The following is a 72,089-nucleotide window of genomic DNA, read 5'->3' as shown; positions in this document are numbered from 1 at the left end:
ATGTGCATTGACTACGACGATTAAATGCCGCCACGAAAAAGACCATTTCCCCCTCCCTTTTGTTGACCGGATGACCGAAAGACTAGCCTCTAATAAATTTTTCTGTTTCCTAGACGGATATTCAGGGTTCTTTCAGATCCTTATTCATCCTGGATGATCGAGTAAGACCACATTTACCCGTCCACAGGGTGTTTTTGCATACCGTAGAATGCCTTTCGGATTGTGTAACGCCCCAGCTACCTTTCAGAGGTGCATGATGGGGATTTTTTCTGATTATATAGAGAATATTATGGAGGTATTTATGGATGACTTCTCAGTTTATGGTAATGACTTTGATCATTGTTTAGCTAACCTTGATAAAGTCATGCAGTGTTGTATTGATGTTAATCTTGTTTTAAACTGGGAAAAATGTCAGTTCATGGTCAATGAGGGAGTTGTGTTGGGACATTTGATTTCTGATAAGGGCATACACGTTGATAAAGAAAAAGTGCAAGTGATTGAGCAACTTCCTCCTCCTATGAATGTTAAAGGAGTGAGGAGTTTCTTTGGCCATGCTGGTTTTTATCGGCGGTTCATTAAGGATTTTTCGAAAATTGCTAAACCACTTACACAATTGCTTCTTAAAGATGCTGTTTTTGAGTTTACTGATGAGTGCCTTTTAGCTTTTAACAGGTTAAAGGAGGCTTTAGTTTCTGCGCCAATCATTCAGCCGCCTGATTGGGACCTCCCATTCGAGATTATGTGTGATGCTAGCGATTATGCGATTGGTGCAGTCTTAGGACAGCGGAAAAATAAAGTTTTGAATGCCATATATTATGCGAGCCGAACTCTGGATGAGGCTCAAGTTAATTATTATACAACTGAGAAGGAGTTTCTAGCTGTAGTTTTTGCCTTAGATAAATTTTGGTCTTGTTTGTCGGGTTCTAAGGTTATTGTTTATACTGACCATGCAGCGCTGAAGACTCTCTTTCTTAAGAAGGATGCGAAGCCGAGGCTTTTGAGGTGGATACTCCTTTTGCAGGAGTTTGATTTGGAGATTAAAGATAAGAAAGGTGCAGAGAATGTGGTGGCTGACCATTTATCTCGTCTGCAACTGACAGAAAGGGAAGATCCGTTACCCATTAATGATTCTTTTCCTGATGAGAGTCTGTTAGCTATTACTAATTCGGGGTCTTATCCACCTCCGTGGTTTGCTGATTATGCTAATTTTGCAGTGACAGGTAAAATACCACCCAAGCTTTCATGGCAGCAGAAGAAGCGGTTCGCTTATGATGCTAGACAATACTTTTGGGATGATCCATTTGTCTTCAAGGAATGTGCAGACGGTCTTATCCGGAGATGTGTGCCTCAATGGGAGGTCAAGGATATCCTAGAAGCTTGCCACTCTTCTGCCTATGATGGTCACCATGGTCCGTCCCGGGACTGTGGCTAAGGTACTCCAATCTGGTTTCTATTGGCCAACTTTGCATGCAGATAGTCGGAATTTTGTTGCTGAGTGCGATGCTTGTCAAAGATCGGGGAATATTTCAAAGAGACATGAGATGCCACAGGTAGGTATTCTAGAGGTTGAGATTTTCGATGTCTGGGGCATTGACTATCAAGGACCCTTTCCGAGCAGTCAAGGTAATAAATATATCCTCGTAGCCGTAGATTATGTGTCCAAATGGGTAGAAGCTGTTGCTACCCCTCATTGCGATGCAAAAGCCGTGATTAAGCTGTTTAAAAAGATAATCTTCCCTCGTTTTGGTGTCCCTAGGGTTGTCAATAGCGACGGAGGCATGCATTTTAAAGAAAAACAACTTTGTGCTATGTTGACTAAATTCGGTGTTCAACATCGTAGAGGTTTGGGGTATCATCCCCAAACTAGTGATCAAGTTGAGATTTCTAACCGAGAATTGAAAGAAATGTTAGCTAAAGTTGTTTCTAAATCACGGAAAGATTGGAGTCTTAAGTTGGATGATGTCTTGTGGGCTTATAGGACCGCGTTTAAAACGCCAATTGGGATGTCACCATTCCGATTGATTTATGGTAAAACATGTCATTTGCCTGTTGAATTAGAACGTAAATCTTGGTGGGCAATTTGTGATTTGAATTTAGATCATAACCTCTCTCGTGAGAAACGTATGACGCAGTTGAATGAGTTAGAGGAATTTAGGCTGCTGGCCTATGATAATGCTAGGATCTACAAGGAGAAGACGAAGCGCTTGCACGACAAGAGAATCATCAAGCGCGAGTTCAACGTCGGTGATAAGGTACTCCTTTTTAATGCTCGTATCCGTTTATTTTCTGGTAAGCTGAAATCCAGGTGGAGTGGCCCTTATACGGTCACAGCAGTTACAAAATTCGGATCAGTTGAATTGGAGACCTCATCTGGAGACCGATTCAAAGTGAATGGTCAATACGTGAAACACTATCACGGTGCAGACGAATTTGTTGGGCAGGTCGAAGTACTATACTTTGACCCACTTTTAGAAGCTGCAAATTGATGTAAGAAGGTCGTGCGGGACCTCTTAAACCAGCGCTAACCGGGAGGGAACCCGGCTTGTAATTTTCTTGTGTAATTAGGAACTTTACCGTTTATTTAGCTTACATCTCATTAGGAGCTTTAGATTTATTTTATTTTAGTTAGCGATTACTGCTATGGGAAGACGTGCGCCTTTATGAGTGTTTGCAGGTAATTATTTTATGCAAAGCACGTAGGATGATTTGCTGGATGTCTATGAGAGAAAGACGGGAAATTAAAATTGAAAAGAAAGTTTTGACGTAATTGAGCTTAACTGCCAGTACCTTCAGTCGATCGACCATGTGTGTCAGTCGATTGACTGAAGAGAAAAACTCGCCAACAATCAGAAACTATTTAAGAGGAAGACTGGTCGATCGACTGGGTCTGTTAGTCGATCGACCACAACACGTATCAGAGGCCAGCAAATAGGGAAGTCTTATTTCCTATTTTCATTCATTCATTCATAATACGTTTGAACAAAAAAAAAAAAAGAAGAGAAAAAACCCTAGTTCTTCCTCATTGCGATTTTTCTTGTCAAATCTCCCCTTTAATTTCGATTTTCTTGCTCAAAATCTCCAAGGTTTCATCAAAGGTATGTTTCTAATCATCTAGCCCTTTAAATTCGATTTTTGCTGAATATTTATGCCCAAATTCGAGCAACCTCACATTGTTTCGAAAAAATCGATTTGGGGCTAATTTTTTGTCGAATTTGTGCTTTAATTGCATTTGCTATCATTTTCCTTTGATTTTCGAGCCATCTCAATGACTAGGAGGAGTCTAATTTCGTTTTCCCCAAATTTTTCTAAACCCTAGTTTGATGATTGATTTTTGATTTTAATTTAGGGTTTGTTAATTTTCATTATTCAAGATTTTGGGAAGCTAGTTGTTGAGTTTGTTATTTTTTGTGAGCAGAGGAATGGCGAAAGGGAAGAAGGCAATCATCCGTGGGCAGACAAGCAGTCAGGGAGCATCAAAGCGGTCGCGGATTACGCCGCCCATGGTCGAGTTAACTACGGATAGTCTACCTGGCTATCGGCAGGTGATTTTCTCCTCCTCTTCACAGAGAGCTAAATTTCGTACTTTGGTCGAAAAAACGAAAGTTCAAACAACCCGTTTCCTGCATAAACCGACTTTAGAAAAGCTAGGTTGTCTCGACTCCGATGTTTCCCTGCTAAATGGGACAGGGATGTCAGGGTTGGTGGACATGGCTAAGTTCACATACCATACTTTGACTCTTGAGTTTTTCTCTTCCTTTGTTTTCGACCAAGCTTTTTTTGAAACTAATAAAAATAGCTCCTGTGTATCTTTTAGGCTGTTTAATGTCACTTACTCTTTGACATTAGCTGAGTTTGCTGGTTATTTGGGTCTTTGTTTCGAGGGTAACACCTCGGAGTCGTCTGATGTGCATAGGGTTATGTGGTCGTGCATATCCGACCTGGACGACCCTAAGAGGAAGGGCACTTCCGTCCATTTACCCCCCCTTTCATTACTTCTTCCGGCTGATGGGCAATACCATCTTTGGCCGGAAAGAGTCAAATAACGTAAATGCAATTGAATTGTCTATTCTGGCAGGTTACCTGAACATCGAGAGTCGGGTAGCCCGCATTTATAACATTGCTTATTTGACTGCCTCTCACTTTAACACTATAAGTGAGGGCACCTCTCTGACTACTATAGTCTGTGGTGGGCTCGTGACTCGTATAGCCCACCGTCTTGTTCCTGTTTTTCATCGAGAGGAAGCTCCTCTCGACCCTATTGCACGCTTCATGGACCTTGACTACCCCAAGTCCGTGAAGTGGATCGATATTCGGGGTCGGTGGAAGATCGATTCTTTCATATCCGACCCCATTCCTATCGTTGACCTTCCTCCTATTTTACCCTTTACTACTGTTGAGGGGGCGACTCGACCGCCCTTGCCTAGCTATAGGCTCCCTATTAGGGCAGGCTCCTCTCATGCTTCCACCTCGAGAGGAGCTCGTACCTTTTCTTCCCGGGTTCCTACCTCCTCCACTCCTACTCCTGGGCCGGGTTTCCCGGCTACTTTTCGACCCCCCTGCACCTATTGTTATCCCTGCGGTCATGGACCAAAGGGCGGTTTCACGTGTGTTGGGTGACTTATGCATGAGTTTTGATCAGCATAGGATGGACATGGCTCTTGCCATGTACCCGGTTTATGAGGAGTTTGCTCGGACAGTGATGCTCCCACGGGGTCCCTGGACCCACCCGTCTTTCTTTGTTCCCTCGGAGGGCGGATATCATCCGCCTGCTACGACGTCTACTCCCACCACTACTGCTCCTGCTGCTGAGGAGGACGACTCAGGGTCAGATGAGGCGAGCGGTTCCGAGTATGAGCCAGAGGAGGACCAGTAGCAGCTGTCTGCCTCCCCTTTTTGATGGCTGGTTTGGGGAGGCCGTATTTAGTGAGTTTCCGTTTCTTTTTCATTAGTTTCCATTTGATCTGTAGATGTTTATACCTCCCTGTTTTTGGATGCTGCTGTTTAGTTGATGAGCGCAATGAGGGCATTGCGCGTTTTAGTTTGGGGAGGGTATATGCATATGCTTGTCACATTTGCATTGTTTTACTCGCATTTTTAGGTCATGTCTATTGCATTTCCGCATGCATTTGCATTTTCTTTTCTCTAAAAAAAAAAGAAAAAAAAAACAAAAAAACAAAAATATCACGTTTATGTTAGCATGTAGGTCGAGTCGGAATGGATGGATTTCAATGATAAAATTGCTTTACGTATTGTCTCATTGCCCTTCCTTGCACTTTTAATGTCGTTGAGTATGTCACTTGCATAGTCTACGAGTTTTTAGAGGAATTTTACTAAACGAATAGACTTGACTCAATATTGGCAAACTACTTAAAATTTCTAAGGTTAGAGCTTATTTAAACTGGTGTCATTTATGACCAGTTTCATGTAGGAATGAGAGTAGTTACTCCTCGTAAGGCATGTCACATAAATTTGCATAAACATGAATTTTATCTGCTTAATACCTGCTGTGTGCATTCGGTTTTCCAGTTTGCTGACACATGTGGAAGAGGTTCCCTTTATTTCATTTTGCCCATAAACACCACAAAAGCCAAATTTGCCTTTTTGTCCCATAAACTACATTCCAAATTTAGCCACCCTAGCCGAGCTAGTAAGGGTAGTTATTCGGGAATATTATTTTGCGATTTGGTTTTTATTATCTCGTGTAAAAATGCATCGCTTTGGTGATATGTTGGGAAATGAGGGAAACTTTGAATAGGAAGAAAAAAAAAGAGAAGAAACTGAACTGAGCAGAGAGGTTCAGGTCAAAAAGGGGTGGTCGATCGACTGCATAACCTGGTCGATCGACTGCCAGATCAGGTTTTGAAAAAAAAAAGAGGCAGAAAAGAAAAAAAAAAGAAAAAGAAAGAAAAGAAAAATCACATGATTAGAAAAAATTTTGGATGGTGATTTTTATTCCCATGTTGCTATTTATATTATTTGAGGAATTATTATTATTTTGGGAGATTGTGAGATTTATGCTTTTAGTAGCACCGTTTGATTTTCTCTCGAGTACGAAGTTGGGAAATGTTCAGAAATTTGGTGTTTAGAAGTTGCTTGCTCGGCTTTATCTCCTCTTATCCAAATTTATTTTTGCCCCTTCTTACCCGTAGCCTCACAATCCCAAATCGCCTCGGCATGTGTCATGGTCATTAAATGGTTGGAATGCATATGTACGGTTGTAGAGATTTTATTCATGTTAGATTGCAGGCATGTTTTTATGGGTCGTAGTTAGGTGAGAGACTTGTTTCGTTCATTCTTCTATATTGCACAATTAAATCCTCATCCTATTCTTAAAATTGAGTGAATGAGCGACCCGTGAGAGTCCGATATACACGAGTCTTGCAAGGTCGAAAGTTTGGTAAATTCTTGAACATGTTCAACTCGTTTGCGCTTGATAAAATGCTTTGATATTATTTGTTGCACTAAATTGGTTGGGCATGATAATACGTTCTTGTTTTGAGAAAGAAATCCGTTCCATTAGGTGTTTAGATTGAGTCTTAGTGCTTGCTTGGGGACAAGCAAGGTTTGGTTTGGGGAGATTTGATATGTGCATATTCTATACACTTTTTAGCGGTTTTGGCACGTATTTCTATGCGTAATTGTTAGCTTTAAGCTATTATTTCTCCCGAAACGGTTTACTTTGTATTTCCTATGTTATTATTGTAGGAATGATCAGAAGTAAGCTAAATCAAGCCTTTATCTGTTCCCGGGGGCATTTTATGGAAACTATGAAGTTAGAAGCTCAGAACTTGATCGTCTCGGAATACGTGCATGAAGTTGGAGGGTTGGAATCTGCTACAGCGCCACTGGTTTATCGACCAGTGGCCCTAGTCTATCGACCATGGAGTTCAGCAGAGGAAGCAGTGTTGCCAGCACTGTACTAGGCGGTCGATCGACTGCTTCGCCTGGTCGATCGACTGGATCTCGAAGCTGCATTTTTTTTTTACGATTGTCTTTTGTAAAAGCCCACTTGAAATTTATCTTTTGGGTAGAGTTTTGTCAGTTGGACGAAACAAACAAGGGAGGGGATGCTTTTTTTTTTATCATTCACCAACTGAAGTTTTAGACCTAGTTTTTGGGGAATGAAAAGTGGATGCTACAGATTTCAATCAATTGTTTTGTTCATCGAATTCTTTAGTAAGCTTTAATTCAATTTCAATCTTCTCTTATTCTTGTTTATTTATTTCTAGTTTCTACCAATTTATATTTAAGCAATTTAGTTTTAGTCCCTTAGTTTTAATTCTAATTCAATCATGTCAATTTTATTCCATATCTTTAATTTTGCAATCGTCATATTCTTAATCATGCGTAGCTAAATTCCTATGCTAGGAATTAGGGAATCCATGGCGTCATGAGTTGCTATTATTAAGTTTAGGTTGAACCCGTACCGGTCTTATTTACTTTTGTGAGATTTTACCCCTTTGCTAGATTGAGAGATTAGCGGAGTTAGATTTCTTACAAGTAATTGGAAAGACTAGTGGAGCGAAAGAAATTTAGTTTCATTCTAGGGTGAAAGAAGACCGAGAGGCTTAATTCGAATAGGGACTTAGAGGACCTATTTGACATCCTGAGATGGTATTGGACAAACCTTGACTTTACTTGACTGACCCTTAAGCCATGGTGAACCGAAGTTCCTAGCTGCTTTTTAATATCTAATTTAAACTTCATTTAAATTTCAGTAATTAGTTTAGAATCAACCAACCAAAACCCCCCCAACAATTGTTACTTCAATAGATTAAAAATAGCAAATAGAATTGATCTTGTCTCTCTGTGGTTCGACCCTTACTATCACTAGCTATAGTTTTAGTTTGGTTTATAAATTTAACTTTGATACAAAACGACGGTATCAGGGAAAGTGATCTTTCTTGGTGGCGGCGTTCAACTGTATGTAATCTATACACATCCGCCAACCAGTCAATACTCGAGTGGGTATTAACTCATTCTTGTCATTCCTAACCACGGTAGTCCCTCCTTTCTTAGGGACTACCTGCACTGGACTCACCCACTTAGAATGACCAATAGAATAGATAATACATGCGTCCAGCAGCTTCATTACCTCAGCCATCACAACATCTTGCATCTTCTGGTTCAGTAGGCGCTGACCCTGTCTGCAAGGTTTGTGATCTTCCTCCAGCTCTATCCTGTGCATACAAATATCGGGACTAATCCCCTTGATGTCGTCCAAAGAATAACCCAAAGCTTTCATGTTTTTCTTAAGCACAAAAACAAGGAAGTCACCATCATTATCAAGTTTAGCACTAACGATGACCGGATATCGCCGATCATCTAAGAAAACATATTTTAGATGAGAGGGAAGAGGCTTACACTCAGGCACCTTTACCTCAATGGAGCAAAGGGTACTGATCATCTGTTCCACTTTCTCTCCATCAGCGTCGTTGAGTTCACGCTCAACTAAATCATCTATAAGCAAATCCAACACAGCGTCATCATCATCCGGGTTATCCGCACACTCATCCAAAAGCATAAGAGCTTCCAAAGGGGTCCTTCATAAAAGAACCGACCGAAGTCATAAATAGACTCGTCAATAATATCAACAGAATAACTTGTGTCCTCTATCATTGGCCGAGCCAAAGTACTAGGCAGGCTAAAAGTGATCGCGTCATCCCCTACTGCAAGAGTCAAACGCCCTTGTTTGACATCAATAATGGCCCCAGATGTACAAAGGAACGGTCTTCCTAATATAATTGGGGTCCGGGTGTCCTCAGCTATGTCTAAAACAATGAAGTCTACTGGTATAAAGAACTTGCCTATTTTCACAGGCACGTCCTCTAAAACACCCAAGGGTCTCCTAACAGATCTATCAGCCATCTGTAGGGTAATATTACTCAATTTAAGATGACCCATATTCAATTTCTTGCAGATAGATAGGGGCACGACACTGACGCTGGCTCCTAAATCACAAAGAGCCTTATCAATAACTACATTGCCTATAACACAGGTAATAAAAAAGCTACCCGGGTCTTTCATTTTAGGTGGAGCCTTATTTAAAAGTAAATTACTAGACTCTTCCATAAATGAAACGGTCTCAAATTCACTTAGCTCTCTCTTACGCGTCACAATATCTTTCATGAATTTAGCTCGGTAAAAGGGACAGTTACATGGAGTTTCTTGACAACGTCCACAAACTTACCGTACTGCCGCTCAACTTTCGTGTCCTTCAGACGTCTTGGAAAGGGTACTCTGGTAGCAATGAGTGGACCCGTGACTTTCTCTTTACCTTTATCAGTGCGTGACGTCTCCACCGCAGGAGAACATGACACGGTAGCGGAATTAGATATCAAAATAGGGTCTCCGCTGACTTGGGTACTCGATCGAGTGGTTTTATCTTGGAATTTACTCGATCGAGCTGTTTGAACCACTCGATCGATCTCTTCTAATTCAGACTTACTCGATCGACCATCTTGTTCACTCGATCGAGTGATTTCTTAAACTATTTCACTCGATCGAGTAAGAATATCACTCGATCGATCATCTATAAATCGGGCACTACTCGATCGACCACAGTTATCACTCGATCGAGTGGTTGGATGGATTATTTCACTCGATCGAGTAGATATTTCACTCGATCGAGTGTCTGGACAGCACGCAGCAAGGATATCGTCCAGAAACTCATCCAAATCATCTTCCAGGGTATTATCAGCTATCACAACCCCGTCTTCTGGTGTTTTTGGCCCCTCATGAGTAAGGCCACTTCGGAGATTCGTTGCATTAACTGGGTCGCATGTCGGTGGATGGTTAGCTTGGTCTTTCGCGAGTGTCAATTGCGCGACTTGTTCTCTTAACTCCACAATAACAGTTTCATTCCTATTGTAATTCTCCCCAAACTGTTGTGTTAAGTTCATCATCAAGGAAATCAATTCGGCAATTTCCCCGTTCGTAGAAGGAGTAGAAACATTTTTCATTTCTTCATATAATTGGGAAAAAGGGACTCCTTGCTTGTATTTCTGATAAGCAAGGACGCGCTCTATGCTCGCCAGACAATCAATAGGGTCATGCCCCTCTATCCCACATCTACCGCATATCTCCACATGCTCAGTAATTGCACAAACCTGTGCACTTTCACCCATAACCTCCGTAATCCCCACATTACCTAGACTTTTGCTAGGACTTCCCACTTCAGCTGCTACCAACTCGTTAACTTGCCCACTTCCTCGGGGATTTCCATATTCGGCAACATGAATGGCCATCTCTTCAATAAGACGCCTCCCTTGATCATCTTCCACGTTTTTAGTGAATCTACCCTTAGCTACACTATCAAGGATAGCTCTCTGGTTTCGATATAACCCGTTGTAGAACTGGGTACAAAGGAACCAACGCTTGAAGCCATGGTGAGGCACAGAACGGACGAGCTTCTTGAACCTCGCCCACGCCCCATCCAAGTTTTCAGTAGGCAGTTGCTCAAAAGAAGTAATCTGAGCTCTCAAGGTATTAGTGCGCTGCGGTGGGAAATATCGCCTGTAAAAGGCTAAAGCAAGAGAACTCCAGTCGGTTACACCGGCTGCCTCCCTATCTAGATCCCTCAACCATTCCCGGGCATCATCAGCTAAAGAAAAGGGAAAAAGAACTCCCTTCACTTTGTCCTGTGTCACCCCAGCAGTAAGAGGAATGGTAGAACAATACTCCGTAAATAGCTCTAAATGCCTGCATGGATCTTCTTCAGGTACCCCCATAAAGAGATTTCCCTCGACCAGATGTATGTAGGATGGGTGGATTCCAAAAGTTCCCGACTCAGTAGTGGGTAGTAAGAAACCTTTTGGAAGGGAATCCACATTAGGCTCTGAATGGCTGGCTATATTCGGCATTCTGGCAAATAGAATTTATAGAGCAAAGCAGGTGCGACGATGTTCTCTTATAGAACAAATAACCTGCAAAACTAATAAAAAACTTTGCAAAAATGAGATCAGTCTCAAGGAATAAATTCCTTGAGACGAGGGACAAACTTAAATAAAGCAACAAAATTGCGCCACCTCCTCGGCAACGGTGCCAAAATTTGACAGGGCAATCGTATACCTATCAAAAATAACCAACTGGCTCTAACTAATATAGCTAGGGAAGTCGGGTCGATCTCCACAGGGAGATGGGAAAATGTCAGCTTTGTCTAAGTTCGTCACGGTAACCAAATTGGGGGGTTTTAATTGGGTTGTTCTAAACTAATGAGAATGAGAAAGAGAAAAAGGAAGAAGAATAAAGATTAAGCAGATAAAGGAAAAGCAGCTAAGACAGTCGGTTCACCATGATCATTCAGTCAAGTGATCTAGGTCTCAGGTCAATGCAAGTATGGTCTAAGGGGTAGTGAATATCTCCTTCCGGTCTCAATTCACCCTAAAGCACAAATAGCTTAGCTTCCGCCCTCACTACAGTGCTCTAATGTTCGCTACAAGTCTCACCCTTTCCAACCTTCCGGTCCAGGTTAAGGTTTACTATGGTTTAAATGCCTAATTGCGTCGACTCAATTAGACAGATACATTTAAGTGCAGTGATTAACAACAAAGACTATACAAGAATTAACCTAATAATTCAATCACTCTCCCTTCATAATCATGGATTCTCTAGTCTTAGCAAGGAGGAATTAGCTACACATTACTATCGAATCAATAGCAATAACATATAGATAAATAGAATTAAACATAATGATAATAAAAACAAAAGGAACAAATAAGACAAAAAATGAAAGCAATGAGGGAAAGGTAGAAACAAAATGATAATTGCGATTAAGAAATAAAAGGAGAAATAATACCGATTATAAATCCGAATCCGAGTAGCAAAGGATTGAAGAAGAGTAAAATGAAGAAGCAGTAGAAAAAGATAAAGTAGAAGTGAATGAGGAAGAGTTACGCAGTCTACTCTCTTTAGTAGCATACGAAAATCTCCCCCTTAAACCTAATCCAAAGCTTAATTACAAAATCCCATACGAAATTAGGCGGAAAAACTCTATAACAGGCTAAACCACTCGATCGAGTGGAAATAAACCACTCGATCGAGCAACTAAGCGACAAACCCTTCGATCGAGTGGAAATAAACCACTCAATCGAGTAACTCCTTGTATTGCCTTCTCGATCGAGTACTATAACTACTCGATCGTGTAATCTTCTTCATGTAAAGCATTCGATCGACTGGAAAAGTAGTCGATCGAGCTATTTCAGCACGATTAGGCACTAAGACACCTTCCGAAACCAGCTCACGCGTCTTCAAAGTGACAGATTCCAAGCTCCGATTCCTGGTTCTCCATAAATGTATGCAATTGGGACGAGTTTAGGCTTGATTTATCTTCTTTTCGGTCCATACCTGCAATTTACACAAAACGAACCAAAGTAGACTAATCAGGGGTATTTGTAGCTAGATGCCACGTAAATAGTACAGAAATGCGTGTAAAAATGAGGTAACAACCTTATATAAAATACACGCATCAATGATGATGAATAACAGATGTAAATATATCAATGATGAATTCCAGAGACTCAATATCGATGAATCGAACCTCTAAAACCCGAATTGATTTTACCGACGAAAACCCGCAAATATGAATTATAAGGGATTTAAGTCGGAAATTAAAATATGCTAAATTATTAACGAATTATATGTTAAAATTATCATGTTAGAATTATAAGAACAAACAAAGACGAAACAAAAACAACAGACGAAACTAACAGAGGACGAAGGAAGAAGAAAGGAAGCAAAAACTGCGGCAACCTCAGGAAGAGGCGCATCAGATGCTGCGTCCCTTCGAAGAGGCGCAGTAGTTGATGCGTCCTTTCTCGACGTTTGTCTCCTGTTAATCCGTAAAAAAGGTTTGAAATAAGGTTTTATAAATCGGTTTTGAATGTGTTTTCGACGTAAACCTTACAATAATGATTACAAAAATAAAGTACAATAATAAAAGAAGGGATTTACACCCTCAGACTTACATGTTTGACGAAACGAGATTGACTAAGTTAACGTTTAGTGATGCTCGACACGAATGTATGACGAAAGTGCCCTCTAAGAGGAAATTAAACAAGATTGATTAAGTTGATTGATGTGGAGTTGGTCAAATTGGTCGGTCATGCAAAACGAGACCGGTACTCAGAAAGATCCGAGCTTGAGTGGTCGAATGTTCAATCACGTAGACGCCAAAAATAAACAGCGTGGTCTTAGAATGCAAAGGGAGAAGAGAAGGGCGGACACTCGCGTGAGAAATATAAGGAACGAAGGTTCCTATTTATACTAATCACGAAATTAGGGTTTAGGAAAGGAGAGAAAGATCCGGAAACAACCGACTTAGGTTAAACACGAAAACTTGGACAAAAAGAAAGCCTGGAGAAAAGGCGCAGCAGGTGCTACGTCCCTTGGAAGAGGCGCAGCACTTGCTGCGTCCTTTCCCCAAATGATTTCCTCCAGTAAGAAAAAGCGCGTTTGACAGCCTGTCGTATTTTAAGCATAACTTTCTCTACAAGACTCGGAATAAGGTGATTTCGGTGGCGTTGGAAAGCTAAAAAAAGAGATCTAAAACTTTCTGTGAAATAGGCCTGACCCAAAAAAACTAGTTATCACCTCGTAAAACGGGCCTAAAGGTCGGGTTGTCATTTTAGCTAAATGAAATGCACATTTTGTAATGTAAACTTTAAGTTTAGCCTAAAGAAGTGACATGAGACTCAAAATGAGATATACCAACGAGATTTACGACATCCTAACCTTAGGTAGACAAGCACATTGATTTGACTCGGGATTTGACGGTTTTAGGAAATGAAGACGATTTTTGACCCGGACTCCAAATGTACTCTAATTACTGTCAAAACGACCGTAATCGTGCGTAGATGACGACCAAGGGGTTGACACAAGTGTTTGAGCTGTCACTTAATGATAAACTTATGAATTGTCATAAATCGTTCCGTGTACCAAACATGCGGCCCAATCATCACCGGGTGGCTTGCGGGAGGTGCAGAAATGAGGTATCTACAGAGCCCCCACTTTGACTGAGGCTTAGATAAGGCGAAAGTAAAAGTATAGCCATCAGGTCAATCGAAGATTACAACCTGACGACTATGGCGACGCGAGGCGGCTCAAAGGGTCTGAGCCAAGGACCTGTCGTCGGGCACATTTTAGAGTCTGCCGACTATCGGGGAGGGTCGTTTAAAGTCCATTAGACTACGTAAGGAGGCTCGCCAGCCATAAGAAGAAACCATACCTGAGACTTCTTCCTCGAGACGTTTCCGAAGTTGCGTAGGAGCTAAGGGTAAGCGTAGGAGCTAAGGCTAGGACCTAAAGGATATGTAATGGTTGTGCCAAGGGTGTGGGACCCTAAAGGAAAACATCGACGGGAAGGAGGCCAAATATAAGTTCAACATAAGGGGTAACCAAGGTTTAGGTGTAGGAACTCTAAGAAAAGGTGATCCTAAAGGATTATGATCCTAAATGGGGAAGTGTATGAACTCTAGGGAGTTTGGGAACCTAAAGAGCTAGGCGAATGAATCTGGGTGTACGAACCTAAAAGGACGGCTGGTATGGGAACTTAAAGGCTTATGAACCTAAGAGGAATGGGATCCTAGGGTTAAGTTTAGGAACTACTGGGTTACTAATTCTTGTTTTAAACGCGTGCGTTTAAGCTTTCTGAGGTATGGGAACTCCAAAAGGATTTATGGGTTTATGAACCTAAGGACGTTGGTGTGGGAGCTTAAAGGCTTATGAACCTAAAAGAAGCCATTTTGGGATCTAAGAATCTAGGGGGGTAAGAATCCTAACTTTGGGTTTACGAACCTAAGGAATGAGTGCTGGTTTGGAAACTTCTGGAGAACGACACCTTTGCCGAACTCTGTGAGGAAACAATAATATCGAGGGTAGCCGGACGTCGGTAGAAACTGCTGGGGGAAATTTGCTTGGGTCGGTCTTCAAACAAACTTCGGCAAAACCTGAGATTGATGATGAACTCCACGTGTTGAGAGGGACGATTAGCTGTCCGGAACTCTCGCTGGGGAACATAATCGGGACTGATCTCCACGTCTTGAGAGGGACAATTGTCGTCCAGAACTCTCGCTTGGGGAACATAATTGAGGTGTGTCAAAACACCTGTCAGAGAGTATTCTCTCGTTGTTGCAAGCGAAGTCTTGATAAAGTACTGCTTCCGGTACTTACCTGCATGGTTAGTAGCCACACAAGAATGCAATATAATAGAAAAACAAACGTAACACATGCGCATGTAAGCAATTGTCACATGGACCTCAAATGAGGAAACACATAGGTTTTGCAAAAGTTGTTTCTTTTATAGAAGTTATTTAAAACTTGCTTAAAGAAGTTTGTCGTTTGTAATGCGTTATGCATATTCAAATGGGCTTTAGACATAGGACAGACATATTAGGACGTGAAATATAGACTTAACTTGGACTGACGCGACACCAACTTAGATTTGACGCGACACATGGATGAATTTGACAGACTTCGCCTAAGTATGCGCAACCCCTAGCCAAGTGTGGGTACCAATGCGTATCAGTTCCAAAGGTAGAAGAATCGCAAGAATGATGATGGCATATAAAGGCAGGGCATGAGCCATGGATCAGCTGTCTATTTGGATATCTTCATCGTTTGCTGTAGAAGAGACTCCTCTCGAGGCATGATAACTTGGAGAATCGATCTAAGAACCTTGCCATTGTCTGGACCGAGTACTAGCTAACTAGACTTAAATAAGAGAGGAATAAAGGAAGGGTGGCATCTCGGAAGAGAAGCCCCCAGGATGAGGAGATGACTCTGGAATTTGGTAAAAAAGAGACTGGGCGACAAGAAGGAGCCCCCAGTAAGGAGGTATAAATGGAGATTTTGGAAGGGATGTTAATTGAGGTTGGAAGGTTGAAAACTGGGATGGTTGATAATTGAGGTGGTTGAAAGTTGTTAATTGAGGTTGAAAGTTGAAAGTGGGGATGGTTGTGTCCTTGAGGACTGCCTACGTATTCACGTGAAGTGAAATCAAACCAGATCGTAGTTCTGATGGTTAATTTTATTTGGGTGTTGTGGTTGTATCCTTCTTGTGTAAGAAAGGACTGCCTACGTATCCACCCGAAGAGGTGAAATCAAACCATGCTCGTAGTTCAGGTGTGTGCCTAAGCTTATGTTGTCAGGGCCTTAAAGTGCATGGGTCACAAGGGTAATATTCCTTTGGTGAGTCGAAGAATTGATTTGAGATAACTCCCTCTGATCATAGACCAATGAGGTATAACTTATTTTGTAAAAATTTCCTTGTCGTGTGAGCGCACCTAAAAGTGGACCCTAAGGATGAATTGGGGTATGTCCCGTTCTGGGTAGCAAAGTACTTGAAGACTCAGTGTCTGGGTCAAGGTGAAACTGGATTGGATATTTGGAATGTGGAGCTCGGATATAAGAGGCTTTGATGAACAAATCTCTGGAGCTTGATTTTGTGGAGTTAAGGCTCGAAGGGATTATGGCTTGTAATATGGCTTGGAAATGGAGTCTCTTGGCTTGATATAGCCTGAGCACATAAAGGTAGGTTGAAATGACGAGGGTTCAAGTTTTCATGTCTTGGCCCTAAAGGATGGGTATACTTGACGAGCTTGAGAGGATTCTCAAAATTCCTAACCATCTCCTTGTAACGGTCTCGAGAAGGACTTAAGGTGTGTGATGTGTGATAGGCTAAGTGAGGGTGCTAGCTGACCATCTTCATTGGTGTCTTGATTCTATATAGACTTCAGCAATATTCCGTTCAGTATTTGATTTCAGGCTTGTTCTTGATTCAGACTTAGATTCTTGGTCTAGAACATATCTTTGCTTCTTGCTCAGATTTTTGATTCGGGTTTTGAGGATAACATTGACTTTGGATATTGACATTGACTGAGCCTTCTTCTTTTGACTCTTTGATCTTGGATTACGGGCATAACTGTGGCCTTGGATATTGATCTTGGTCATTTCTCTGGATTGAGTCTTTGTCTTTGATCATGGCTCCTTGGATGGACTTGGGTTAGACTAGAACCTTTTGTGTGAAACGGGTTGGTCTTTAGTAAAACGGGTTGTTTATTGTGGGGAATGGGCTTGTCTTCCGTCATAGATTGTTAACAAGGGAGATGGTTTGGATTCGTCCTAGAATCTCTTAAGATATGCTCGTGCTAAACTAGGGTTATAGCAAGGTTTCTATTGTCAGACATGGAATAGGTAAGGAAAAGAACACGGAGTTTCAGGTGCTCTACAACTTGGAATGGAACATCATTTAAGTGCACTCACATCGACTTGGAACGTGTGGTTGTTGTTCGTTTTAAAAAATGCCTCAAATCAATTCTTGTTGTCACAGGAAATGGTAAAGGAAGAGATAGGATAGAATATGTGGAGTGAAAATTGTATTTTTATTGAAATGGATAATAAATGTATTTAACATAAACTCGAGAAGACATGTGACTCGTGGAACAGCCCCCAGGTTGTCACTAGGAATGAAAATGGACACGAAGAAAGATACTAGAACAATTGGGGAAAGAAAGCCTAAGACTCGGACTCGGACCTGGACTTTGACTCGATCTTAGATATAGACTCGTAATCATCGGCCCATGCTTGAACATTTTCTCTTCCAGCAACTGGCTTCGACGTCCGGCTTTGAGCATTCATCCATTTGAACACTCGTCCTTATCATTGGGAATACTAGAAGGGTAAAGGCCCAAGAGACCTTCCTATCTTTGAAGAGTAAGACACCCATGAGGGTCATTCTGTTCTCTTAACGGATCGAGGGTCAATAAAGATATCTTGTCGTGATCGAGCATATAGTGGATGGTAAATTTGAGTTTGGAGCATTCTTCAGTGTCGTGTCCATTACCCCTATGGAATAAGCAATATTGAGAACCGTCTCAGAAGTGACCTCTCCTCTCGTATTTAGGGTCTGGGGTTGGATCAGTCCTTTGGCAAAGAGTCTTTTAAAGGCTACCGTATAAGGCATGCCTAAATTGGAGTATGACCTTGAATGCCGAGTTCCTCTTTCTAGTGAAGGTTCTATAACCTTTACGTTGGTAATGTAGATTGCTTGATTGTTGGGTGTATATGTGGGCGGTGAACCTCCTTGGATGACTTCATTGATACGAACAATCTCTGCCGATAAGTTTTCGACGGTTTTGATGCCACCTTTCAAATGAGAGGTGTAAACTGGGTGTAGACAGTCAATAACGTCCTCAACTAATGTTGCCTCCTTCGACTGATCGGGTATTTGTGAATCTATTTTTCTTCTTTTCACCAAATGATTGGTGTGTCTTTCATCTTTTTGATCATCTGTGATTTTGAACTCCCTATAAGATCGCTTAATTTCTGTACCCAAACATTTTAGGAGTGAGACAGAAATCCTACCATCCTCAATCCTATCTTGTATGACATACTTGAGCTTAATACAATCTTTGGTATCATGCCCGCTACCCCTATGGTATTGACAATATGAATTGCCATCCCACAAATTAGATTTCTTTTCTGGATCTGGTGTAGGTCCTATTGGTTGAAGAAGACCTAGAGAGGATAATTTGTTCAAGGCTTGGGCATAAGGTATTCCTAGATTTGTGAATGACCTGGGAGAGTTGTTTAATTTCTTTGATGAAGGCTCTATGAGGTTGCCTTTGATTTTGACTCCTGGATGAGAAGAACTAGGAATAGATCGTTCACTTTTTGCTTTCTCCTCGAGACCATGAGGTTGGGGGTTTGTCTGGACACTCTTCATCTTGAAAGATTGGGTCTCAAGCTTCTTATCCATTTCAGCAAATTGATTCCCCATCTTGGAAAGCTGAGAGTTTAGAGTATCAAGGGCTCCCTCTATCTTGGAAAGCATGAGCATTCCACTTTGGACATCGTCCTCCTTCGGTGCTTTGATTTCTTTGTCATCACGAGAATCGAGGAGATGAGAAAAGTCCAGGAATGATTCTTCATCGTGTTTAGTGCAGTTAGACCCAAGAGGGTTGGTCCCATCAAATTGCTTCACAAATGGTGGCATTGGAAGCTTGCCATCCTCGATCATATCCTGAATAATATGCTTTAGACAAAAGCATTCCTTTGTATCATGTCCCCTACCTCAATGGTACTGACAATATGAATTGCCCTTCCATCTAGGGAATATCTTTCCAGGATCCGGGGTTGGGCCAATTGGATGAAGTTTTCCTTGGGAAACTAGTCTTTATAGAGCTACTTTATATGTGGGAGGTCAACGAATTCCCTATGAGCTCGTCCCGGCCTTTTGAGTGGAGTTTCCAAGAGGCTGACTCCCTTGTCTTCATTGGCCTTCTTAGATGGGTGAGTTGTGTTGAAGCTATGCCCTCGCCTTGGGGTATGAGAAGATGGTAAAGGTTTCATCATGTCTATCTTGTCTTACATATTGGTGACACGAGTTCTCAATTCTTCGACGGTGGCCTGAAGCTTAATGACTGCATCACTTAGTCCCTCGACGTCGACAGATAAACGTTCTTGAACACTTTCATTGGAAATTGCAGAATTCCTACCGAGAAGAAAATGATGCGTATTACGACTTGATTTGACATGGGATCACGCATACTAGAGCAACAAACAAAGGATATACGACAAGACGAGATGACTAGACTCTTGACTTGTGAATCCAGGAAATGTCGTGAGTGACTTCTCGTGTTTGGACTCACGGTGTTTGACCTTGACCTTTAGATTCGAGTGTTGACTTTGACAGAGTGACATTTATGTGGTTGACTTTATTGATGGTATTGGCGACACGTGTTAATTCTGATTTGTGTGTTTAAGACAGACTTGACTCGAGGTTCAGGTATGTGTGTCCCAAACGTGTACTATGAGAATTCAAGAAACGGACATGGGAATGGCTCGATGTGTTAGCCTCGAGTGTGTGAGACTAGGTGTGGAAATGTTTAGCTCCTAATTGAATTGGGGTAGGGGGTCCAAAATGACGGCGTGACGCCTTAGGACTTGACTTGAATTTGAAAATACCCAAAATGTACAGGAAGACGGGTTCATGACTCGACGGAGTTCCGACTAGGACATAGTCGGTTTGAACTCTGACTCTAACTTAGCCCAATTGAATTTACATATTCACATTTAGATGGTTTGAAAAATATTTTAGTATTTTTTTTTTCGTTTTTTTTTCTTTTCTTTTTTGGACTTTTTTCGTTTTTTTTGGACCTTTTTTTGACGTTTTTTTTGTTTTTTTTTTATAGGTTTTTGGGTTTGAGGCCCGAAGTTTGACTCAACATTTGGACAGAGTTTCGGCTTATTTTGCGCTATTTTGAAAATGATTACATTTTGAAAATGATTTTATTTTACAAAATTCCGTCATGGTTTTGTTTAGAAAATGGTGATCACATATGATACAAGCATTCAAACAGGCATTATAACGGTATGCTGAGTGCATTTAGAAGGGTTTTGGTTTAAAGGGTGGGTTGCCATACCGAACAATCAAACCCGGGGTCTGTGGAGAGGCTCGTACCAAACAGGAGTAAGGCCGATTCCTAGTCCATTTCCTCGAGTAGTGAAAGTCCTTGATACAAACAGGAGTAAGCATCATGGTATGGTTGACGTCAATCGTTATCCATCCTTAGGCCCAAATAAGAATTTGGACGGTCTAGACGGGACGATTGGCCGAATGGGTTGGGTTGGGCCTAGGAAGGCCGAATAAAACGGTCTAGGAAGACCGAGTCATGAAAATCGACAACTGTCTTATACAAACTATTCCCTAAACTTGTTCAAGTTTCACCCTTGGCAACACGTAAGTGTATTAATCCACAACGGAGTCGCCAAACTGTGGACGCGGGCCCACGGGAGAAAAGCGAGCAAGCTTTTGCATTTGTGGAGTCGCCACCAATTTATTGTGGAAAATTGGAAACCGTTCGAATACCTCATGCCATGTCAAGACACAAAGTATTGACATGAACACCAAGAACTCGTTACCCTTAGCATTCTATACTAGAATGACTCTCGTGGATGCCAATGAACACGGATGTTCACAGAGATCTGCAGTAAGGGGTGAGGGTACGTATTAGGAAGCTCTTTTGATCGAACACCTAATCCCGCCCGCCTCGATAGCGGCCTCTACTAATGATTAGGGAAAATCGTCTATACTCGATATGTTGAAGGTTATTTGCATGCTATGCAACATCCAATAAATTAATCCTAGCATGTGAGAATTAACTAAGTCGGTGAACACGTAGTTTAGCATACATTGGGTCGAAATATGATTTAGAATTAATTGCATGTGAAAACAAGTAATAAATCATCCAATATAATAAATAAATAAATGCAATAATTAAAATTACAATAATTACAACTAATCAATTGATTTACGTCGAAAATACACTTAAAACGGATGGTTTGAGAAAAGAAAGGGAAAATAAATTAACGAACAGATTATTAGGTGATATTACAATTAATAGTTAATTAATATATAAGCTAATAACTAGGTCAAAGCAACAACGGAAGGTCAGAGACAAAATTCAACCCGGAACAGGTGCAGCAGAGCTGCATCTTTTGGAAGAGGCGCAACAGTTGCTGCATCTGTTCCTGACCTGAATTCTGGCTGTGAAGCCGGAATTGCGTGTTGTTAATATTCCTTGGTGAGTTTAAGGGTTGATTATTGATATTTGACTCGGATAGATTTGATTTAATGGATTATTTACATGTGAATTGGTCATAAAAACAGTAAAACATGAAATGAAACTAATTAGAACGATTTAATTACAAGATTAATTATGAATAAACGAATTAAAACAAATTAATTAAGTTAAACAAGTTATTAACGACGAACTAATGATGATGATGATGAATAACAGATGTAAATATATCAATGATGGCATAAGATTCTTAGCCATGTTTCTAAAGAGAAAATTCGTGGACATGTCAAATGTGAAATCGTATCTTGACTTAATTTTAAGGAACTCTTAAAAGATATTCACACTAACATTAGTGAACCACTACTATTTGTGGAAAGACGTTATATATCACATTCATTGATGGTTGTTCTAGATGTGGTTATGTTTACCTTATAAGTAGTAAGTCTAAGACTCTTGTTGAGTACACGATATTTATTGTTAAAGTTTAGAGCTTGTTAAATACAATATGACTAATAAGAACGTGAGATAAAACCAAGATGGTGAGTTGTTATGACAAACAAGTTTTTTTTTTATTGAATGTTTATTGTTAGACTATATACAGTATGTCAAATCTTCTTGAACTAATTGTAGTGAGAAGGATAGGGTGAGGAGTTTGATTCGAGATACAAATTAACAGATTTTACCTAAGGTAAAGCTTTTACACCTGCCTTATATACCTTGGACCCAGTACCTGACAAATTTAATTTGTTTTTTGAGGTGTCTTTTGAATTATGGATGGAAAAAAGTCGAGTTTGAACAGCTTAGGGTGTGGGATTGTCAGTTAAGTTGAGAATTTATATTTATAATCCTTCTGCAAAATTTTGATCCCAAAACCACTCCTAAATTCTTTGTTACTTATCCTGTAGATTTTAAAGATTAAGATTTGTAGAGTATATAACAGTTAAATTTCTAGAGGATGGCTTAGAGACCTGTTGTTGTAACAGAAGGCCAGTTTGTCTCATCATGAGTTTGTTAGTCTTTTATTTAAGCATTAGAAAAATATTTATTCTTCCTTTTCTAATGGAGGAAGTATGATGACCAATAATGCTATTTCACAATAATGCTATTTCACAACCCTTATGTTGTTGCACTTTTTAAAGTGTTTTAAAAAAGGCTTTAAGCATTTAACTATGGTGATTTTGTTGTCTATATCGGGGAAGTTGATTATGACTTGAGTGAAATAGTTAAGATTATAACCTATAAACAAGGTATTTTTTTAGTGCAAGCAGATAAATGAAAAGAAGTTATATATGTTTGATGAGAAGCAATCAATAAGACACATAATAAAGTTTAATTAGCAGTTAATTGTCACTCCAGTGGGTTTTGTTTTTTAATCAGTCGGGTGTAAAGTGAATCTCTAAAATAAAGTTGGATTTTAAAGGTGTTGTTAAGAAACCTAAGGAGAGATTTGTGACAAAGGGTTATACTAAAAGAGAAGGTGTGAATTTAAATGAAACTGTTTTACCTATTACTTCAAAGGATTCTTAGGTCTTTCATTGTTCATGATTTAAAGTTATACTAAAATGGATATTCTCATTGTTCTTTTTTGAATGATTTTTTTACCTATTACTCATTTCACAATGACTGCAGTACTTAGCACCAGGGGAGGAAGCATGCATTCTGATTGTTAAAATCCTTGGAAGGAATGGAAACATATGAAGCTAACATCAGAGATATTACTAACCATATTAGTGAGCTGTTTCTGCTTTTCAATCTTTTGTAAGAGACTCAAAACCTTCCTGATTGAAGGCACTGGATCCATAAAGAGTATTTGTGTCCTAACTGTATCATATATACCCAGCATTAAGACCCATCTAATCTTTCCGTAGTACTAAGCACAGTATTGAAATCTCCATAAATAGCCCAAGCTCCCTGAATATTCTTCTTAAAATGACATAGCTTACTCCACAGGAGTTTCCTCTCTTGTAACCCATTAAATGCATACACCATTGTAAAATGGAATTGAGTGTTGGATCCCATATCAGTGGCCATAAGATGTATGAATTGGGCATTGTATTCTAAAATATGCACTCTAAACATAGCAGGGTTCCATAAAATCAAAACCCTACCCCCTTTATGACACTGTGTATTAGTAGTAAGGCACCAAGAGTTGCATAGATTGTTCCTAACAGCATTTAGAGACAAAGGTTTCCAGGAGGCCAAATAACCCTATATGATGATGATGTAAGAAACTTTTTATGCTATTTTGTTTAGATAGGCTATTTAACCCCCTAATATTCCAGAATCCCCAATTATACATTACCCCCCATTGGGGATAATGCCCTACCATTTGGACCCACACCTACTTTAGGGGTTACATTGTTAATGGATTCAAGTAAATTTTGATTTCCAAATTAGATAGACTGTAATCCAGTTTCCACAATTTCTTGTCTGCTAAATCTTATAATATTACGGGCAGGCGTATTAGCAACATGATATTTTCCATCCTTAGACCAGGTCACATCAAAATTATTAGGCTTTTCAACTGGGGTACTTATAGGTGCAACCGGAGTAACTGCAGAAGTAGTAACAACTGGAGGAGCAGATACAGTTTTCTTCTGCTTTGGCCTCCATTGTTACTTCCCAGCTGGTTGAGCCACACTCTTTTGAGGAACCTCTTTCTTCCCTTTTATGCATTGTGAGGTATCATGTCCAATACCATTACATTTCGAGCATAAAAGGGGCTTCCATTCAAATTCAACCTTAAGACAAATCACACTTCCATCAACATCCAGAAACTTAATATATTCAGGGATAGGTTTACCAAAGGGCACGTCAATCATCAGCCGAGCAAACCCTAGTCTAGTTTTCTCCTTTGTAGCATCATCACATCGAACAAACTTACCCATGATTCTAGCAATTTTAGGGAGACATTTTGCCCAAAGTTTTAAAGGAAGATTGTAGATCTTCACCCAAACAGGAACCTCCTTGATTACTTATTTCTCCAAAGCCACCCCTTCAGACCAAGGTATCACAATTAAAGGCTTATTATCAAATAGGAAATGACCTTGCTGGAGAATTTGATTTCGAGCTGCACTGGTTCTAAATATGACAATGAAAACACCATTGGAACAAAAGGAGATCTTGTATAGCTACAGGATCCTTGTATACTTGGTGTAATAAGCATGAACCTACTACCATGGTTTATACTAGATTGGACAGAGTCCTTGTCAATCAGAGTTGGCTTCTTGATTATCCACAGTCTTATGCTCATTTTTACTGTGAAGGAACTTTTGATCATTCTCCATGTGTTGTTCAATCTAAAAATGATGGGGGTAAGAAAAGGAGAAGCTTCAAGTACTTTAATATGTGGAGTCAGTCAGTTGACTTCCATCATTGTGTGAAGGAAAATTGGGAAAAAAATTGGCCTGGAACCAAAATGTATAATTTGGTCTGTAAACTTAAGCATCTTAAAGGGCCTCTTAAAAATCTTAACAAATGTGATTTTGATGATGTTGAGAACAATTCTGCTAGAGCTCAGATGTATTTGGAGAAGATTCAGGAGAGACTCAGAGATAATCCTCTTAATCCTGAGCTTATCTTGCAGGAAAGAGAGGCTACTAGCAGTGTCAGATTTTTAAATGATGCCTGTTATGAGTTTCTGATGCAAAAATATAAGGCTATCTGGGTGGAAAAAGGAGACTACAATACCAAATACTTCTACAGCATAATCAAAGGCAGGCAAGTTAGAAACAAAATTATGAGAATTGCTGATAGTAATGGGATTTTATGTGAGACTCCAGATGAGATTCAGAATGCTTTTATTGCTTTTTACACTAATCTGCTGGGTTCCTCTCACGATACTATCGATGTTGCAAAAATGTGGTCCAGATGGGAAAGGTTTGCACTGAGGAGCATCATGCTAAATTAATTGCTCCTGTCACCAATGCAGAGATCAAGCAGGTATTGTTTTCTATTCCTACCCATAAGGCAGCTGGGCCTGATGGGTATTCAAGTTCTTTTTTTAGGGATTCTTGGGAGACTGTTGGTCAGTCTGTGTGTGAGGCTATCAATGATTTTTTTCATCATGGACAGCTCTTAAAACAAATGAATCATACCCTAGTAACCTTGATCCCTAAATGTGATATTCCCAATAATGTGACTCAATTTCGACCTATATCTTGTTGCAATGTAATCTACAAAATCATCTCTAAACTCCTCTGTAATAGAATCTCAGCTGTCCTACCGAACATCATAAGTGATAATCAAGGGGGGTTTATTAAGGGGAGAAGCATAGTAGAAAACATTTTAATTTGTCAGGATGTAGTCAGATGTTATAATAGGAAGTCTATTTCCTCTAGATTCATTCTCAAGGTTGATTTAAAAAAAGCCTATGACTCCATTAATTGGGAATTTCTAAAACAAATGCTGACCTTCCTAAATTTTCCTCAAAAAATCATTGCCATGGTTATGTAATGTACAACTACTGCTTCTTATTCTCTTGTTCTAAATGGAGAGATTTTTGGTCACTTCAAAGGAGCAAAAGGTCTAAGGCAGCGAGACCTCTTATCTCCCCTTCTCTTTACCATAGCCATGGAATATTTGAGTAGGATCCTGAACCATACAACAACTACAATGCCTTTCAAATTTCATCCTATGTGTAGTCAGCTGAAACTCACACTTTTAATGTTTGTTGTTGATTTATTGCTCTTCTGTAAAGGAGATGTCAACTCTATAATGGTTCTCTTAAGATCCTTTGCTACATTCTCTTGTGCCTCTGGTCTACAAATGAACTCCACTAAGACTAATGCCTATTTTAATGGAGTCCATAGTTGGGTTAAGCAAGACATAATACAGGTTTCTAGATTCCAAGAAGGACATTTGCCTTTTAAATATTTGGGGGTCCCTATCACCTGTGGAAGAATGAAGAAATCTGACTGCAACATTCTAGTGGAAAAGCTGGTCAGTAAGATTAGAAGCTTTGGAACCAAAAAGCTGAGTTACCTCGGAAAATTGATCCTAGTGAATTCTGTCCTGACTGCATTGTATAGCTATTGGATCAACATTTTTATTATTCCTAAAGGTGCTCTAAATAAATTAAATGCCATCTGCAGAAACTATCTATGAGATGGGGGTGCAGATTACATTAGAATGCCCATGGTAAGCTGGGAGAAAGTGTGTTCTCCAAAATCTGAAGGAGGATTGGGCATTAGGGATAGTCTTGCCTGGAACATTGCTGCAATAGGCAAGTTGGTATGGTGGGTTTATTATAATCCTGACAGATTATGGGTGAAATGGGTAAACCAGGTCTATTTAAAGGGCCAGAACTGGAAAGATTACAGACCTAGTGGAGATCTTAGTTGGCGATGGAAGTCAATTTGTAAGGTTAAAGACAAAATGGATACTGGTTACCTGAATGGACATTGGTTACTGGATACTAAAGGTTACACATTGCGTAGTGGTTATGAACTGATCAGACAGAAATTTCAGCATGTGCATTGGCACAAACAGATCTGGAACTCTTGGTGTATCCCTAAGCACCAATTCATTGGATGGCTCATTGCTAGAGAAGCTCTTATGCTCAAAGGTAAGTTATTTTCTATGTGAATTGCTCCTGATGATGACTGCCTCTCGTGTGGAAGAGGGAGGGATAATCATACTCACTTGTTTCAAACTTGTGAGTATTCTAGAAGACTGTTAGATGATCTTGCCAAGATGTTGAGGGTTAATTTTCCTGTTTCTAATCCTCTCCAAGGGATTGCAGCTGGACATTACTCTCCTTTGAAGAAAGGTGTGATTTTAAGTGCTATTTCAGTTACTTTTTATCACATTTGGTTACAGAGGAAAAATGCTCGCGTGGATGGTGTTCTATTAAGGCCTGAATGTGTGCGAGAATTGATCAAGAAAGACACGAAAGCTCGGGTTGCTACACGGCTTAGCCAAGGAATAGCTACTAGGGATAATTTATGGTTAAGAAGTGTAAATTTGATTGTATAAGTCCTAATATGGGACTTAAAATGATTGTACCTAAAATGGACTTATTGTAACATTTGTGTTACGGGTTTTAATGGAAATTCTTACATTTCACCAAAAAAAAAAGCATTAAGACCCATCAAGAACTTAATCAACTTGGCATGTTGATCACGAGCATGCATTCTTTTGAGCAAAGAACATGAACAAGCTGCAAGTTTACCACAAGAACAGTCTGGTACAGGATCCAAACTGTCTAAGGTTTCCCATAAATGTTTCATTTTCCCATAAAATTCAACAAGAGAAGAATTTGATTGAGAAGTAGCATTCAATTCTTGTGTAATTAAGCTGATAAATCTCAATAGAGTTAGATTGTCCATACCTCTCCATTATCTCATCCCACAGTTCTCTGGCAGTTTTGATGTACTTGAGATTCTCACGAAGTGGCTTATCAATGGAAATAAGAATCCACTTAAGAACCATGAGATCACACCTAATGTGCTGATGATACTTCTTATCTGTGCTTGCAGGCTTGACCAGAGAACCATTAATGAAAATGTCTTTGTTCTTGGCAGCCAGGGCCATGAGGATATCCTGTTTAGTGAAATCAGAGCCATCAAACAATGATGCAGTAACTTGAGAGAAAGGCTGATCAGATGATGAAAGGTAAAGAGGATCATCATAGTATTCATAAGGATCAGAAGTTTGATGTTGATCAGGCATTGTGTTTGAAGATATTGTAAGAAAATGTGTTTAAAAATTGGAAAATTTGATGAAGATATGAAGAAAAAGATGAAGATGTTAAAGAGATTGTTTGAAGATGTGAAGAAAAAACGATGACGATTGTATAATGTTGATTGATTGATGATTGATACGGAAGCGTGTGAATGATTCTTAAGTTCAAGAACCTGATACCAGGTAAAACATCAATAATCTTGTATTGATGTACATAGTGTATTTGTGAGTAGCAAAATTGCATTGATGTAATATGAAAGCTTTCATTCATAAAACTTGTGTCTTTACAATATGGTTGATTTTCTATTTATATACATTGATACACCGACCTATCCTAACTACCCATAACTAACTGTAGTTAGGATAACTAATCCAAGTTGTTAAGTAGTTGGTTAGTTATAACTATCTTTGTTAACCAACTTATACTTCAATATTGTTTTAATTGGGTCAATGCCCCTTCTTTTGTAATCGAGTACTGTACGATAGACTTTATTTCGACATGTACGCCGCATAATCCCGACTTCCCCTCCCCCCTTAATTGAACACTCTTTTTCATTTATAATAGATGTTCCCTTCGTCCAAAAAAAGGTAACAAGTAGACAAAGATAATATTTTAGCAATTAAAAGAAGGATGTTGAATTCTCTAAAGGAATATTGATTACTTCTCATCCATTAACTATATCTATAAATTGTCCTTTCCTCTTTTTTTGGTGTTTATGCCAAAAGCAAAGTTAAACAAATACTCGAGCTCGGAATGAAGGAAGTACGTTTGTAATACCCGCCCTTTTAGAGACCCTTTGACCAGCGCTGACTGACCTTGGGAGCGGTAATAGTCCTTAGAAGTGCGTGCCAAGTTACCTTGGGTTGTGAGTTATGCGTGGTACTCGATAGAGTAGAGGCTACTCGATCGAGTAGCTCGGATACTCGATCGAGTAGGGGACACTCGATCGAGTAACGGGTTTTCAGCAAGGGTTTATAATCGCGTTTTGTTAAATCCGCAAACCATTTCCGCCTCATTTCTCCAATCCTTAAGTCGCCTCTTTCCCTTCCCTTCACCATATAACCTCCATGGAAGCCTTTGAAGGTTCTTGTGCCTTAGGAGAGCGTAGCTTGAGTCGGGTAGCGGTCTTTTGCCAGGTTTCTCCTTATAGGTATGTCGTCATCATCATCCGTATCCTTGTCTTTGCAGTTAGGATTTGCTTGGTAGTGATAGATGATTGTGTTATCGTTATAGGTGTTGCTTGATTGCTGGATATGTCGTATGTTGGCATGGATTGGTTGAAGTTGCTTAAAGGTAGGTTCGCCTACTCAGTTTCTGTGGATAGTCTAGTGTGTCGATTGTCGTGTCGTTGCTGTTGTATTGTGGCTGTGTTTGTGTGGCAGCGTATATACAGTAGTTGGTTGGTACATAGAGTTTGTTGGTTGTTGTTGTATTGCAGTAGTTTGTGATTGTTTGTCTCTGGTTCTCGAGATGCGTTCTCGGCTGAGTGGAGTCACTTGCGGGAGTGGCTTCACGCCCTAGTTTCGCCCTCCGTGGAACCCGCCACGGGAGGGGATGTGCACATTAATGGACAGGGTTATCGCTCGGTATGATGAGCGGGGATTTAGTGGGTACGGCTGCGGTCCCCCACTGGCAGGGCTGGTCCAGTGGACAATCGGTGACGGAGATTGATTGGAGTGGTGTGATTGTGTGTGAGATTGATTGTGTTGTGTCGTGTTGATAGATGTTGTTGGGTTTGTCATGTCTTATCTCAGTACTGACCTTGTATGGTTGTCTTGTTTGTTTATGTGTCTGCCGTGATCCCTTATGGTGAGCAGTCTGTCTTAGCAGGTGTTGATGTTTTTGATAGCTGGAGTCCGGGCAGGGATGAGTCTTCACGAGATTTGATAGTAATAGAGTATAGCCTTTTAGTTGTACCTTTATTTTGTTAAGTTGGTTGTAAGGCTTGTAATATAACTATAAATGTTCTTTTATCGACTTTTGATCATTACTTACCTCAGGCAACCGAGATGGTAACGCCCTTATATACTAAGGAAGGCCTAGTTAAGGCTCCTCTGAATATGGGGGTGTTACAAAGTGGTATCAGAGCGACGATTTTGGAACCTGTAACAAATGAACTTAATGAACGTAGCGAGTCTAATAAAATGAACCTGGTGTATGTGTGATGGGAGCCCCAGCTGATGCTAGATTTTGGGTGAGTAGGCGCCCTCATTTCAAAATCTTGGCCCCATGGTACTTAAGCCAGTCACAGGGTATGGGAATGTGGAGTCCGTGTGTATGTATGTAATGTGTATGTTAATTGTGTCAGAATTATTTGTGGTCGAGTCTTTGCTAACGCAAAAATGGGTATAGTAGTTGCGTTTGGATTGTGTATAGTGAATATTTGGCATGATTAGTGAGCTTGTATGATGATTATGAGAAACGTGACAAGATTTTATTTAATAGAAATGCGTGAAAGTGCGGGAGTGTATGCGGTAATATGAAAGGTGGACGTGTTGGTGTTTACTTTAAGTTGTTAGTAATAGCGAACCTATATGAGTTTATAATTGCTACAGTAGCTATAATGATGATAGTTAAGGAGGTGTTGAGATATAGTACGAGAATTGGTAATTAATGATGCGTGTATACAATGCTCGATGATTGAAACTTTCCGCTTGCGTGGTGTTTAATTATGTAGAATAATTTGCTTATGATTGGAACTGGAACATGCTAAGCTTTAATTTACTATGTAGAATATACATTTGAACGACATATGAAAGAATGATTTATCGCTACTTATATGTTTCATGTTGATGTGAGCACGAATTTGCTAGTAATGTAGTAAGATGAGTTTAAGTGTGATATGGTAATGTAATAGTGTATATATATGACTCGGTAGCAGGTAAACCGAGTTGGATAAATTTGTTGTAGCGTAATATGACATAAACCTTATTTGTTGAGACGATATGGTACGCTTGATTAATAATGGTAATACATGAACGAGTATGATAACTAGTGGCGAATTCCGAACTTAGTTTGGAATCGACACGCGATATTGTTTTTGCAGGAATCTTCAATTTAATTCGTATTTCTGACCGAGTGCTTAACTATACTTGACCGAGTGCGAGTGCTTACTAGACCGAGTAGACCTCACTCGATCTAGTTAGGAAGCTATGACGTCGGGATGTGGAAATTTTCTGCAGATACTCGACGAAATAGCGCCTACTCGATCGAGTAGAGGGCACTCGATCGAGTACCCCAGACACTCGATCGAGTATGTTACTGTACAGTGATTTTGCGGGTTTCTTAAAACCCTTATTCCCTCTTATTCTTCTCATTCTTTCTTCTTAATTTCGAACCCTAGCCATAAACCTCTCACAAAACTCTCATCTCTTCTAGTGTTGGTGGTGATTAAGTTGGGTATTTGCTTGTTAATTTCGTTCTTTTACTTTCTTTATCTAATCAAGGTATGATTTTCTTCCTTATCTATATGTTTTATTACATTGAATTTGTTAGAATGATAGTATAATCTGAAATTTTCGATTCATATGGGCGAATTATTGCTTTAAATTGTTGTAATATGATTCACATGCTTCCCTTTCATGAATGTTGGTGATTAATTGCTGTAAAAATAGGCTAGAAATTGCCAATTTGGGGGCCGAAATTTTCTAGAGTTACAGAAATCAAAATTCATTTTGGTTGTTTTCTACATGTTAGATGATGGAATTGAGTACTACATGTTGTATATACCATGTTGGAAGTTGAATTTTAGTAATTTTCACCTTTAAAGTTGCCTTAAAACTCCGTCTGAAAAGTGCCCCAAATTGAAATTCGTTTTCTATATTTGAAATTTATTGTTGGATATGATTGTTTAGGTAAGGGATAGACTTCAATATGGTAATGATGATGTTAGTTGATGGTGAATATGTCAAAATCGTTACAGCTGTAGAGACCGTCTGACAAGTCTAATTGAGTTGTTTATCTCTAATATTGAAGGTTGATGATGATATGTTTTAAATTACCTTTCTATGAGCATGTACAAATACCTCACATGTTATTAGGTGTGTGTTTAGAGTAGCATTTGAATCATGCTAGGATGTCAGAATTGGTTGGGTAGATTGTGTTTACCATGCTAAACTTTTCACAACCATAGAGATCGCCTGAATATGAGTTGCTATAAACTGAATTTGCATATCAAATTGGAAATATGTTGGTGAAAGTGTGTACCTAGCTTCGTATTCAAGTTCAATTGTATGAATTATGTGCTTTACATGTCTATACAAGTTTGGTTTAAACCATATGCTGAAACAGATGCCGAGACTGAACATAGGGACCCGACAGAGCAAGAGGAGGAGGGCTTCACAGCCCGAGCCCGGGGAAGGTAGTGGACCCATAGTACCCGCGGTACCGGAGTACCCTACGGTTGTGTTTGTAGATTTTAAACAGAGATAGCGTTTTGTGGTTTTGCAAAAACGCAAAATGAGGCCAACTCGGTGTGTGGATACCACACTTTTAGAAGATTTGGGAATAGAGACGGTTGTCCGTCACATATTTGAGACTTTGGGATTTACGGGGTTGTACCGGCTGAGGAAACATTTCTACCCTTTTCTTACCTTGGAGTTTATGAGCTCGTTTAGTTACGACCCAACTGCCCAAACCGTTGAGTTTCGTTTGATGAACACAAGTTTCTTGTTGACCATGGACCTTTTCGCTTCTCACCTTGGGTTGGCCAAGCCTCCCAAGGATTCCATCACTGATATTCCTTCTGAGTGCGGTGTTTGCCGCCTAATGCCTTGTCTTACCGGAAAGCCAGCACCCACCTCAAGCAACATGTTGATTAATGATGTTCAACATGTTACCTTGGAGATCTTCTTTTGTTCTTTGTCCAACCTCCTTTATGAGAGGCCAGATATGAGCAAGTTGAACAACCATGAACTGTTGCTTCTAATGTCTTACCTGAACCCGGAGCGGACCGAGAAGGTGGTCTTTAATGCTCCCGCAATGGTATGCGCTAGCCTGGCCTTGATGGCTACTTCCACTACTCGGTACCTGAGTTATGGTGCTATCGCCACTCGGCTAGCTGAAAAGCTAGCCTCTTTTGAGGCTTCTTCGGAGTATATTCCTCTGGCTACACCGGTGCCTACGATGGACCGGGACTACTATCTCGACCTGAAATGGTTGAGGACTTTAGCTGACGGTAGCCTAGCCTGGAGAGTGTGGGGGATGAGTTGGATGGGGATCCCGGCTCCTGAGCACCTTTCACCGACTGAGCCGTTAGAGCCGGTGGTGATAGTTGTTGACTCCGATAAGGAGGAGGAGGATGATGATGTACCCCGACAGCTGCAGACCTACCTCATTGATGACACGATCATTCGGGTGATGCCCGAACCGAAGAAGGGGGGAGAATGCGGCAGTGGTAGAGGAGAGACCCAGGTTGGGGATAGGACCTCGCAGAGTGAGGGAGAGGACAGCTGAGACTAGATCACGACCGGTAGCACCACCGCAGCAGCACCCTTTTCCGTGCTACCCCTACCTCGACACCCCGGAGACGCGATCGAGCTATTTGGCAGAGAGAGTGTCATCTACTTTGACACTCAGGAACATGCATGAGATGGCGTACGCTCAGGGGATTGGGACCGAGGGACCGCACGCAGTGTGGTGGAGCGGAGTTGGGGACTATAATGGGGTTTTCCACTCTTACGGGGTGGATCAGTCAGCTTGGGGGACACCGCAGTCCTTTGCCTTTAGCGGCTTGACCCCATGGTACGTGAGTCCTGGAGCTGGAGCAGGGGTGGATGCGGGTATTGGGTCATCGGGAGCGGGCACCTCGGAAGGAGATGGTGGCGGAGATGAGTTTATGGTTGAGCAGCAGCAGGAGTGATGCTCCTTTTCTTTATCTTTGTTTATGGTCATTGGTGTTGGATGTTAGTAGTTGTTGTTAGTTCGAACTTTTATTGTGGGATTTTTATGGTTGGCCATAAGGCCGGATTTGCTAGTTTGACTTTGTTGCAGGGTTTTGGGAGTCGGGAAGTCATCCCGACTCATGTTATGTGACGATTATATATACATGTGTGGGTTATGACAGGTTTTCCAAAGTATTTGACCTGTAGGTACTCGACAGAGTACCCCATACTCGGTCGAGTAGCTGCAGGTGTGAAAGAAATGAAGCATTCTGACCTCAGGGCTACTCGATCGAGTAGCCAGGACACTCGATCGAGTAGCGGGCACTCGATCGAGTACCACTATATACTCGATCGAGTAGCACTGTTACAGGAACTTTCGTAAAATTAAAATTTGTTTAATGGTTATATAATTACATGTTTGATGTTTAACATGGTTATTAATGGGTAGTAACATGTTCGGACCGTTCATTTCATATGTTGGAAGTCTTGCTTGGTTTTAAAGGCGTATTTGCAACGAATAGTAGAGTTGTCAATATTCTTACTACATTCGTTTTACATCCGTATTGTCTACAAGTTATATTTCACCGAATTATATATATACAAATTCAAATGATATGCTTATACCTTCTTGACGGTGACTAGTTTTTCGAATATAGTTGCATACATCTTTATGGTTTACTGGTTGTATGAGTAATATGAGTAATGTCAATAATGAATAATATGGTTTGGATTTATGTCACGATGCAAGTAATAGGTAACATATGTAGTGGTTTGGTGGTGAACTTCGGGGACGAAGTTCCTTTTTAGAGGGGAAGAGTAATGTCGCAAAATAAAAAGGCCGATTTTGAAATTATGTTGTTATTTGCTTATAACGTTCCCTACGACTTTCGTCACATCTCGTGTATGGAAGTATAACTGTTTACACTTGTTAGTGGAAGTAATTTGTATGTTGAAGTGAAGTTGAATAGTATACTTATAAGGCGGTCGTAGAAAGATAGTCATGAGGCCGTGTGTTAGAATAGAATTATATCGTGAGTACATCAGTGGTGATAAAGTGACATGTTTCATGTTGTTGGTTGTTGCTAGTGAAAGTGTAACCTCGTATCGTGTTGGGTATTTCAAGTAATATTTTTGTAGGAGTCGGTCTATATGGAGTGTCAGACAGTTGATGATGATGACAAGGGGGAGAGTATGTCCGGGGAGTAGCGATCTACGTCGGAGAGATATCGTTTTTGCCTTGTTTCCGTACCTTGTGTTGTGCGATAGGTGAGTTGAACTTCGGGGACGAAGTTCTTTTTAAGGGGGGAAGACTGTAATACCCGCCCTTTTAGAGACCCTTTGACCAGCGTTGACTGACCTTGGGAGCGGTAATAGTCCTTAGAAGTGCGTGCCAAGTTACCTTGGGTTGTGAGTTATGCGTGGTACTCGATAGAGTAGAGGCTACTCGATCGAGTAGCTCGGATACTCGATCGAGTAGGGGACACTCGATCGAGTATGTGGGACACTCGATCGAGTAACGGGTTTTCAGCGAGAGTTTATAATCGCGTTTTGTTAAATCCGCAAACCAGTTCCGCCTCATTTCTTCAATCCTTAAGTCGCCTCTTTCCCTTCGCTTCACCATATAACCTACATGGAAGCCTTTGAAGGTCCTTGTGCCTTAGGAGAGCGTAGCTTGAGTCGGGTAGCGGTCTTTTGCCAGGTTTCTCCTTATAGGTATGTCGTCATCATCATCGGTATCCTTGTCTTTGCAGTTAGGATTTGCTTGGTAGTGATAGATGATTGTGTTATCGTTATAGGTGTTGCTTGATTGCTGGATATGTCGTATGTTGGCATGGATTGGTTGCAGTTGCTTAAAGGTAGGTTCGCCTACTCAGTTTCTGTGGATAGTCTAGTGTGTCGATTGTCGTGTCGTTGCTGTTGTATTGTGGCTGTGTTTGTGTGGCAGCGTATATACAGTAGTTGGTTGGTACATACAGTTTGTTGGTTGTTGTTGTATTGCAGTAGTTTGTGATTGTTTGTCTCTGGTTCTCGAGATGCGTTCTCGGCTGAGTGGAGTCACTTGCGGGAGTGGCTTCACGCCCTAGTTTCGCCCTCCGTGGAACCCGCCACGGGAGGGGATGTGCATATTAATGGACAGGGTTATCGCTCGGTATGTTGAGCGGGGATTTGGTGGGTACGGCTGCGATCCCCCACTGGCAGGGCTGGTCCAGTGGACAGTCGGTGACGGAGATTGATTGGAGTGGTGTGATTGTGTGTGAGATTGATTGTGTTGTGTCGTGTTGATAGATGCTGTTGGTTTTGTCATGTCTTATCTCAGTACTGACCTTGTATGGTTGTCTTGTTTATTTATGTGTCTGCCGTGATCCCTTATGGTGAGCAGTCTGTCTTAGCAGGTGTTGATGTTGTTGATAGCTGGAGTCCGGGCAGGGATGAGTCTTCACGAGATTTGATAGTAATAGAGTATAGCCTTTTAGTTGTACCTTTATTTTGTTAAGTTGGTTGTAAGGCTTGTAATATAACTATAAATGTTCTTTTATCGACTTTTGATCATTACTTACCTCGAGCAACCGAGATGGTAACGCCCTTATATACTAAGGAAGGCCTAGTTAAGGCTCCTCTGAATATGGGGGTGTTACAACGTTATTACGTAATATATTGTGCGGGACTAATATTAGTAGAAATTATGATCGAAGAGAATGGAGTTTAGATCATTAACTTAATAATCATTCCTTAAGAATCTCAGGTATGCTTATAAATTCGATCAACATAAACTGAATGATTTATATAATTTGTACATCAACTATTCACTTTGTCTACCAATAACAACTTAATTAAACGCCAAATTTGGCGCAGATGTTTGTTTAAAATATTTGAGGAAAACTACGGATACACAATTAAAAGTATCGAATCCTGTATGCCTTGCACTAATATTATCGTAGTGAGATTTTCTGTAAGGTACATAAATTTATATAATGTACAGAGATTTTCTGAGGGTACATAATGGTTGTATGTCTTATTTACCTGTAGCTAAGTATTGTCAGTTTCATCAGTTGATCTTACATTCCTTTGCATTTTGTGTGTAGGTTGACTACTTCCATGTGTTGCGAAAAAGTGATCCTCCTTTTGTCCCTTATGCGAAATATCGGGCAAGGACGTAGTTCATTCGTATGTATAATCTTCCATCCTTTAACTTATGCTATTCCAACGCACAGTAAATTTTTTAATGTAGTTGTCTGTTTTTCTCGAATAGGAACTGTGTACTTTAGTGTGTGGATTTCCTTTATAAGTCTTAACACTAAATCCGTACTCTGAGTTTTGTTTATGATGCTTAAAGAGAATAAGATTAAGCCCGAGCTTATCTTTTTGAACCATACTAGTCATGTAAACTGTCCATCAAATGTAAAGACGGATGTCCACGACGACTCGATTCCACTTTGATGAAGGTTTAGCATAGAAGAATTAAGAACTTGGTACTTTTTTTTTCTACATCTGTATTATAATGTGAAATGTAGCATTAAAAAGCCCCTTCTGCTATAAATTTTAAATTTTTTCTAATGCTTGATGCATTGCTGAACTAAAAGAATCTCAAGAGAAGTGTCTTGTTCATAAATTCCACTGGATACGGCCTATTCAATAGATATTATTCTGAAATGCACTTCTTTTATTTGGTATGTCATACTCATCATGCATCTCGTTTTTGCTTTAGTAGTATAGGCATAACTGCAATCTCACACATAAGGCTTCATGCACATCGACGACATCGCTATTTCAAAAGCTACTTAAGATTGATAGAATGTAGGTAATATGTTTTGTATGTTACAATGTGAATTGTGTGGTATATATAGGGATACAGTGAGAATTATTATACAGTTTACAATGATATGCAAATATATATACTTCCTATTTTACAATATAGATACAATCAATTTGCCTTGATTATATGGGAAGATTGATATGAGGATATTTGGGTTGCTTGATTGGCAAGCTGACTGATATTTGCTTCAATAGGATTGTATGGTTAATACGCCCCCGCAAGATGGACGTCCGATGGGTGAGACCAATCTTGTTACGTAGGTCCAGATAGTGAAGCTTGTGTAGCGGCTTGGTGAGAATGTCAGCTAGTTGATGTTTGCTTGCGACATGTTGGATGCAGACTTGACCTTGTTGCAGTTGTTCCTTGACGAAGTGGAAGGAGAGAGCCATGTGTTTCATTCGAGAGTAAAAGATGGGGTTTTTGGCATATAGAGTGGCAGATATGTTGTCGCAAAAGATAGCCGGGGGTTTGGTAACAGTGATGTGAAGCTCGGTTAGAAGATTGCGGAGCCATAAAGTTTCGATTGTGATGGAAGCGATGGCACGAAATTCAGCTTCAGTGGTGGAAAGAGCGAGTCCATGTTGCTTTTTAGATGACCAGGAGATAGGAAATCGACCAAGATAAACAATGTAGTCTGACGTCGATACGTAATTGTCTTTGTCTCCAGCTTGATCTGCATCTCAAAATGTATGAAGACAGGATGGTGAGTTACGATACAATTGGATACCGAGGGTTTGAGTCCCTGGCAAATAGCGAAGGAGACGTTTTAAAGCGGTCCAATGAGTGATGGTTGAATGGTGAAGGAATTGAGCAAGACGGTTTATAGCAAAGGCAATGTCGGGCCTAGTTAGAGAAAGATATTGTAAGATTCCAACTATAGCGCGATAGGTAGAGTGATCTTGAATGGGGTTGTGATCTTCACGAGTGAGCGATGGTGAGGTAGCCATAGGTGTAGTGTTTGGTTTGGCATCAATCATTTTGTATTTGGTGAGGAGATCGTAAATATATTTGGATTGATTTAGGAGTAAACCAAGTGTATTGGGTGTGACTTCTATGCCCAAAAAATATGATAAAGGTCCAAGGTCTTTTAGCGAAAAACATTGTGATAATTTAGTAATGAAATAATGAAGTTATGCAGGATGTGGTCCTGTGATGATAATGTCGTCAACATAAATGAGCATATATATGTAGGTGGTTTTAGTACGCAAAATGAATAAAGAAGAGCCAGAAATAGATTGTTTAAAACCACAGGTAATAAGATAGGTTTTTAGTTCGGTGTACCAGGCTCGATGAGCCTGTTTTAAGCCATATATTGCCTTGTTGAGTTTGCAAACATAATCGGGTTTTGTTTGTTCAACAAAGCCAGGTGGTTGAATCATAAATACATCGTCATTTAAGGTGCCTTTTAAAAAGGCATTATTGACGTCTAATTGCCTCAATGACCACGACTGAGTGACGGCCAAAGATAAGATTAGACGAACGGTTGTAGGTTTTACGACTGGACTAAAAGGTTATGTGTAGTCAATGTCGGGTCTTTGATGGAACCCCTTTGCAACAAGGCGTGCCTTATGTTGTTTGAGGGTGCCATCCGGGTTATATTTATTGCAAAAAAATCCATTTACATCCTATAATATTTTGGGCGGAAGTGCATGGAACAAGGGACCAGGTGGAGTTCCTTTCGAGAGCTTGGAATTTGTCTTGCATAGCCTGTCGCCATTGGGGAAGAACAAGTGCTTGCTTGACGGTGTTAGGGAGGTTGTCATTGGATGGAGATGCGTGAGCGAGGTTGGCGTAACGAGGGTTGTGTTTTCGAATATTGTTATCTAGTCTTGTGGTGATGGTTTTATTAGACGGTGGTAAGCTTAATTTGGTGCGAGTTGTACGCGAGGCAGGTGTAGGATTAGGTGTGGCAGCGGAAGAAGAAAAGTGGTCAGAGGATGTAGCAAGAGTAGATGATGGCGTTTCAGGGGGTGTCGTGTTAGAGGTAGTGGGTTCGTTAGAGGGAGGTGGTTGAGTCGATGGACGGCTAGAGTAGACAATGGTGATGGGTTTGGAGTGGCGAGTGGAGGGAGTCGGAGTAAGAGGATTAGAGTTGGGAGGTGGCGAGTGAGTGTCTGGATGAGGAAGGAGTGGAATGTGAAGAGAACACCAATCATCAGAGTGAGTATGATATGAAGGGTGTGAGTTGGTTTGTATTCGTCATCAATGAATTTGACGTGTCTAGATGTGTAAATTTTATGCGTTTTGGGGTCGAGACAATGATAAGCACTTTGGGTATTTGAATAACCAACGAAAATACATGCAATGGAGCGGTTTTCTAATTTATGCTTCGTATATGGTCTGAGCCACGGATAACAGAGGCACCCAAAATTATGAAGTTTAGTGTAATCAGGTTGAGTTTTATGCAATTTGAAGTATGGTGAGTCACCGTTTAAGGTCTTCCTAGGGAGTCGATTTATAAGATAGGTTGCTGTACTAAACGCGAATGGCCAATAGGAAGTCGGTAGACCAGCGTGATTTAATAAAGCTAGACAGGTTTCTACAATGTGATGATGTCTTCGTTCGGCGTACCCATTGTGTTCCGGTGTATGTGGCGGAGTAGTAAAGTGTGAGATCCCGTCATTGAGAAGGGATTAGTTTAATTTTATGTATTCTCCACCATTATCGGAGAAGAAACGGCGTATCGGTTTTTGAAAATATTTTTTGACTAGGTTTTTAAATTGAGTAAATACTTGAGTGGTTTCGGATTTCGGACTTGCGTTTTAGCGGATATAGCCAAATATATTTGTTAAAATGGTTTACAAATATAACATAGTATTTGTAGTGGTCTCGAGATGTTACTAGGCTAGTCTATAGGTCCGAAAATAGAAGGTCTTGGGGTGCGTTAGAACGTAATGAAGAAAAATTGAAAGGGAGCTTTTTGCTCTTAGAAACACAACAAGCAGGACAATACTCATATTCTGATAAGTTTTTATTCATAAGTTTGAGTACATCATACGAGGGATGTCCGAACTTATGGTGCCACGAAATCGGCGTGGTTCCTTTGTCTTTGACGGCAGCGAGAGTGATGGGTTTTGGGGAACACCATTCATATATTCCCTTGGTTGCCCGGCCCTGGAGAAGAGTTTTCCCGGTTTTGATTTCCTTTACAAAAAACGAATAATGTGAGAAAATTACATAGGGATCGTTATCCTTACATAACTGCGAAATTGAGATAATATTACGGGAAAGTTTAGGAACATAAAGAACGTTATTGAATTTGAGATTGTTCATTGCAAACGAACCTGTATTAGCGATGGTAAGGGCGGAGCCATCACCAATAATTAAGTCATTGAAGCCGTCATATGGTGAGTGAAATGTCAGGGTGTCGAGGTCATAGGTCAAGTGGTGTGATGCACCACTATCAAGGAAGAAATTCGGGTTCGGTGAGAACCACCATAGTTGGCGAGATGAGCACTGGGGTTGTCCGGGTTTTGGCGATAGGTAGGTTCGGGAAAGACAATGTTCGGGAAGAGTTTCCGAACAAGGGACGGTTTGCTATGACATGACCCGTTTCCCGACACTATTGACATCGACCTTTAAAAGGGCGAGGGTTAGCATTGGTATAGGTGTTTTGGTGAGGTGGTTGCGGGTAGGCGGAGGGGTTGGGGTTGCGTGAATAGCCACGGTTGTGATCTTTGGTTTTGGCGGTAGGCTGCGTTAGCAGATGGAGCAAAATGGTTTGGGGTGGTGTCGTGTTTTATGAGGAGGTCATGCTGTAATAATTTTTCATGAAGGGCCTCAAACGTAATGGGTGTATCTCGAGCCCGAACTGTAGTGATGACGGGTTTGTATGTCTCATAGTCGAGGCCTTTTAAAACCTGGGCTATGATGACCTCGGGATCGAGAATTTTGCCCATGAGGGCTAGTTGGTCAACACAAACTTTTATGGAGTTCATGTAGTCAGAGACGGTTTGATCCGTTGTTTTCACAATGGGGTCAAATTTTTGTTTTAGTTGCAGGATGTGTGCCCTTAACGGGTTGGCGTAAGTGTTGGCAAGGATGTCGCATGCCTCTTTCGCTGTTTTGGCCCGTACTATGAGTGGTTGTAGGGCAGTGGTTAGGGTGCCGATGAGGGCGCCAAAAATCAACCCATCTTGTGTGAACCAAGTCAAATAAGTCGGGTTTGGGTTTTCATTTTTGGTGTCGTCAGTGATGGTTTGAGGTGGTGGGGATTCGGTGCCATGGAAAAAGCCAAGGAGACTGAATCCGAATAGTATGTTGGTCAATTGAAACCGCCAGGCAGTGTAGTTGAGCGGGTTCAATTTAACGCAATTGTTGAGGTTTAGTGATGTTAGTGGTTTGGATGTTTCATGTGGGTTTGGGACCAAGGTTTCATTGTTGGTGGTGGGTGACATGGTGATAGTGGGACACGGGTGAGAGGAGGTGTGCTGGTGGCGTTTGAAGGAGGGGCGTTTGGGACGAAGGAGGTTGGATCGATTAGGTCTCGTTGATACCATATAAGATTGATAGAATGTAGGTAATATGTGTTGTATATTACAATGTGAACTGTGTGGTATATATAGGGATACAGTGAGAATTATTATACTGTTTACAATGATATGCAAATATATATACTTCCTATTTTACAATATGGACATAATCAATTTGCCTTGATTATATGGGAAGATTGATATGAGGATATTTGGGTTGCTTGATTGGCAAGCTGACTGATATTTGCTTCAATAGGATTGATATGGTTAATAGTTTTTGCTTTAGTAGTATAAGCATAACTGCAATCTCGCACATAAGGCTTCATGCACATCGACGACATCACTATTTCAAAAGCTACTTAAGTTTGCCCTTCACTTGCTTTAAGAGCAGTAGAGAAAATGAGATCTTTTGGATATGCTGCAAAGGTGAGTATATCAATCTGCTTGATTCAATATTTTTAACTTGAGTGGTGTTGCTCATCATCTATCCTTTTGGTGAATACTTGAATGGGTGTCTTTCACGATTAGTACATAGATAAAATTATAAAAAACATACACTTGATGACTTTCTGTTAATAAACTCCATATGTTCTTAGCCATACATTAATGTATTTTGCATTATTATGGTTAGGTTTGGACATTTGCCACGAAGTATGCAAGGAAAAACTGTTGTTGTCTAGATTGCTGCTGCTCCATGCTCCCGTGAGAATACCTCTACGTGATGCAGCCTACGGATCTGGTGCCGTCTTTGACTAGTGCTTCTTCCTAATATAGGATGTTGCTACTGTTGTACGTCGTCCGCTCGCTCTACCTGCTACCTCTTTCTAATGAGGCACGTTGCTTGTACTTAGATGCAGGTTTTAGAACTTGGTACAATTTTTTTTTCTCCTCTGTGTAACTCTGTATTATATTATTTTGTTTAACTTTGAGATTTAATGTTGATTTGTAATGACAATTGAGAGACAGTCTCTCTGGAGTTTTTGTGTTCTAGGTTTAAGATTGGTCTTGTAATTAATTATTATTTTAATAAAAACTTTACATATAACAAAAATATTAATGGAAATAATTTTTTTTAAAAAAATTAATTTAGAAACGGCTACGGTTGTTAAACGAGAACCGTAGCCTTTTATCACCTTATGGCTACGGTTTAACCTTAATAACCGTAGCCATAAGTCACTTTAGGCTACGGTTCTTATTAATAACCTTAGCCATAAGTCACTTTAGGCTACGGTTCCTGACCGTAGCCATAAGTACATGATCTAAGGCAACGCCTGGATTTACTACGGTGGAGGAACCGTAGCCAAAAGTCATTTTTAACCGTAGCCAAAAGCTATTTCTGTACTAGTGAAATCGGCTAATAAGATCAATCAACTGAGTCGCTGAACACAAATCAAATCAACAAAAAAAACACAACCACATGATCAATACAAATTAAATGAAATGAAAATCCACATGAAACAGACTCATGGAATTTTTGTTGCATGCATGATGAATGTTTTTTTTTTTTTAAGGAAAAGATCAATTCATTAATAAATTGCCAAACGGCACTAACAAGAGATAGGTATAATCAAAAACAACAAATCTAAAAGAAGCTAAAGGACAAATTCCTCTCGTAAAACTAGGGATCTCAAAACCTGATATGACAATTCGGCTCATCCTTGTATCACTCTCTTCATGTAGCTTTTAAGGGGATCCTTCGTTTGATTCATTGATGGAGAAAATTTACCTTTTATCGGCACATAGATCGTCGGCGAATAATGCGTATCAATTGTAGAGTCGTATGACAAATCATCAACAAATCGCTCTTATCTATATTTCCAATAAAACAAAACCCTAAAATAATATAAAGGACAGAAAAAACTCCGAAATTGGAGACAGACAAACAGATCTCACCAAAAGGGAGACTTTTAGTAATGGATTCATAAATTTTCATACTAATAATTGATAAATAAACTTTTATGGGGTTACCATCGATTAGTGGTCGATGAATGCCCCGAATCTGATTGTTAGAGGCTAGGGTTTTTAGAGAGAAAAAGGGGGTGGGTGAAAGTAGAGATATTTGTTGGTACTATCCATGATGAATGTTTTTAGTATTAGTTAACTAGATTTTGTGCCCGTGCGTTGCACGGGTACTATAATTTGTTATGACTGAAAATAGTTACACACTATATTACATTGAAATTTGGTATGACTAAAAATAGTTGCACTCCTACCTATTGGAACATTGTCCATACCTACACCAAAAACTATCCCACTTGTTATAGATTAATATTTTTATCCCCCCAAAGCAGTGGATTAGTTGGAATTCATCCAAGTATTGTATGTATATGCAAACTCTTTAGATAAAAATCGAAAATAGGACCATGTTTAGGAAAGATGAGTTATTTGATAAGATTCCACAATTAGTTTGTTCCATGGTGGAAAGATATTTGCACATAAATAAGTCTTTTATATTTCTATGGGAATAGGACTTTGTAAATGTACTTATTTTTTCATGCAATAAGGTTTGTAGATTTAATAAAGTTGTAAAATAATGAATTTCTATTATACTCCCGTCACATGTAATTTGTTTCTTTTTACAATGAGAACTCGCTCCAAATGTTATGGTCATAGAGGTTGAATCGATTATCAAAAGAAGAATTAGGCCAAAAATTAGGATACATTCTGGAAAAATAAAACTTCCATCAAAGAGAAGCAAATGAAAGGCTTTCATAAAAATTCTCGTAGAATCAAGAATGAAGTTTTCATTCTGTACATGCCAAATCATGAATTAGTAACTGCATCCAATCTCCAAAAAAATCCCAATTGTTTCGTTTCGAACTTTATATTTTTGAAATGGAATATTTCTATTTACGGAATAGCCATGAATAGGATCAAACCTTATTCCATGGTATGGTATATTGGTATTTACATGAGATTCCTCTTTCTTATTCTTAAGTGAGGTTTACCCGGTCTAGTCTCGCGTGTAGCTTACTCTACTTGAATAAAGCTCAAGAAATACAACAAAAAAGCAAGTGTATAGCAACTACAATTCTACAAACAAGGGATCTAACGATCAACCAAATACTCCCTCCCATCCAGACCAAAGGTTACATTGACTTTTTGGCACTATTCATGGTCGTAGAGAATCTTTGATATTATTCTTAATCTATAAGAGAAAATATAGTCATGTGAAATCTTGTTTGGTTTATCGTCATGAATGCTATAAGAATATCAAATTTTTATAATTTTTAATAATGTATAACTAAAAATATTAACATTACAAAACGCGTCTCGACAAGTATGATAAAATCAATGTAACCTTTGGTGTGGATGGGAGGGAGTAGATTACAGAAAGGCGATAAGAGACAAGCAACTACTTCATACGGAGTATAGAGGAAAATAGACAAATCATAAGTTCATAACACTACTATTAAAAACAAAAGCTATAGCGACGGTATTGTTGCGACCACGCCCATATAAACCGTAGCAACATTTAAATGGGACACTACCTCAATATAATCCGGTCAAAATGTCTATTGTTGCAAACTAACTATTATTAGTAAATATATATTTATATAGAGAAAATTGTTGATTATAGCCTTTTATAAACCTCATTTTGAAAATTACAGTTTTCCGGTGAATTTTTATGATGTTTTTATGATGTTTGGGGTGATTAATTGGTTTGTGTTAAGGAGAGGTAAGAAATTTGGGTAAGTAGGCTCTCAAATAATAAAGGGTACATCATAAAAAACATCATCAAAAATCACCAAAAACCTCAAGTTGGTGCAATTTTAGAAGAAAAGTAATATTTTGGATGTAATTTTCAAAAAAAATTATATAAGGCTGTAATTTTCAAAATGAGGTTTATAAAAGGCTGTAATCAACAATTTTCTCATTTATATATAACTTGATAAAGGTGGACACGAACCCGAAATAACCCGACCCGTCGAGGAACTCTCACGATCAGGAAATTCACGGAATGTGGAGCAGGAGACTTCTAGAATGGTGCCGACTTATCCGGAATGTGCTAGACTCAGCTTGAACTCTTAAACCCAGAAGTAACCTGACCCAAAATAACCCGACTCAAATCCGATCCGTTTGCCAAGTTTAGTTATGGTAGGTAATTATATACTCACTATATAAGCATACACATATATATACATTTGTTATTATTGGTTAGACTATAAAGAAAAATCCCTTGCCTTGTAAGTTGGGCAGAGTGTCTTATATAAACACTTTTTCTTTTTGTTGCCCGACAATTACTCATATTGCCCGAATAAATTTCTAAATTACCCTTAATACAATTGATATCCTTACGAAATTACCCTTCAACATTGAACATCCTACTCACAAGTCACAACCTACGTTTCCCTTCCCCTGTTCCCCCACCAGACTTCTGAAATTGCTTAACCATTGATGACTGGTTTGGTTTCAAGAGCAAAGCAAACAATGCATATTCACTGTAGTACAGTCAGCTATAAGATTCTGAAAATCCAGGTGAAAACAAGTAGTAGTATGTATGTTATTATTCCTGAATGCTCGAATTCACTGTTTCAGGGAAAACAAAATAGAGAAAGCGATCTGAGGGAATGAATTTTAGAAATGGAAAATTCGATTCGAGTTACGGTTTCGTCGCAGAGCAGCAGGGGTCTTGTAAATCTGACGACCACACCATGGTTTGAGTCGTCTAAAGTAGACCTCGACACCGTGTATAGGTCGTGTAATCAACACGTTTTGCCGGTGATGAAGGTGACTACTTCACCATCATCACCATTCACCACCGATTAATTCGACGGTCCGAAAAAATCGACTATTTTCACCGTTCATCTTCACCCTTCTTGCTTTCATCATATTTGTTGCAATTTTGTACGGCCAGGATTTATCTTGCACTTTTTCTTCACGTTTTGATCAACGCCTTGATCACGTTGTTGGCGACTCTCGTCTTACTCGTAATTCCGTTACTAATAACTTCGGTTAGTCTTAAAAAACTATTACCTCTCATGCATTCATATTAATATTAATCGATGTGCTGTACGAATACAAAATATGTGCTAGGTCATTGGCGAAGAGGAAGTGGGGAACAATATATAGCATATATATAGATAGTTTCCAATCGTAGAAAAGAAAAGTAGTTTCCTTACCCTAATTCAGCTAATATAATATAAAGATAAAAAAAAATTGTGATTGGTAATTTAAGAGATAAAGTTTCCAGGAAAGAAAAGTTATCTTTTTAGATTAATATTTAAAAATTCTGTTATTTTTTTAGATCAACATTATTATTATAATTAGAGTGTTTTAAAAAACTTGGAGTCTCTAGAATTGCCTGAAAAAAGCCTCTTTTATATATATACTAGATTTAATGCCCGGGCGATGCCCGGGCCAATCTGTAATACCCTATGATTATGATGTAAACGTATTCTAAGGTCATGTTCTTTTTGATCTAATTTTACTGAACTAAACTGAAGTTATATGAGCTTACCTTTTCTGAAATGAACATATTAAAGCTAAATTAAACTTATAAGAGCTTAAATTTTCTGAACTAAATTTATAAGAGCTGAACTAAACTTATAGGATCTTAACTTATAGAAAAATGGGTATGAATTGAGCTTAACTTTCTAAACTGATTTAAACTTATAGAAGTTCAACTTTTCTAAATTGAACTTATAAAAACTGAGCTTTAAAGAGTTGAGTTGAACTGAGATTGACTTTAAGGCCATGTAACTACTAAAATATTGCTTGATCTCATGTGATTAAATTGGATGACAGAAGTTAACTAAAACTTGAAGTTCAAATTTATAAGGCGGTAATGTTCTTACTCATTGCGTAAACTTGTCCAACTTTTATGAAATACGTAAAACAAAGATAATGTATAAAAAATCATTATTGTTAATGTTTTATTACTCTATTTTATGGTTGAAGTTAATATGTGAAAAAAGAAAATAAAAAAAGTAAGTGTATACAAATCTCCATGCAAGACGCCCCTATAGAAAAAGTTTGTAAAAAACATCTCTTAATCACTTTATTTTTTTCGTTTCAAGCAATGGATTAATGCTATATGTATTATTAGATATTAATTTATCCATTTTTCACGACATTTATGTAAACAACCTGATTTAACGGCTAGAACTGTAGAAGTAATACTCCACCCTTTGTCCTTAGTTTCGTACTTTGAGCGTAGTTACATTATTTGTAATGTTTTGTGCATAATGTTCAAATAAAAAGATGTTAAAGAAATTATAATCTAAAACTCCATGTCAAAAATATTGTAATTTCTTTTCCACGTTTGTTTGATGCACTGGTTGCCTATGCAAAAAATAAACTTCATAATAATTAAGACTTAATAGAAACTCATTAGATACTACAATTCATTGCTAAAAAATAAAAGTGATCAGCAAATGGTGCCCATATTCATATGTAGAACAGTACACTTCACAAAATAACATCGTCCATATGATATTTGTATGTACATGAACCAAAAGGTTAACTCTTAATTATAAAGTAGAGAGTAAACTTTTGTATTATATTGCTACCCTATATAAAAAATTTTGGCTCCGCCCCCTACATATAACATCCTCAAATACGGAATCATACTTGCGATTCTCTTCGCATATATCACAACTCTAGCTAGATCTTTTTAGCTATAAGAAAGTTGTTACATTCATGGTTCATGTATGAATCAAATTTCAATGTTATTATAATAACTACAATAAAATAAAAGGCAAATATGATAAATAAATAAACTCACACGCAATAAATATCTTTGATTCAAAGAGAAATATAAGAGAAACATGTATAAATATCATATGGACGACAACTCCTACCCAAATACGAAGTAATAACTAATAAATTGATTGTAATATATCCATTATAATCATAATACTCCGTATATGTTAGCCTATAAACAATAAATAAGATTTGTTAGAAAATTGTTAGACAACAACTCAAAGAAAAAGCAACGTAAATAGCTATGTATAAATTTTACACTAAGATTTGAACACAATGTATTTTAATAATTAAGATCAACGAAATACCAAAGAAAATAGCATCTACATGAAATTTGCAAACAAAAATAAGAAACAAAGTAGTTCAAGCTGGAGTGGTAATCATTAATTTTTTTGATGAAAATATGTGCATATACATATATATAAACAAAAATCAGAGACAATGCAGTTTGTTTAGGTTTCTACTCCGTACAGAATATTTCGTATTTGAATGGTGGTAGGATACATTAATTTTTTTTTTTTTAGGAAAATATCCTTTTGTTAATGCTAACGATCTTCACGTCAAGTTTGGACTCTCGAAAGTCATACAATAGGCTTTTTCATTAAGAATTCAACGACTATCTTATACGAAGTACACTTAGGTGACTTAACCTTATACTATGTTCTTGAAATAGACGATCATATTATAGACTCAACTTTCGTTAAGAACTCAACGACTATCTTAATTCTTATACGAAGTACACTTAAGTGACTTAACCTTATACTATCTTCTTGAAATAGATGACCATATTATACACTCAACTTCAACTTCAACTTCAACCTCAATATGAAGATGAGCTTCAGGACTTTCACGTTGGATTCTGCAAACACTACTTTATCGACTGAGTTAATAATATCGGCAGCGGTAACGGAGAAAGTTCTTTATTTGTTGAATAATAGCGACCAAGATGCCGAAAAAAGCTTACAGTCAAACCCTATTTCGTGCTTGCCTTATGCAAATAATAATGAATAAGGGGAATGAATCGTTGAATTATTTAGACTTGAGATGAGACCATGCGAAGGGCCAACAATGAGAATCAAAGGATATTGTGGGCATAAAGATCTTTTAGGTTGTTGTGGTACAATTCATCTCAGAATCTGTTAACAAATACAGAGTAATTATTCATATTATTTACGTTAAAAAACTCTTTAATGATGTTGTCTTTGGATAACTTACTAACTAAGGTAATTAACCAATTTTCTTTTTATAATGTAAAATAGAACTTAATCAATTCAAGAGGTCTTTTAGACAGTTGTGGTCTCATTATAAAATGGTAAAAAACGGTCATTTAAGCTAAGATTGAAACGATTCGCATTAAACAACCGGCCCACACAAAAATTACTACAAATCAAATAGTCCTAACTTATTTATTTGAATTATAAATGCATTCTACTTCTAAATAGTCAAATTTACTATATATCATGTAAAAATCATAGTAACTCCGCATCTTCGAGTTAATCTTTAAAAAAAAACTACTAACTTCAACGTATAACTTACTGATTAAGAAGTAGGTACAATGACTAATAGGTTAGAGGTACTGTGATACTAAAAATAAAAATAAAGCTAATAACTTCTACATGTATGTGGAAAGTAGTAACTATTATCCTCGAGTTTACAATTTACCATACAATGTCTTCATGTCAGTAGGATTTGTCTTTGAAAATAATCTGTACTTTGTAGTTCCTCATAGACCGTAAATACATCCTACAAAAACGATAAAACAAAAGCAAATTAAATTAATTAGAAAATATAAATATAAATCAATCAATGATAATAAAGAACGTAACAATGCTGTAGTAAATAATAATAATTTGTCTGAATAAAACAACGCACTAAGAAAGAAATAAGATCATACAAAATAAAATAAATAAATCAATTTACATATATAAAATACAAAAGTAGGAAAGATTGGTTTGAGTTTGGGTGCATGCACGTAGCAATGATCATCAATGGGTATTTATACCGTAATTGATAAGAGTTAGCTCTTGGTAATCGACATCAATTAGAACTCATACACAATTTTCTACGTAAAATATTGTTGAGAAACCTATCCACATTATACTCTATCACCGCTAATTAGTATTAGCAGTATTTAGGTGCGATTCAATAATAATAGAATTTGCCTAGCGCTACAGTTAATCACTTATTGTACATCTCTAGTTCTTTACGGTTGACTTATCACATGTGATAAAATATTCTATCAATTTCTTATCTTGTCTAACTATCCCTAAATATATTTTGTATTAAAAAAAATTTAGGTAGTTCGTAAAATTTGAACTCTCTCTAATCGCTCGAAAAAAGCTTCCTTTATTAATATAGATAGATAGATATATATATTGATTAGGGCATTGATACTCAGTAATAACATCAGCCATACTACACTGTTTAACTAACACTGACGCAGAGACAGAAAGGTTAAGGTGAGCAATGCCCAACAAATCTGGCTCAAGTCTAGTGCAAAGGCATAATGCTGCATCAAGGCCTACAAGTCCATCAATTAGGCTACAGCACTCGGACCCTGGCATCGCAACCTTGACCAACAGATAATCAATACATGCTGTTATTTTTAGGGTATCATTAGGGCACTTTCCGTCGGTCGGTCGGTGGTGGTGGTGGTGGGGAGGATGGTGTTGGGGTTGGGACATAGTTTGAGCTAACCAAAGTGAAGAACACTAGGTTAAGGCATAGGACAAAAATAATAGCCTTTGATGAAGCCAACTTAACAAAAAAAACTAATTAAAAGGATATTAAGATACTAAGATGGCTTGTAATTGGAGGGATTCATGTGGTGGGAAGTTAAGTAAACGTACTTGAGTTTATATAGGGAGAGATTTGTAGGGTAACTATGTGCTTAAGCCAATCAGTGAGTGCAAGGTGGCTCTTGGTTAACAAATTAATTATTTTATCAAATAATTGTTGCAATTAACTTCAAATTGTACAGCTCGTAAGGATACATCATACATGTGCTACTTAATCTTGGAAATATATATCATATATGTAATGTAATACTTCCTCCATTCAACTCCACTCTACCATCTTTCCAATTCAATCCATTCAACTCCACTCTACCTATTTCCTAAAAAAGAATGTCAAATGACCATTTTATCCTCATACCCCATTACTTATTTACAATATTTGCCACTCATACCCCACTATTTCTACCTCAAACTCCACCCTTTTCCACTCATTCCCCACTTAATTACATTATATCTCATTATTTATTTACAATATTTTCCACCCAACCCCACCCTTCTTAATATTTGTGCAAAATACAAATAGGTAGAGTGGAGTTGAATGGAGGAAGTAGATGATATATAGACTATAAGAATAGGGTTATGCTCATTCATGGACATGATTTACTCATCATTGACATAAATGACCATTATACCCTTGTCATTTCTACATATTTCCATCTTATTTCGATAAAGCTTCCTCACCACCTAGACCACATGACAAACACATCTCATCTCCCAAACTGCTGGCCATTCCCTTGTCGGCAAGACCACTCCCTCTTGTACCACATCACCGCCACCACTTCAATGCCGCACCACTTGCACCATCCCAAGTCATAACCAACTGATTAATGTTACAAGGCAATCAATAAATTGCAGCCCTCAATTGAATATTTCCACACTTAAAACCGATCACGATTCAAATTGAACAAAGGCTTTGGTTGCAAATTGATTGGAGTTGACGTAATAAAGAAAAGTATAGTTTGTGACTAACAAAATTATTGATACAAAAATTTCCATAAACCCTAATTCTATCTACCCTAATTTTATCTACATCTACCTAATTTGATAAAAAAAATATTACTGCGTGATTAGAAAAGTTAGAATTAGGAATTATTACTTGATTAATATGAGAATTTTGACTATAATTGAATAATTTGGTGAGGATTGATTAATTTTCGTAATTTATTTTCGCAGTACTTTTTTTACTCATTGCAGTACTTTTTGCATTAATCTTTCCATTTGTCTACCCTCAACTAAAAAACATCAACCCCAATTCTCTACCTTCTCTCTATTGTTGAAACCTTAACCTTCTTCAACCTTTTTAAAAAATTTCAATTATGAATGATTATTCGAGTGACGAACATGTATTTAATTCGTAATCCTATATATTGATAACTAAATTGACTATTTCTTATAATTTTGTTCCTTCTAAATTAGGGTTTATATTTAAAATTAATTAAGGGCTAATAAGCGTGGTATAGTGGGATTTGTTGATGGTGCTTTATGGCCAGGTGTCGCCGGTGTGATTTAACGATGATCGGCTATTTTGACTATTATGTTCTCCGTTCATATTTTACCTACTATTTTATCCTAAATTACTCTCAGCCGGCATCGACAGATGAATATTTTAAGGGCTAACATTATTTTGACTTACGCCACCAATCATTTTCCGTTCATACGTTACATCATCAAACACTAACAAATCCTCTATCATTAACCATTTTTGTCGATTAATTTGAGTAATAATGTTCTCTTCTTCGCCCATATGGTTCAATTCGAGAGGAGAGTAAGTAGGTAAAATTAGAGAGAATATATTAGAGAGAGAAATTAGAGAGGGAAACTGAGGGGGGAAATGTAAAGGGTATAATTGTTAACAGTGTACTGCGATAAGTAAAATGTGTACTGCGAAAATCAGCACCCTTAATTTTTTAGAGGAAGAGGGAGAGAGGAAAGAAGAATGTTTTTTTTTGACAAAGGGTAAGGTGTGGAAACTTTATGAGAAAAAGTCCGTGAAATAGTAAAACTCGTATTTGAAAGAGCAATAACGTAAGAAGGGTAATATCTTGCAAAAATTACTCTACGAATGTCGTACATACGACAAGAGTAAAGTGAACACTTTTTTATAAGTACTAGTGATCATTTTACAATAAATAGATAGTGATTACTTTTTAGTTCTGAAAAATAACCATTTTTTTTTTCAAAGTGGTCACTATTTACTATAAAGTGTTCACTATTTACTATAAAGTGTGGTCACTCAATTATAGAATCTATCCTTAACAATGCTGTGAATTCGTGCAGCAAGAACCTCAGGTCTTACCTAATGATGAAACAGACGTGCCTCATTTCTTTGCATCTAGATCATATACCAAGGATTGGTGCATTGACCAGAGCTTTCCTCAATCTGGACCATCTTTGACATGCTACAACTCTAATCCAGTTATGTTGTCCTAGATTAGAGCCTAGCCAACCTGCAACTTCTTGCACCAATCGCTGACTATATGTACAATAATCCTGAAAAAGATGAACATGGGACTCTTTAGTAATGACACTGATACAGCACAGATTGTCACTTGCAACAGCCAACAATATAACTTGTTATTCAACATCATGGCTTTACTACTCACTAGCCAAGCTACAAACGAATGCTTAAGCAAGGCTAAAGGACTCCACACTGACCTATACCATTCCACTCCAGCTTTATGCAATCTAAGCCAACCATGACAACGCTTCACTATGTACTCCCCAGTTCCAATCACCCGAGTATCATTCATAAAACCATCTTTGATAGTATCTTTGATATGAAATATCTTCCTCCAATGTCAACTGATATCAGAGGAAGGAGTATAGTCTTACCAGAGAGTGGCCTTTAAATAAACATGGTGCGTGTATCCATCTGACCCATGATTTGTCAGGCTTACAGCTTGCCACCATAGTAGCTTACCAAATGTTTCTATGTTCCATATATGACTCATTTTTAAACTTAATCTACTTTCTCTTTTTGGGGCACACACTTTATGTCAGGCCAATAGAGGGGATATGTTATATTCAATGCCTTCTTACAGGAAGTTTCTGCAAATTGCATCTACTCTATTCATAACTCCCTTGGATAGTACAAACATAGTTGCCCAATAGTTATACATAGTTGAAAGAACAGATTCAATCAAGACTAGTCTTCCTGTATAAGATAGTGTCTTTGCAGCTAAACTCCTGATTCTCTCAACTATCTTATCAACCAACACATCACATTCCTGTTTCTTCAATCTCCCAGCGGTGATGGAAATTCTCAAGTATTTAAATGGAAGCTTACCCTCAGAGAAGCCAGAGATAGTCAGGATTCCCTTCTTAAGGTTATTTTTGACTCCATTAAAATATGCACAAGACTTTTGAGCATTCATTTTTAATCCAGAGGCCATAGAAAAAGAAGAGAAGGCTCTTAATATAATTGTTCCGGGTGTAATTCCAGAGCATGTATAGTTACCACCCGTGGCTTGTTGAATGATGTCTTGAGTTGGATTCTCCCTTGGTCTTAATCGTTCCTCTCGGCCTCTCCGCAACAATGAACGAGGCGAGGGCTTGGCTTTGAGCCAAGCGTACCCACTCCGACGCCCAAGTCAGTAAACTTAGATGTATAAGTTGTATGCTAATTGGCTAGGAATATATTGTAGAGAGATAAGGAAGATTATACCAGATGAATAGTGTATTTAGGTTAAGTTGTGTATTTCTGGATTGGATCCTTTCCTCAATGAAGGTTGAGGAGTATTTATAGACTTCACCTTTTGTCACGTAGTGGCCAAGTGGCCAAGTGGCTAGCAGGTGGAAAGACTGATCTACCCCTCGGCCGAGGGACCTATGGCTGGCCGGCGGGCCCTGGTGACTCACCGCCGAGGGGTCTTGGATATGAGTACGCGGGTATGTGTTCCGGCTGGCGGTTGTCATGCGGGACCCAGTTGCGAGCCGATGGGCCGCATCGGCTAGGTCGTCTAAGTCGTTGACTTCTTGTGGATATCTTTGACCTTGCTCAATATGTTGACTTGATGCAACGGTGCGAGAATATGCCCCATCAATTTGCCCCAGCGTAGTCTATGCCGTGGTATGGGCTTCGATGTACGTCCGAGCGTATATTCTGCGCAAGTAGTTTGTAGAAAATTTTCGCATCGGCTTCTTCAAGCGGCGGCTTCTTTTGCCTCTGCCTGGTCTTTCTTAGGCCGTACCATATCCCCCCTCCACATGGATGTGTATTGGGCATCCGATGTGGAAAAAGAAAGGGACGCTGGTCGAGACCGGGTTTGAGAGTGCCGGTAGTTTTTGATTGCCCCCGGCCGGCGCTGTCTGGCCTGGTTGATCATGTGGCCGGCGGAGAACAGATGCTTGGGAATTTGTTGAGGAAGGTGAATAGGCAAGGAGATATGAATAGGCGTGTTGAAGACGCTTGGTCACTGTTGCATTGATTGACGTCTAACTGTTGCAACGATTGACATCCCGTGGTTGCATGTCCGACACGTGTCCGCACGCTGATTGGTTGACGCTTCATGGGCTGTTTGCTGATTGGTCCTTCTTCATGGGCTTTTCCCTATAAATAGGGCAATTGCTCCGTGAAATTGGTCACCAATTTCATTCTCCAAAATTTTTTCTTCTCTCTTAAACTTTCAAGGGCTTCTGTCTTCTAACATTCAGAGATGTTATTCCGGCGAGTGTTTTTCTTCAAGGTAAACAAACAAACTTCTTCACTTTTTATTTTGTTAAATAATTGTTGCTATTATGTCTGCTACTGGCGCCGGGACTAGTACTTCTGCGCCGGAGGATTCCCCGTTGCGTCTTGATGGGGAGGAGATACTAGACGCCATTCCGATAAGGTTTGGGGGCCCTAGGTCTCCTTCTCCCGTAGTCGATCCACCAATTCTGGAGGGACGGGAGGATGAGGGTGAGGATGCTGATGAGGATGAGGGGACCCCTTCTGATGGTGGGAGGTCATCTGTCCCCGGATCATGGCGAGCCCTGCACGACTGGCCTTGAACGTGGTTGGTCCCATAAGTTCGCCAGTTGTTCCGGCGAGACATTTTTCGGAGGCCATTTCTCGTTCGGTGAGGGGTATAAGATCGTTATTCCTAAAAAGGGTCAGGCGGTCTGTTGCCCTCCACCGGGTCACACCGGCGTGTACATCAGGCATCTGGAGTATGGGCTGCGGTTTCCTCTGAATAAATACGTCGTGGCCATTATCAGAGCTATGAACGTCGCGGTGGCCCAACTACATCCGCTGGCCATGAGGACGATAGTTGGCTTTGTGTGGCTTTGTCTCTTTAGGGGGGAGATCCCGACAGTCAACTTATTCCGCCGACTCCATAGTCTTCGACCGTCAATTGCCGGTAAAGTGGGGTGGTACAGCGTCTGGGACGGAGCCAGAGCTATGTCTCCGTGAACAAGCTTACTTCTTGCAAAGACCGGCAACGGCGGTGGGTGTACGTCCAAGTGCCGGGAGGATTACCCATTGCCCCGGTCTTTCCGAGCCTGTTTACTTGCGGTGTGAGAACCGGGAAGAGTATGAGGAGTGTACCTCCGGGGTAAGGTGAAAATGGACGCTTCAAGGTTCCTCTTGCGAGGATGAGGAGCGGGCGTCACGGTGCTCGATCTTTGAAGGGATGGCTGCCCCCGACTCAGATTATTCTTCAAGATGAGCTGCTCTGTCACGTCGGCCTCATACCGGCCCTCAGCCAGGGTGAGTGGGGTCGGTGTGAGGCCCATTTTTGCCTGTTATGCTCCTGTTATTTAGAGCTATGTTCTATTCCTGTCGTGTAATTATTGTTTGGTTTTGCGGACCGGTTTGGCCGGTGTCATCCGAGAGTACCTTGAAGAGGTTAGGCCTTGATCGGGACGGGAAGGTCGTTGAAAAGCGATCCTACGGCTAAATCGCGCGATCGTAGACCGTCCCCAACGAGCTCATGGATAAGCGGTTGAAAGGGGTAGATCCGGTGGCGGCCCAAGCAAGGGTTCTCGGAGGCGTGCCAAAGAGAACGAAGAAAGCTGCGTCCGAGTCGGGGCGGCGTGCGTGCCGCTCCTCTTCGACCTCGGTGGTTCGAAGGAACCCGTGGAGGTCGTTGATATTCTTGGGGGTCGGTGACCGTTGCTAAGGAGCCACCGCTTGCTTCCGCCGTTGTCGGGGAGAAGAGGAAAGATCCGCCATCTACCTCCGCCGTTGGCGGGGAGAAAACAGCCCACGAGCGAAGAGGTTCCAAATCGGTACGGATCTAACTTATGGTTCGGATTTAGGCCGGTTCGTTGGATATCCCGGATGACCGCTTTCGATGTGTCAATTCAAGGTGACATGGATGCTTTGTGTAAATTTTTGTAGATCCTCCCTCGGCGACCGTCGTTCTTCTTGAACGGCAATCGGGGAAGCGACTGAGAGGGTCACGAGAAGGCGGGTGACGGAAATGTCATTGTTGACTCCTCTGCTCAGAAGATCTCTGCCTCCGAGCTTGTGGCGGAGGGTGTGAAAATGTATAAGAGGCTGGCGAAGTGGACCCAACAAGCCGGCTCCTATATTGCGGAGCAGGAGAAAACCATGGCCCAAGCTGCGCCGCTGATGGCGAAGCTTAAACTTGACCTCTCCGCCGCGAAGGGGGAAGCCGCGAAGTTTAAACTGGATCTCTTTTCTGCCAAGAAGCGCGTGAAGGAGGTTGAGAAGCTGCTGGGGGCCGAGAGGGCCAAAGTTGAGCAAGCTGATGCCGCTACTGCCAAGATGATGGAGGAGCGGGATAGGTACAAGGACGCTCATAACGCCGTGGTCGCCGAGGGTGAAAAGTGGAAGAATCAGTTCCACCACCAGGCGGAGGCGCTTAGGGACGCGCAGGCTGTCCTTGCTCAAAAGGAGAAGGATATTGCCATGCTTCAAGATGATCTTCTCCCTAAAATGTGCGCCCAATTCCGGGACCAGGCCGAGGAGGCGACCAGGGAGGCAATAAGGAAGCTCGTCCCCGAGGGCTCTTTCCCGTGGGATAAATTTGAGCAGACTTTTGGACGAGATGGCCGAGGGCGCGGACGCAGCGGCGGCGGAGAAGACGGAGGCCGTCTGTGATGCAGAGGTGAAGGAGGGTGACGTGCTAAAGGCACTTGAAAATGTAGAGCCCTCTTCCGAGCCGGCCACCGAAGAAGCTGCTGCTGCTGATGGAGGACAGCAACAGGCATAGGGAGACGGGCGGTCGTCACCAGACTCACCCGGCGTCTCGGATAGCTTTAGCTGTTCGGGGGCCAACTATTGAGCCTTCTCTCCCTGCCATCTTTTGGCGCTTCAAATCCTAAGTCTGTAACCTTTTGTTTTTCTTTGTTTCCTTGCTTTTTGTAAAGCTTTGGTAGGTAGAGTTTAGGCTATCCTCATGGGGACGGCCGTCGTCAAATCGTACTCTCCTTGCAATCATTTTTAATAAAGTTTTATCTTTTGGTCCTTGGCTTTGGCCGGGACTTTGATCATCATTCTTCACTTGTCTCTTTGCGTTATTTAATTGAGTGCCTTCGTTTTACCGTCGGCATGGCCGAGCGATTAGAATGCACATCTCAACTGTGTTAACGTCTTTAGCATTTCTTCTAGCATACCGGTCATTGTGTCCCCGTCGCTCTCGGCTAAGGCCGAGGTAATCGGGGTTATGGCTCGATAGCGCGTATCGGTCATTGTGTCCCCGTCGCTCTCGGCTAGGGCCGAGGTAATCGGGGTTATGGCTCGATAGCATTCGTAACTGTAGGCATATTGACCGCCAGACTTGCGTCTCAACTGCACTGAGTATACGTTTCTTCTAGCATATCGGTCGTTGTGTCCCCGTCGCTCTCGGCTTTGGCCGAGGTAATCGGGGTTACGGCTCGATAGCGCGTATCGGTCAATGTGTCCCCGTCGCTCTCGGCTAGGGCCGAGGTAATCGGGGTTATGGCTCGATAGCATTCGTAACTGTAGGCATATTGACCGCCAGACTTGCGTCTCAACTGCACTGAGTATACGTTTCTTCTTTGGGTGACTGACCGGTGGCAACTTATGGAGGGGAGAAGCACTTTGATGGAAAATTTGGGTGATTCTTCATTTGTTATGATTACGCATTGGGGTGTCCACAATGGGCTTGGACACCTCCGCCGCTATACAAAGTACTTTCTTAAGTTGTCGGTGTTCCAATGGCTCATCAAAGGCACACCCTCCATGTCCGTCACCGGTATGTACCGGCCTCATCTCTTCAACCACTTTGTAGGGACCTTCCCGGTTGGCCGTCGACTTACCGTGAATGTTTCCCTTGTTAGTGGCAGCCGACTTTCTTAGGACTAGGTCTCCCACTCTTAGGTCCCTTTTGTGGATTCTTCGGTTGTAGGCTCTTTTCATCCGGTTTTGATATACTGCCGAGTTGAGGCGTGCTGTATCTCGGCTTTCTTCGACTAGGTCTAAGGAAGCTCTCAGGCCTTCCTCGTTTTCAACTATAAAGGTAGCCGTTCTGAATGTTGGCACCGTCGCTTCAATTGGCAGGACTGCTTCGGAACCGTAGACTAGGTGGAAAGGGGTGTACCCCGTTGCTTCTTTCTCCGTGGTTCGAAGGGACCATAGGACGCCGGATAGTTCATCGGCCCACCTTCCCTTAAGGTCTTCGACTGTCTTCTTCAAACCGTTGAGGATCGTTTTGTTGGCCGCCTCCGCTTTGTCCGTTGCTCGTGGGTGGCGACGGAGGAGTATGCAAACTTGATACCAAGCTCTTCTAACCAATTCATTATCGTCACTCCGAACTCTCGGCCGTGGTCAAATACTATAACTTGGGGTAATCCGAAACGAGTTATAACATTTTCTCGATTACCTTTCGACGGCCGCCGTGGTCTTCGCCGATCGCTACGACTTCAACCCATTTGGTGAAGTAATCAACAGCGACGATCAAGAACTTCCTTCCTCCGGAGGCTGTTGGGAATGGCCCTAGCATGTCCATCCCCCACTGTGCGAAGGGAAGAGGGCTAAGCACCGGTTGTAGGTCCCTGGAGGGAGCGTGTATTCGGGCATGCATCCGACGATTCGTGCACTTCTTGGTCTTTGTTCCGGAATCTTGAAGCATGGTGGGCCAGAAGTAGCCGGCTCGTAGAGCTTTGTGGGCTAGCGTTCTTGCCCCCATGTGGTGTCCACGAGATGCCTTCGTGAATCTCTGTCGATGCTCGGCTCTGCGTCGGTGGACCGACACACTTCAAGAGTGGTCTTATTACGGACCTTCCGTACGCTTCTCCTTCGAACACTAAGTACCTGGCGGCGATCCGTTTTATTTTGGCCGAGGGATTGCGGCCCTCCCAGAATTCACCCGTAAGTTTGTATTTCATTATCGGAGTCATCCACGTTGTCTCGGCCTCTACGTTGCCCACCATGCCGTCGGTCTCGGTGATGCTCTTCGCATTCCGATATCTACCAAAGCACGGTTCGGTTGACGTTCTTGATGGTTGAGCTGGCAAGTTTGGAGAGAGCGTCGGCCCGGTTGTTCTCGGATCTGGGAACGCATTGGATTTGGAAAGACTTCAATTTCGCTATGTCGGCCTTTACCCTTTCTAGGTACCTTACCATTCCGTCGTCCCGAGCCTCAAACTCCCCTCGATTTGGTTAGTAACCAACAAAGAGTCCGTCTTCAACACAATGTGCTCGCTCCGGCCCTAGCTAGCTCGACCCCGGTTATCACCGCCTCGTATTCGGATTCGTTGTTCGAGGCCGAGAAGGTGAATTTCAAGGCGTACTCGAACTCGTCCCGTTTGGGCTGATGATGAGGATGCCGGCTCCTGAGTGTTCGTCGTGGAGGAGCCGTCGGTGTGTAGACCTCCCATACGCCTGGGTTTGGCTCTTCTTGATACGTGCATTCGGCCAGGAAATCTGCAAGTGCTTGCCCCTTTATCGAAGGTATTGGTTTGTGCCTTGAATGCCGAAGCGGAGAGTTCCACTGCCCACTTGATGAGCCTGCCGGATTGTTCGAATTTTTCCAAAGCTTTCTCTAACGGTGATCGGTTAGGACCGTCACGGTGCTTGCGTCGAGTAGGGTTTTAACTTCCTCGTGGCAACGACGACGGCGAAGGCTGCTTTTTCGATTAGTGGGTAATTTCTCTCGGCGGGCAACAGCGTATGGTGACAAAGTAGATTGGGTGTTCTTGTTTGTCTTCTTCCTGATGATCACCGACCGACCGTGGCCGAGGTAATCTGCTATGTATAGGTATAGCGTCTCCCCGGATCGGCACGGACGAGTTGGGAGAGTCGAAGATGAGCTTTCGATTGTTTGAAAGCCGTGCTCTGTTCCTCCCCCCCCAAGTCTTTATTCCCCTTCAACACTTTGAAGAATGGGGTGCTCTTGTCGGTTGACCGAGAGATGAAACGGGCGAGAGCCGCCATTCTTCCTGGTCGACATCATAACCTCTTTTCGATTCCTTGGCTCCGGCAGGTCTAGGATTGCTTGGATTTTGTCTGGATTTGCATCGATGCCTCGGCACCGACAAGTACTCCGAGGAATTTTCTGCCGGACCCGAAGTTGCATTTCATTGGGTTGAGCTTCATCTTGTATTTCCTTAGTGAACAAAATGTTTCGTGTAAATCGGCCAGGTGCTCGCTGTCGGACTTGCTTTTCACAATAGCATCGTCGACGTAGGCCTCAATGTTTCGCCCTTTTTGATTTTGGAACACTTTGTCCACCAACCTTGTATACGTTGCGCCGGCGTTTTTCAAACCGAACGGCATCATTTTGTACATGTATGTGCCGTTAGCGGTGATGAATGCGCATTTAGGCATGTCTTCCTCGGCCATGAAAACCTGGTGATATCCCGAGAAGGCGTCCAAAGAAGGCTCGGCATGGTGTAGCTGCCGTGGCGTCGATTAAGCTATCTATCCGAGGCAGAGGGTAACAATCTTTGGGGCATGCTTTATTAAGTTGGGTAAAGTCTACACACATTCTCCATGCCCCCGATGATTTCTTTACCATCACAACATTGGCTAACCACTCAGGGTAAGTGCAAGGCATAATAAAGCCCGCCGTAAGCAGTTTATCTACCTCGGCCTTGATGGCCTCATCTTTCTCGACCGAGGAGTTCCTCATCCTTTGCTTGACAGGGCGGCGGTGGGGAGTACGTTCGGCTTGTGAATAATTACCTCCCGGCTCACACTGCATCTCGGCCGCCGAGTAGGCGAAGACGTCTTTATTTTTCCTTAGCGAGTCCGGAGTTCGGCTCAACTTTGGTTCCGAGTTGACACCGATGGTTATGGTGCGGCCTGGATCAATCTCCACCTCCTCGGTCTCTGCTCCTTCGACCATGCGATGGTTCGGTCGTTCTCGGGCCTGGGAGTATGCTGTATCTGGAAGGATTTTAATTTTGAAGCGCCGGCTCTCACCCTCTCTAGATACCTTGTCGTCCTATAGTCCCGAGCCTTGTACTCTCCTTTGATCTGGTTGGTCACTAGGAGCGAATCTGTTTTCACTACGACGTGCTCCGCCCGGCGGTTCCGCTAGCTTGACTCCGGTTATTACTGCCTCGAACTTGGATTCGTTGTTTGAGGTTACGGAGGTAAGTTTTAAGGCGTGCTCAAACACGTCTCCGTTTGGGCTAAAAATAACGACGCTGGCTTTCGAGCTACCCGTCGTGGAAGGGCCGTTGGTGTGTATCTCCCATACGTCGGGTTCCTTCTCGTTCTTTGAGGCGAGCTTATGCGCTTTCCCCCGGTCCGAGACGTATATCAATGTCAAGGCCCGGATGGAAATTACGGCGTCGGTCTCACTCAAAGTGACCCGGCCTATGAGCACGTTGTGGGCAAATGCGCCGTCGATGACTATAAATTCGGACATAACATTCCCGGTGCGGTTCCCTCGCCGAACGTCACCGTGCCCGACCGACCCCCAGGGTACCAGGCCGACCCCCGAAAAAGCCAGTACGGCGGGTTGGTGCGAGGGCTCAAATCTTCGACTCTCAGACCGAGGCCGAGAAAGCATTCTCTGTACATAATGTTTGTGTAGGCGCTGTGTCAATCGGGCACCTCTTCACCAAGTGGTTGGCTATGTCCAGGTGGACTGTAAGTGGGTCGCTGTGAAGAGCGACGACCTCCTCGTAGTCCTTCTTCCCAATGGTCATATCGGGGATGTTGGAAGCGGGGTGGCTGTGTTGGGCACAAAGTTGATGGTCCGGCACGGTTCATTCGGGTGCCATTTGTGCCCATGAGCGGACCCACCATTACCGTTGCCCTCGATGATAGCATGGATTACTCCTATCCGTTCGAAGACGGATTCTTTGTTGACCCGCCGGCATTCGGTTTCTGGCCTTTGGCAACATATTTGCCGAGGCTCCCCTTCCGGATCGCTCTTCAATGGCGTCCTTCGGATGTCGGCGATCGTTGGTTAAGTGTCCTGGTGTGGCCGTGGTACTCACGATCGGCTCGTGTCACCGTCACTCCTCGGCCTAGGGGCCTTTCCCACTTCGGCCTTCGCTCTTGCTCGGAGCGAATACCTCGGCGGCCGACACGACTAGGGGTGTGATCGTTGTACCGTTTTTGTAGTACGCTCCCGAACTCCCCGGCGCCCGTCGAGTCCCGTCTCTGGCGATTTGTCGACCGTGGCCTATTGTTGTCACGGCGTCTTTCGTCGGACCGTGACCCGTTGTTGTCACGACGTCTTTCATCGGGGCTGTCCTCCCGACGGCTCTTCTTTTCCGAGTGCTCGGCCTCGTTGGGGCCTAACCACGTCTTGTGATAGTCTTCTACTTTGATGGCCTGTTCGGCCATTTTCCCGGCGGCATCAAGCCCAGGCCTCCGCACTTGATGAGCTCATTTTTAAATCTCCCCTTGGGAGGCCCTTCATCGCGCGAAGGCCGCCGATTCGGGATTAATCTCTCGAATCTGTTGGACCTTTCCGTCGAACCTCTTCATGTAGCTTCGTAGAGACTCGCCCCCCTCCTGTTTGATAGTTAGGAGGTCCGATGTCTCCACGGCCCTTCTCTTGTTGCAAGAGTACTGGGCTAAAAAGGCGTCCCTTAGGTCGGCGTAGTAGTACACCGAGCCGTCGGGAAGCCCCTTGTACCAACTTTGAGCCATCCCATGCAACGTTGTTGGGAAAACTCGGCACCACACTTCATCGGGCTGCTCCCATACCGACATGTGAGACTCGAAAGCCTCAGCGTGGTCGGCTGGATCACCTTCCCCTTTGTATGATATGGGCGGCAACTTGAGCTTAGTTGGCACCTGGACTTCTAGGACGTAGGCGCTGAGGGGCTGTCTGATCACATGCCGGATGACACGTGGCGATCGGCTCCTCGCATTCCTAACCCGGCTCCTCTCCTCGTAGCGGGAGGGGCTCCTTCTTCGACTTGGACTTCTTCTCCAACTCTGCTGAGTCGGACTCCTCTGGCTCCTTTGGGGTATGCCTCGTTCGTGTTGCGGGGACGCTGTCCTCCCACGAGTACGGGAAGGACTTAGGTCTACCACGCCCACTTTGGGCTCCCCGCGACTTTGCTCTGGGTCAGCTTCTCCTAGTGCTCCGTTCAAATTTCTCGGAGTCACATTTTGGGCCCCGGTCTCTGGACGGTTTCCGCCGCTCTTGTCGGCGTGACAGTGTGAGCGGACATATTACTAATTAGGTCCAGGACCATTTTCGGCTTTGCTATGTCAACCACATGCCCCATGATGGTGACTGTTGGTGGCGGCGTGCGTGTCTGTATTATCGGCATCCCGAACTCCGGTTGGATTACCCCGCCGTGGAGGGCTGCACGACTCGAGGTTGTTGAAGGTATCATCTTGGTGGAACGCGGTTTCGTCGGTCACGATCTAACGTCTTGTTGTTTTGACATCTTCTTAGCTTTTTGGGTGGGTTTTTTTTGTTGTTTTTTTTTTTGTTTTGGGAATGAATGTGACTAGCTTCTAGTGTCTTCCCCACAGACGGCGCCAATTGTTCCGGGTGTAATTCCAGAGCAAGTATAGTTACCACCCGTGGCTTGTTGAATGATGTCTTGAGTTGGATTCTCCCTTGGTCTTAATCGTTCCTCTCGGCCTCTCCTGCAACAATGAACGAACTGAGGGCTTGGCTTTGAGCCAAGCGTACCCACTGCGACGCCCAAGTCAGTAAACTTAGATGTATAAGTTGTATGCTAATTGGCTAGGAATATATTGTAGAGAGAGAAGGAAGATTATACTAGATGAATAGTGTATTTAGGTTAAGTTGTGTATTTCTGGATTGGATCCTTTTCTCAATGAAGGTTGAGGAGTATTTATAAACTTCACCTTTTGTCACGTAGTGGCCAAGTGGCCAAGTGGCTAGCAGGTGGAAAGACTGATCTACCCCTCGGCCGAGGGACCTATGGCTGGCCGGCGGGCCCTGGTGACTCACCGCCGAGGGGTCTTGGATATGAGTACGCGGGTATGTGTTCCGGGGCAGTTGTCATGCCGGACCCGGTTGGCAGTAGATGGGCCGCATCGGCTAGGTCGTCTAAGTCGTTGACTTGCTGTGGATATCTTTGACCTTGCTCAATATGTTGACTTGGTCAGCGGTGCAGAATATGCCCCATCAATAATTATCATTGATTGAGCATCCCCCTTACTGAATAATAGGAAGTCATCTGCAAACATGAAGTGGGTATATATCAACTTCAGTTATTTGCAGAGAGAAAGTCATCTGCAATCATCATTTCTCTCCATCTCGATCATGACTATATCACAGCTGTGCTAATCTCATAAGAACCTCAAAAGTTTCAACCATTCAACCATACGACCAACATGCTTGTAAAATTTATGTCAACCAGTCACATAGCATTACACTCTTACTACCCACTCTCTTTACACTCTCCGCGGTTACCGATTCAAAACTGAAAGTGCTATGGTGTGTATTAAGGATGTCTCCTTAACCAAACTAAGAGGGGCTTTTAACAATAATCTACCCGGGGTTTATTTTATTAGACACCCTATAATCATTTAGTTCATTGGTTAGGCTTTAGATAGGGACGTTCGCTGTAATATCATATTATAACACCCTTATTTAACAAACAGCCTTTAGCAAGACATTTCCAGTTTTATAAGGTTGTTACCATCTCAGTTGTCCAAGGTAGTAAATATTAAAAGACACATAATGAAAGAGTACTTTAATTAAATTGCGTAGTAAATAATAAATCTGTCTTAAATTGTCCTAAAATTGAAACCAATACTAAAAGACTGCTTTATTAATACAACGGAAGTCTCATTAATTGAATTAAGTAACTAAGTGAAGCTGCAAAAAACTAAAGTGGCCGACTTCTACTCCGATCGATCCGTCTCTGCTCCCACCAACATCCAAGGCTCACAAATCAACACCTGCATGGAAGGTTTATGGTGTGTTGCTAGGCCATTTGGGAACATCGAAATAAGGTCGTCTTTGAGCGGAAGGAGATTGACTCGACAAGAGTGCTTTGGAGAGCTAAAGATGTTATCGAGCAGATTGAGAGTGAGGGCTCTGTCAGGGAGAGCTGGATGGGTGGCTGCATCGGTAGGGTCGGTAAAGGTGAATGTTGATGCGGGTGTGAAAGAGGGTGATAGAGTTGGAGTTGGATTCGTTTGTAAGGATGAGTTTGGGAGGGTGTTATGGGGCATGGAAGGAGGAGTGGTAGCCACACGTTGCGGGAGCGGTTGCCGTGCTAGAGGGCCTTGAAGAAGCTAGTCGGAACGGGCAATCAAATGTGGTGATCGAAAGAGGTTGTACTCAAGTCCCTTAAATTACTTAATATATACTCCTTCTGTCCCGATCATTTGTTCACTTATTTTATATTTTGGTGTCTCATTCATTTAATTCGTTTACCTTTTTATATTTTGGAATGTGTTAAAATGGTAATTTGATCATACACATAGCTCATTGTCCACTTGTCATTCATTAACAATATCCATAATAGGTCACGTACCATTTTCTAGATTTTTGTGCCAAAAAAACAAAAGATAAACAAATGATCGGGATGGTGGTAATTGTAGATACATATAATAATTAGATTATTACTTGTGGTTTTGATAGAAGATTAGCGAGTTTATATCCACCATAACAATTGTGGAGATGAGAATGTGAAAAAAACTTGAGAAGCATCCATTAACAACTTTATTAAATGCCAAATTGAGGGCTAATAAGATCATCAACTGTGTTGTTGACCACAAATAAATAAAATAAAATAAATAAAATAAAATCAACAAAATAAAACACAATAACGAAATGATAAGATAAGATTACAATCTTAGTTACATAGAATCAATATAAATAAAATGAAATGGAAATAATCTTCAGAAAAGAAAGTGCCCAACATCATGAATAAATGACATATTCATGGAATTATATATTGTTTTAGCAGGTAGGGCATTGAAACCGAGTATTAAGATCACCCTTACCACACAAGTTAGGTAACAATGCTGAAGAGATAGAAAGGTTAAGAACTGGAAAGCCCAACAAAGCTGCCTTAAGTCTTGTACAAAGACATAATGATGCATCAACGCCTACAAGCCCATCAAGTAGGCTACAGCACTCGGATTTTCGCTCTTCCATAGCCATTAGTACTTCAGTACATGCTGCTATTTTTAGGGCATCATTAGGGCACTTTCCATCAGCTGGAGTCGGACATGATGGGGGTAGTGGGGTGGTTGGGGTTGGGGTGGGGACATAGTTTGAACAAACCAAAGTGAACAACATTAGGTTAAGGCATAGGAAGAAAATAGCCTTTGATGAAGCCATCTTAATTATTAAGGAATTAATTAAAAAAAGATATTAAGATGTTAAGATGGCTTGTGATTGGAGGGATTGTGTTTGGAAGTTAAGTAAACGTACTTGAATTTATATAGGGAAAGTTTTGGTAATGTAAGGAATTAAAAATGTTGGAAATTGCGTATTTTTAGGGTTATCATGTGCTTAGGCCAAATCAGTGAGTGCAAGGTGGCTCTTAGTTAACATTTTAATTATTTTATCAAATAATTGTTGCAATAAACTCCCAATTGTCCAGCTTGTAAGATTCCATGTGCTACATACTTAATCTTGGAATAATAGATGATATATAGACTAAAAGAATAATCTATCGCAAAAACTACGCCACGAGATTACGACTGTTGTATGTTTGACAAGAAGAAATGACCTTTTAGTTACTTTAACCATAAAGTATTCATTATTTATCAAAAAGTGGAAACTTTTTTTTTGTCAAAAAACACGGGTAAAATCGTCGTATATATATGTGAGAACAATAGGTCTTGGTATAGACGGGTGGGGCGACAGGACGGGTAAAGACTCTAATAAAATGGGTAGGGGACAAGGTGGGGCACCCCATGTGCTTCCACTTTATGGCAAAACGAAAGTATTCTGTGAGGGGAAAGTGGTATCCGTCTATATGTATAGACGGATAGTGTCCGTCTATAATGAGAATTTGTGATGTGAGAATTGCTTGTAGTACTTAAGATATGGAATGCTAATTCAAGCCATGCTTCTTGTACTTGACGTTAATCACATTAAATTATAGGTAATTCACGGCCCTATACTAAAAGAATAAGAATTTACTAAAATTTTCCCGCATAAATGAATTATTCTATGGCTAGTATAGATCTCGCGCGAATGTGCGGTTTGATAGGAATATTAAAGAAGATAATAATTATAAAACTGATATTTAACTCAATTTGAAATTTAATTGTAAATTTATTATTAATCTGCGGAAGGTTGTGATGGAAAGCGACTGTCTACAGCTGATTGAGTCTCTCAAGGGGAAGCGGAACGGAAGAAGTATTTTTTCACAAGTTACTGATGATATTTTACTTTTACGTAATGAGTTTGAGTCTGTTTTATGGTCACATACTAGTCGGGTCAATAACTGTGTAGCGCATTGTTTAGCTCATAGTTGTCCTAGAGTCATTGGTAGAACGGAATGGTCGAATGTATTACCGAAGCGAATGCTCGAGAATGCTTTGTACGTTTTGATATTTCAATGTTAGAGTAACACCTCCGGGTGTTTTCATCAAAAAAAAAAAGCCATAAAATACGGTGTTATCAATACCCATTACAAGGGAGATGTAGAATATGCCTAATTGATGTGTTGAGATTTGGGTAAATAAGATTTGCACGTAGTAGTCACTGTCCCATGTGATCCTTTGACGAAAAAATGGATTTTGATGATGACAACAAGATTTTGTACAACCCAACCAAATGGAATTAATCAATCCTAATTGTAATTTATTATGAAAGTGTCAACTATTATAGAAAATTTTAATCTAGACGATAATATATGTCTTATACTTTACATAAGTATAGTAAATAAGACAGAAGAAGTATTTTCTTTGTTCTTGTTATTTGTTTATTTTTTGTTTTGTCACAAATACCAAGGAGAAGTGAGGAGATCATTTGTGGGTTGCATACGTTTTGCTATTAGGTCGACAAACAATTTTGTGATTGCCTCAGATTATATCAATGCCATTAATGTCCTTTTGAAGACGGATCCCCCTTGTGGTCCATTTACTAACATCATTCTTGAGTGTAGGGAACAATTCAAGGCCTCACTTCATTTAAAGCTAGTGTTTGAGAAAAGATCGGGCAACAAAATAGCGGATGCAATTGCTAAATTTTCTATCAAAGACCCTAACTATTGTAATGGTTGTTTTAATTGGGTCAATGCCCCTTCTTTTGTAATCGAGTACTATCGACAGACTTTATTTCGACATGTACGCCGCATAATCCCGATTTCCCCCTCCCCCTTAATTGAACACTCTTTTTCATTTATAATAGATGTTCCCTTTGTTCAAAAAAAAAAGTAACAAGTAGACAAAGATAAAATTTTAGCAATTAAAGGAAGGATGTTGAATTCTCTAATGGAATATTGATCACTTGTCATCCATTAACTATATCTACAAATTGTCCTTTCCTCTTTTCTTGGTGTTTATGCCAAAAGTAAAGTTAAACAAATACTCAAGCTCGGAATGAAGGAAGTACGTTATTACTTAATATATTATGCGAGACTAATATTAGTAGAAATTATGATCGAAGAGAATCGAGTTTAGGTCATAAGTTAATAAGCATTCCTTTAGAATCTCAGGTATGCTTATAAATTCGATCAACATAAACTGAATGAATTAATTTGTACATCAACTATTCAATTTGTCGAGCAATAACAACTTAATTAAACGCCAAAGCGGCTAATAAGATCAACTGAGTCGTTGACCACAAATCAAATCAACAAACAAAACACAACCACATGATCATATTAGAGAATTATTCTCATAGTAGGAAAGATATTATTATGGGTAAGGCTCAGACCCATTTGCATGATTTAACATGATATCAGAACCGATGGCTAAAGACACAGGTATGATGATTAATCAGGCTATTATGTGCCGGCTCGAGCCGAGGCTTTGTGTGCCTCTTATTTGGCCCATCGAGCTTGTTTGGAGTCGGAGAAAATTCCATCCGTTGATGGCTCCTAATCCCGATTTAAAAGTGGGTCTCACATGTATGGGGGAGTGCGAAGAACCTCATATTAATCCACATTGAAGGAGAAAGAGAGATTGTACTACTTTATAACCAAGAGGGCTACTCCTTCTATTGACAATTGGTTTTAGGATGTAACCTCCCTTGTGCTGTTAAGTGGTCCGTCTCTCCTCCGTTCGGGTAAGGCCTAAACCCATTTGCATGATTTTACATGGTATCAGCCTAAACTCGATTCTCTCAAAAAAAACCTTCCGCTCGCAACAATCTCGTATTCAAAACCGCTGGCCAGAGATGGCGGTCCTATACCATCTACGGCGGGCATACTAATTTTCACGTAAAAATCATACTCGTTCCAATCCGCCATTTTCTTCCCCTTTGATGTGGGCACAAAGATTAAGGGTGGGAATATTATATTGATAAAGGACATATGTGAGGTTGGGTGATAGGAGTGAGGGATGAATAATTATGAGTTAAATAATGAATTGTGGGTCACAAATATTAATTTAATGAATAAAATAGGAGTAAAAGAGTTGGATGGGTTTGGTGATAGGAGAGAGGGATGAATAAAATAAGAGTAAAAGTTTACCAAAAATAAAAAGGGGAAGAAAACCTGAATAATCCGTTTAGAAAATAGGGAAGAATATAGTGAATGAAGGGACTAGCATAGTATTAGATAATATAGCTTTTTATTTAATGATGAATAAAAGTAGGGCCCACCTTTCCTAATCTCTCCCTCCATCCCGCATCTTTTACCAACACACAGCCAACCA

General features: G+C 40.8%; 4 protein-coding genes across 4 annotated transcripts; 2 read left to right on the top strand and 2 right to left on the bottom strand.

The window, feature by feature from the left end:
- Positions 1-23,971: 23,971 nt before the first annotated feature.
- LOC141588775 (uncharacterized) lies at positions 23,972-24,466 on the bottom strand. Its single transcript, XM_074410202.1, has 2 exons — positions 24,220-24,466; positions 23,972-24,132 (listed from the first exon to the last, which is right to left on the bottom strand). The coding sequence occupies exons 1-2, from the start codon at positions 24,464-24,466 to the stop codon at positions 23,972-23,974; spliced, it is 408 nt and encodes a 135-aa protein (XP_074266303.1).
- A 290-nt stretch (positions 24,467-24,756) lies between these two features.
- LOC141588774 (uncharacterized) lies at positions 24,757-26,684 on the top strand. The gene is made up of 3 exons (XM_074410201.1): positions 24,757-25,457; positions 25,510-25,520; positions 26,278-26,684. Exons 1-3 carry the CDS (start codon positions 24,757-24,759, stop codon positions 26,682-26,684), a joined length of 1,119 nt encoding a protein of 372 aa, XP_074266302.1.
- Positions 26,685-26,714: 30 nt separating this feature from the next.
- On the top strand, positions 26,715-27,554 carry LOC141588773 (uncharacterized). The gene is made up of 2 exons (XM_074410200.1): positions 26,715-27,144; positions 27,202-27,554. Exons 1-2 carry the CDS (start codon positions 26,715-26,717, stop codon positions 27,552-27,554), a joined length of 783 nt encoding a protein of 260 aa, XP_074266301.1.
- A 40,657-nt stretch (positions 27,555-68,211) lies between these two features.
- Positions 68,212-68,595, bottom strand: LOC141588772 (cortical cell-delineating protein-like). Its single transcript, XM_074410199.1, has one exon. The coding sequence runs from the start codon at positions 68,593-68,595 to the stop codon at positions 68,212-68,214; it is 384 nt and encodes a 127-aa protein (XP_074266300.1).
- Positions 68,596-72,089: the final 3,494 nt, after the last annotated feature.

Source organism: Silene latifolia, chromosome 6 (genome assembly GCF_048544455.1).
Source record: "Silene latifolia isolate original U9 population chromosome 6, ASM4854445v1, whole genome shotgun sequence".
NCBI lineage: Eukaryota > Viridiplantae > Streptophyta > Magnoliopsida > Caryophyllales > Caryophyllaceae > Silene > Silene latifolia.
The sequence above is the reverse complement of the archived record's forward strand: the minus strand, read 5'-3'. Positions and strand labels throughout refer to the sequence as shown.

Excerpts from the sequence above, each read along its gene's own strand:
- LOC141588774 (XM_074410201.1), top strand. The coding sequence starts at position 24,757 with ATGGTTTATACTAGATTGGACAGAGTCCTTGTCAATCAGAGTTGGCTT.
- LOC141588773 (XM_074410200.1), top strand. The coding sequence starts at position 26,715 with ATGGTAAGCTGGGAGAAAGTGTGTTCTCCAAAATCTGAAGGAGGATTG. Across the intron at positions 27,145-27,201 it reads AGAAGCTCTTATGCTCAAAG|GGAGGGATAATCATACTCAC; the intron begins GTAAGTTATTTT and ends CGTGTGGAAGAG.
- LOC141588772 (XM_074410199.1), bottom strand. The coding sequence starts at position 68,595 with ATGGCTTCATCAAAGGCTATTTTCTTCCTATGCCTTAACCTAATGTTG.
- LOC141588775 (XM_074410202.1), bottom strand. The coding sequence starts at position 24,466 with ATGGGTAAGTTTGTTCGATGTGATGATGCTACAAAGGAGAAAACTAGA. Across the intron at positions 24,133-24,219 it reads GAAAGAGGTTCCTCAAAAGA|TTACTCCGGTTGCACCTATA; the intron begins GTGTGGCTCAAC and ends CTACTTCTGCAG.